This window comes from Aricia agestis, chromosome 10 (genome assembly GCF_905147365.1).
Source record: "Aricia agestis chromosome 10, ilAriAges1.1, whole genome shotgun sequence".
NCBI classification, from domain to species: Eukaryota; Metazoa; Arthropoda; class Insecta; order Lepidoptera; family Lycaenidae; genus Aricia; species Aricia agestis.
In genome coordinates this window covers 14,582,699-14,643,646 of record NC_056415.1, presented here as the reverse complement: position 1 = coordinate 14,643,646, position 60,948 = coordinate 14,582,699, and the positions used below count along the sequence as shown (strand labels likewise).

Genomic DNA, 60,948 nt, shown 5'->3' with positions numbered 1-60,948 from the left:
TGTTTGCCGAAGATGTGTTTTGGTCTTTAGGGAGAAATTAGAAGTCGGTTATAACTTAAAAAAGCGACTTTGGAAGATTTAAAGTTTTCAATATTACCAGCTCCTTTCACCAATCAGAGCCTCTCTTCCATAAACAGAAATAGGAACTTACAAAAAACAGCACAACTAGAAAATGTATGCCTATTCTTTTTAAGGTGAATCGTAAACTGGGTGCCCCAAAACAGCCAAAACCGTTGGGCGTCCCCATATTGATCATGAATATCAAACGCGCATCGCATTAGTAGTTATCTGATCCGGATTAGGCCGGTAAAAAGCGGTCATTATTCCGCCTCCCCGGGCCAAATGGGATTTTTTATTTGGCCCACACCTCGGGCCATTGTGACCGAATACGCCACTGGCTCGCGATGAACACAAAAGGTGGCACGTTTTTAAAGTCGGATAAAGTTACTGGTGTAATGAATGGTAGCTTGTAGTGCGGGGCTAAAATGGTCACATTTAGCAATTCCTCTCAATCAATTCAGCTAATGAATTGTCAAAACTGTCAAACTGACAAATGTCAAATCAGTACGAATTACTAGACATGTATTGCAAGCAGAGTTGCATTTTGCGATTTAAAAAAAATTAATCATATTATGATTCATATCATGATTCTTCAAAGCGACCATTTTAGCCCCGCTGCTTTCTAAGTTCAATAATATCAATAGCAGATTCAACTCATAACTTGTAGACTTTTTCTGGTATTCTTCCTTCTCTGTTGACCAAAGTAGTTTGCATCGTTCAGATTTTATTGCCTCTTGGTCACACCATTTCTTTTGAGAGCTGATGCTTTGTTAACTGTATCTTTTTACTTTTCTAAATTCAAAAATTATCATTAAGAAGATTCAGAATTTCAGAATCTAAAACCAGAATCTATGAATCTCTCTACGTAGCTCGAGGAGATTAAACCACTATAACTTTTGGGACAAAAAATACTTTTTGTTCAAAAACTATCCAGCTTAAAACCTGACAAATTGTCGAAGGGTAGATTTCTGATAGCAGATGTGACAGGAGATACTATCGTAATTATCTTTAATACGACCTGATAACATCTCAAGAGGGTTACAATACAGGGTACTGTTATTCTACTCACATTTATACGTGGGAGAGCCATGCTTCGGCACGAATGGGCCGGCTCGACCGGATAAATACCACGTTCTCACAGAAAACCGGCGTGAAACAGCGCTTGCGCTGTGTTTCGCCGAGTGACTGAGTTTACCGGAGGCCCAATCCCCTACCCTATTCCCTTTCCTACCCTCCCCTATTCCCTTCCCTTCCCTACCCTCCCCTATTACCCTATTCCCTCTTAAAAGGCCGGCTACGCACATGCAGCTCTTCTGATGCTGCGAGTGTCCATGGGTGACGGAAGTTGCTTTCCATCAGGTGACCCGTTTGCTCGTTTGCCCCCCTTATTTCATAAAAAAAAAAAAATTCAATAAAAATTTGGTGTTCATGTAAAAGGTTTAATAACGATAATGTGTTTTTACCCGACTACATCGATGCCAAAAAGAACGGTAGTTAATGAATAGAGATCTTGATTTTACCCGATGGTGGCAAAAGGCAAAATGAAGAGTCATGATTTTAAAAATATTTGTAAGTACAGAAACATACCTTGTTTAAGTTTACCTAAGTTTGTTTTAACATAGCAGGTAGGTTGGATGATTGAAGTGATCTAACGGCTGACCGTCTAGGTCCTCTCTAAATTGGACCATGATGGATAACCATCATTGTGAAGCAGTCGATCATGGATTGCTTATGTTCAACAGCTTCGCAATATGACGAATATTAAACCTAAAATCACGCTGTTAAGAGTTAAAAGTTTAGATATGTATTAAAAAAAATGTTTTGGTATCCTATTATTATTTCAATAATTAACAGCTTCACGGCTAACCACTCTTAATGTTTGTCTTGTAAACATGCTTTCATATGCAAAACCGCGTGTAGTTTGAATATTTAATTGCGTGACATTGTGTAGCTCGCCGCGTGACGTAGCGTGACACGGTTTCGTCACGGCGCATCACGGTCGTCACGTCACTTAAGCAAATGGGAATTAATTGTCTGATTCAAAAGTTTTAAGTACCTAACCAAGCCATTTATTCCACTAATAAAATAGTATACGTAAAGGTTTGTCAAAAAAGAAGAGTTAATCTAAGTAAGTATAGAAAAAGTAACGCAATGATTTACTTAAAAAAATAGTTATTTTACGAAGCTTAACAAAAATTGGATATAATTTTTGTTAAGCAATATAATATTATGTTCAATACATTTTTTCAGAAGGAGCAAATAGTTGCTCCTAATAAAATTTCTGCGCCTTGAAAAAGTTAATAGCAACAACGTAGCTTTAATAATTAAAATTTTAAAAGGATCTACAATAACACATTAATAGTTTTAATACTTATAAAATATCCAGAATCTTGCCAAATTCCGCGAATAAAATGAGATAAGTAAATACAAAAAATGCAAATTAACTAACATTGACTGCGTGGGGCATGGACCCTAACTAGGGACCAGCTATTGTCCTCTAATAGTTCGGATGGGGTCTGCCCCTTACCCCCTATGACGTAGTACTTGCCACCCTATACTTAAACCACTAAAGAGATTTTGGAGTTTGCAATATCTTTACCCAGAAGGCGGTTAAATGTTTGCTTTGAGTAAAAAATAAGCGTGTAAAACTCGGCTATAATATTTTATCTATACATAGTTAGATATCTTTTTATTATCCGCAATCCCGAATAAAAAACAATATTAATTTAAAGGTAACTAAGAAGCCGTTGTTCTTGTTATCATTCATAATAATGTAAAAGTAAAAACATTAAAAACTTTTTTCCAATTTTACTGGCCGCTTATATTTTTTATTATTATTTTTAATTCAAATATTTGAAACATAGAACATATTTGACATTATATTTTCGCTACTTTCTACAAGGCGGTGTGCAATTTTTTTTTTCAAAATTATTTGTGTAATGTAATTTTTTGGCTTTTGTTATTATTTATTTATTATTTTTCGGATCGTTAAATCAAAATTACGTGTATTTATCATCATACTATTAAAATTTAACAATGGTAAGTATAAAGCTACACAGATTTTTTGTAGGTAGGTGTACGTACGAAGTTTTGAGCTCTACTTTAGGCAAACAAATCCACATTTATGTGGAATTATAAAATGTTGCACGTAAACGAGTAAAAAATATGAAATATAATAAGTAGTATTACGTAATTCTTTGAAAAATAAAATAAAAAGACCAGGGCTATGTATTTTGTTGGATATTTTATTATTTTCGTGCCGTTAAGAAAAACGATATGGCTGCTTATCACAGTAAGTGTCTAAACACACTAGGCCGAAGCTACGCGGCGTAAATTCCGCATGATTACGCCCGCAATGTATTTTAAATTACCGATGACACACTATTACGTCGCGTTCCGTCCGTATTTTTTCATGCGTTTGACATTTCGGGCGTAATCACGCGGAATTTACGCCGCGTAACTTCGGCCTAGTGTGTTTAGACACTAAGACGTAGATTACACGCTCAGTTTCTCATCAGTTCAGTCCAATAATCTTGTAACATTGACGCGAAACTGAACGTCTAACCAGTTGATTGACGGAGTGATAATTTCTTATTATGTATTTTTTTGCCATCAATCTGTCATCGATTCGGCGTCAGTCGATCGACGCCAGATTGATAACAAACTGAACGTGTAACCTACGTGTAAGCAGAACTGCTAAACTTTGCTTACTTCTCTAGTCTTGCCAATTATGTTACTTCCAGAGGGAATGCATCTCAGTCCACGTGGGCCAGGCCGGCGTCCAGATGGGCGAGTGCTGCTGGCAGCTGTACTGCCTCGAGCACGGCATAGAGCCTGACGGCATGCTGCGTGGCTCCAGGTAACACATCAAGAAAGGATAGGAAATTGGAAGTAACGCTTATTGAAGCATCAAAGCCAAAACCCATAATATGTGAGAGACAATTAAACAAACAAATCTTTATTTCGCTTAAAGAAACTTACACGCTAATCTTACACAAACTCTGATCTCCACACTAGGATTCCCTGTGTCGTGGAGACCAGTCTCTTCCATCATGCACATAAATACTAGGAAACTATATTCAATTACTTATTTTAACCAGCTAAAGACATATTACTAAAGACAGAGTACCATATTATATATGTTCCAAGTCTTTTTAACAAAACAATGTAAGTATTTATATAAGTAAAAAAAAACCGGCCAAGTGCGAGTCGGACTCGCGCACCGAGGGTTCCGACAGCTTAAAGGTATTATAGACCTGAGTATTTGGTATGAATTTCAATTTAATACCTCTACGCGTTTATGAGGAAATGGGTAGTAAGTTTAAAATTATTAAAAAAATATATATTATGTGATGTAACTAAAAATTTATGGTTTTCGTAATTTTTCCTTTATCTATGCTATAAGACGTTGCTTCGTACCAAATTTCAAGATTCTGAGTTCACGGGAAGCACCCTGTAGGTTTTGATTCCCTTGCAAGTGTCGAAAATTTGCGGCATAAACGGCTGTATCTTTTGATTGCGTTGGCTTAGAAGTTTGATTTTTTCACAGCTTCAAGGGACAGTAGACCTGAGTAATTGATATAAATTTCAGCTTCATACCTCCACGCGTTCCTGAGAAAAAGGGTCTTGACAGACGGACGGACGGACAGACGGACAACAAAGTGATCCTATAAGGGTTCCGTTTTTTCCTTTTGAGGTACGGAACCCTAAAAAACAATATTTTAAAAAAGTAGGCGACTAGGTATATTATATATACATATAATAGCATTACTAGATCATTACCAGAGCCACTGAAACCAGCTACAGTACGTGTGAGTTAGTGATGAGGTGAGTTCTACGAATAATAAAAACTAAGGAAGAGTAACTCCGTCAAAAAAAGTGCACCAAAAGGCTACAAAATGTGACCCGAATACATGCATATTTATGCATGTGTTCGGTACACATTTTTCGTGTATATATACTGGAGTGACATTCAACCAGGTTGACATGACAATGGCCGTGTTCGTCGGTGTAATTTTTAGCGCATTCGCTGCAAAACCTAGTTATTGCGCATGTCCAAATCATGTCATGCCATGGCAACGACAACTGTTTACGACTTGACATTTAACCCAATTGCAATTTGTTGGTGGCGTTGCAATGAACAAACCAGTGGGAGAGCCATGCTTCGGCACGAATGGGCCGGCTCGACCGGAGAAATACCACGCTCTCACAGAAAACCGGCGTAAAACAGCGCTTGCGCTGTGTTTCACCGAGTGAGTGAGTTTACCGGAGGCCCAATCCCCTACCCTATTCCCTTCCCTACCTTCCCCTATTCCCTTCCCTTCCCATCCCTACCCTCCCCTGTTACCCTATTCCCTCTTAAAGGCCGGCAACGCACCTGCATCTCTTCTGATGCTACGAGTATCCATGGGTGACGGAAGTTGCTTTCCATCAGGTGACCCGTTTGCTCGTTTGCCCTCTTATTTCATAAAAAAAAACAATTAAATTTTTAAATTTTTCCAAGTGATCCATATACATATTTTCCAAAATAAAATAATCAAACACTATCATCACAGTATAGCAATATGACAGGGACTAATATTGCTATACTGTGCTATCATAGTGTTAAATAAATTATTTGTGCGGCTGTTAGACAATTTAGGCTTATGTATTTAGGTTTAGCTTTTGTTATTTTAATCATGTATAAACAATTAAGACGTTCTTTACGACTGGACCAGCAACTTGTTATGGCCTTGTCATGACATCTTTTGGACATGCGCAGTAAAAGGTTTGTCCAAAAATACGCCGACGAACACGGCCAATTTTGTCAAACTCATTTTACTATTTGTTTACATAGGTTTGTTTACTTACTTTTTACGTAGCTTTTTACAAGATTTGTGTTGTTAAAATACCTAAATGCCCTATGAAATGGTGTAGAAGTCATACAGATACGACTTTTAATACAGGAATAACCTTTCATCTGTAAGTGAATTGTTTAAAATTATGCTTAAATTTCTTGTATTTTTGTCGACCCAAAAAAGATGGTTTATTTAAGTTGGATGCTAGGGTATTTGCATAAAATTAAGCTGGTCTCTTTGTGTTTGTCTTATTAAATTTACATGTTATTCTAAAAGTGCAATAATCAAAAAATAATATATTTACAAAATTTTTACAAAGTCGCCATGGACAGGGTTATGCAAGATGTAACAATTTAATCATAAACGAAATTTTAGGGTCTGGGCTCTGGCTGACATTATACTATAGTTTGTGCGTTTTATGATGATATGCGTGACACATTATAATTGAAAATACTAGGTAAGTTACCTAACAAAAATTAATCGATAATTTAAAAATATCGAATCACTTCGTAAAGGAATTGCAATCGAAATTATCGATTTCGTACTGACATTTCAGTGGTGCCGGCGATTTAAGATTGCCGCCCTTTTTCATCGACATGATTTCGATTCAACAGCGTCAATCTCTATTCAAATTCAAATTCAAATTCAAATATCTTTATTTCAGACTACAGTGTGGTCCATTGGTTAGTATTTAGAGATGGGCGATGGGTAAATACCCAATCTACCCACCTGGGTATTTACCGGGTAGATTGGGTATTTACCGGGTAGATTGGGTAAATACCCAAAAATGGTGGGTATTTATTATTCAGCGTACGTTTTCACATATTTTTTTTAGTAAATCCTTAGTAAAACCTCCATTAAATTATGCAAATTTGGTCACTAGCCCGTAACTGTTCGAATAAGGCCCTTTAAGTCTTAAACTAATGTATGTTTGCAATACAAAACCATGTTTTTCATGAATTTCGGCGCGCATGTCAAAGAGTGACGGTGTGTTTTTGAACTTTTTTCCTAAATTTTGGCTTTGTATGTGTGATATTAATATTCTTTAAAGTATACTACCTTCTTATAGTGATAAAGTTAGCATTTAACACTTTTGGGGATTGATTAAATCGTCTTAGTGGACGCCTTCATCGTTAAGGGAAACACGCGTGCGAAATTTCAAAACATTCATCCCTCCTTTAGGCTGAACTTTTAAAAATTCTAATATACATAGGTACTCGTAATACAATATATTTTGTTAGTAATTGTAGGCACTACAAATATTGTTGTGTACTTGTGTCAAAGAAATTATAAGGTTCCACTAACTAACCTTGAGCCTATACAATTCCAACCTCAAGGTATAAAACCTCTTTGAGGTAAGATTTTTTTTTACAATTATATTTTTTTTACAATAATTATAGTGGATGTCTACTTCATTAGAGGAACACGTGTGCAAAATCTTGTCTGTTATATAGCCAGTACACAATGGCACGATGACCCACTGCAGGCCACGCCTGAAAATCGTCCGCCATAATACACCATTACTCCGTTTACACAATGGCGATGGCTTGTAGTGGGCCAGCATAGTCCATTGTGAAGAGGCACCTTTACAGTCTTGACACCTATGTAATATGTACATGCAAATTAATGTATTATGCAAATGAGAACTGTTTTTGTGTAAACGCAACTAATGATCAAATATAAAGAGTTCTTGGCCTGTGCGTTAATTAAAAGAAGATTTTTTCCCTTTTAACCGTGGGAGAGCGATTCTTCGGTACGAATGGTTGACTCCGAAAAAACTGGCGTGAAACAGCGCTTGCACTGTGTTTACTTCAACACGCAAAAGAGAATGCCGATCTTATGACATGCTCTTTGCGTTCAACTCGACCCTTTATGATGAGGGCGGAAACCGCCAACCATACCGCGATGTACGAGCGTCATGTCTGATATTCGGTTTCATCAGCGCTCAATGCAAGTAGCTCCAGTGAGTGCTCCAGAGTTGGCTCCGGTCTTAACGCGTCTTTTTTGGCTCAACTATCTATCTCACATAGTTTCGGCTTCTTGAAAGACAGCTTTTTGTGAACACGATACTTAAAAAATGTGGCCGTTCCAATTCTTCCAACAGCTTCGCTATAATCTCCCTCTTCTCGAAGATGATGGAGTCCATCATCAATAGCCAGCTCATTCGACACTTGGACGCTCAGGGATTACTAAGGCTCGGCTCGGTTCTCTTGGCGTACCTAACTCATCGTTGGCTCAGGCGATTGATACTGTGGGTATTAGCTGTTAGTTTGGATATCGCGAAGGCTTTTGATCGGGTATGGTACAAATCACTGTTATCCAAGATTCCATCATATGGAGTCCCCAAGAAATTATGCAAGTGGGTCACAAGTTTCTTAGCAGTCGTAGTTGATGGTGAATGCTCTGATACTCTATCTGTTGATGCTGGTATCCCTCAGGGCTGTGTGCTATCGCCTACCCTATTCATACAGCATATCAATGGCATTCATCGCTATGCGGATGATAGTACAGATAATGTGACTTCCCGCATATTTATCGGGGTGAAATGGGGTAGACGTAACTCAGTCCAATTTAACCGCACCAAAACACAAGTCAGCGTTTGGGGGAACCACTTTAACAATCTTTCCCAGCATGAAAATTAGCGTAAACATTTCACCAAAAATACTAAAAGAGCTACAAGAAAATGGAATCAAATATCTCACACAATTCCGCGTGTATTTTAAATAAAATTGTCCCCCCAGCAATGGAAAGTAGCAGAGATTATAATATTAATCCCCAAACCCGGAAAAGATCCATTGGATGAAAAATCTCACCGGCCTATAAGTCTTCTGCCAGTTCCCTCCAAGGTCTTAGAAATACTCTTCCTGAAATGCATGATGCCAGAAATCAGAGCTAGTAAACTGTTACCCGACCACCAATTCGGTTTGCGCCAAGCGCATGGGACTATTGAGTATTGAGCAGGTACACCGACTGGTAGAAGAAGTTCAAAAAGCTTTTGAAAGCAAATCTTACTGTTTTTCTGGATATATCATAGGCCTTCGATCGATTATGGCATCGTGGACTGTTGTATAAAGTTCGTAAAAAGCCACCCTTAAACTTCAACCTCTTTATAAACGCATACCTCAGCAATAGATATTTATATGCTAAGTACGGAGATAGTGTCACATGTCTCCATAAAATCGAAGCAGGAGTGCCGCAAGGCAGTATATTGGGCCCTTATCTCTACCTTCTATACACATTTGACCTTCCAAGTACTGATGAAGCTCTGACAGGCACTTACGCAGATGACACAGCAATCCTCGCAGTAGACCAAACAGCCCATGAAGCATCGGCAAAATTGCAAAGAACCTTAAACGAAATATCAAAGTGCTTAAAAGATTGGAGGATAAAAGCCAACGAGAATAAATCTGTCCATGTAACTTTCATATTAAGACACGAGACATGTCCAGAAGTAGAACTTAATCGGATAAAAATACCACAGTCAAACGATGTTAGATACCTAGGAATTTATCTCGACAGGCGATTTACATGGAGAACACATATATGGAACAAAAGAAAGGCTTAAGCAGCTACGAAAGCTTTACTGGCTGATAGGCCGCAAGTCACAACTATCACTAGAAAATAAACTTATTTTGTATAAAAGCATACTCAAACCCATCTGCACCTATGGGATGCAGTTGTGGGACACAACCCCCACATCAAATATAGAAATTCTACAACGATTCCAATCTAAATCCCTGCGTTCAATAACTGGAGCCCCATATTATGTTACGAATAGCCAAATCCACAATGATCTAAAAATCAAGTATGTAAAAGAGGAAATTAAAGACTCCCTCCAAAACTATTGTAAAAGGATAAAATCACATCCTAATATATTGGCAAAAAATTGAAGAAACTCTACCAAACCAAACATTCAAAAGATTAAAAAGACGAGCCCCAGAAGATCTTGGGTGCGTACCATACAAAGAAGAAATTCAAAACGACTAGTTCAATGTCTAGAAGTCAGATTGCTAGCAGAATGAGAAGTTAAAAAAATCAGAAGCAAATCAAAGCAAATCAGATTTTTTATAAGATAGGTGTTATATATATATATATATATATATATATATATATATATATATATATATATATATATATATATATATATATATATATATATATATATATATATATATAAATAATAAAAAATTATACTTACCTACATATTTTTTATAAAATTTCTCTAACCAGGTACTTATACATCGTCTATTTTAAAAGCAATTTTCGAGGGTTTTCGGCAAATCGATTTATTACGTCTCTGTGTAAGAATCGCTCATATTATCTTTTATAAGTTTTCTATGAAAGTACTAGATATTTTTTCTCTAAAAGTACTACATTTTCGATAAAAGTACAAGATAAGATACTTAGTAGGGACGTCAACGTGATCCAGGGGATCCTCCTGCCCCCCCTCGGTACGCCCATGCGTGAAAGAGTAACAAACATCCATACATCCAAACAAACTTTCGCCTTTATAATATTAGTAGGATAAAAATTAGGGCAAAATTTGTGTTTTTTGTATGGCAGCCCCTCTTAATTTTTTATTTTATATTAATATTATTATTAAATATTAAAGTTAACATAAAACTAAAGATTGTGTGAAAATTTCAAGTACCTACCTGTTGCTATTATTGATATAGAGCAAAAAAGGCCAAAAAAATCACGTTTGTTGTATGGGAGCCCCCCTTAAATATTAATTTTATTTTGTTTTTGGTATTTGTTTTTATAGTGGCAACGGATATACACAATCTGTGAAAATTTCAACTCTCTAGCTATTACCGTTCTTGAGGTGGTTGTGACTTAAGTATTGAATTTTATCTACCCGCCCTTTTGGGTAGATACGGGTATTTACCGGGTACGTGAGGGTAAATACCGGGTAGATGGGTAAATACCCAGGTACGTGCCCATCTCTATTAGTATTACATAAATTAAAAATTATTAGGGTTAGTTAAAAAGAACAAAACATAACTTAAAGTAAATAATTAAAACTAAACAAAAATCATGCACCTCATTTAGAACTATGAGCGAATATATCCTGGAGGTCTGCTCTCGAATTCGTTCATTATCCGCACATAGTTCCTTAATATAGGTGCATGCGGATCATCTGCCACAATCTTCAGGATGCTGTTGTCACTTCCCCTTACGCGATTTATTAGAGATGCAGCTTTCTTGCGCATGAGTGCCCGGAAGCCATCCGTCCTTGCTTGTGCAAACATCTCGGACGCACTACAAAATCGGGGAAGTTTCAGCATCATCCTGAAGATATTGTTATATTGGATGCGAAGGGTGTTTAGAGATGCTTTGGTATAGCTGATCCACAGGCCGCCCGTGTACAGATTCTGACAGAACGCCTTAAAGAGTGTGATCTTCACTTCATCCGTACAACGTGCGAACCTGCGGGCCAGCATATTACCTCGCACCGCCAAAGCCCTCCGCTCCCGTTCAATATCTAGATCATCTTTAAGGTCGTCGGTAAGTATATGGCCGAGATATTTAAAATTAAATACTCTGTTCAGCTCCTTTCCGCCGAGGTATATTGGAGGTATGGACTCGGGATACCTACCAGCGGCCTTAAAGATCATAATTTCACTTTTGTTGACATTATATATCAGGCCATGCGAATCAGCGTATCTCTCACACACCTTCAGCATCTCCCGAATTCCTCTCGCAGTGGGACTCAGCAATACCATGTCGTCCGCGTAGCTAATGTTGTTAACGCTAACACCACCAACCTTGCATCCGACACGCATACTGCTGAGCTCCACTATGAGATCATTCACGTACAGATTGAATAGCTTAGGAGACGATAAACCCCCCTGTCTCACACCGCAATTCAACCTGTACGCCCTAGAGAGTCTATTGGCCCATTTCACGTGATTCGTCTGATTCCGATACCAGTAACGAAAAATATTTATAATATCTACCGGTATACCCATGCTCTCCATTTTCTTCCAAAGTACATCATATGAAACGAGGTCAAATGCCTTTGAAAGATCCAGAAAGCATGCGTAAACCGGTGTCCTACGGCTTGTATAGTATTGGACAGTATGCTTGAGACTCAAGATAGCACTTTCCGTGGACAGTCTAGGTCTGAACCCAAACTGCCCATCATGCACTTCCAGATATTTTTGCAGATATGAGTCAAGCACACTGTCCAACACTTTAGCCACTACAGTAGCAAGCGATATAGGGCGGTAATTTCCCTTGTCCGAGATATCACCTACTCGGTTCTTGACAATGGGAACTACAATAGTTTTCATCATATCCGTTGGCAGATATGCGTGTTGTATGCAAATATTAAAGAGCAGAGCTAAAGCTCTCGGTAGATGTGTACCTGCGTATTTGACTATTGACATAAGTTCCGTTTCATGCATCTGACATTTTTCAAATGTTTTCGTAACAATAATTTTATACTCCTATTTCACAGTTAATATTTATAATTTTATATTAATAAGTTAGCATTTAGCAACTTTTCATTTTTATTCATTTACAATATTATAAGAAACATTTGTTTTTGTAGATGGAATATAATTTATTACATTTTGATTTTTTTTGTTTTCTTGTAAAATAAACCCGTAGCAAGGAATATGATACGTAGCACCCATATCATCTTAAAACGCACAAACTTTAAATGCGTTATAAGAAGATATGGGTATTCTCATATTTCTTGCTACGGATTTTTTTACAGCAAAACAAAAAAACATAATGTAAAATATTTCGTTCAATCGACAAAAACAAATAAGTATTTCCTTTAATATTGTAAATGAACAAAAATAAAAAACTGCTAGCTGTTATTAAAATATTATATTAATTGTGAGTTATAAGTACAAAATTTACGTAAGTTTTTAATTTCAATTCTGTAATAATTTAGCACATAGATTTTTGTAATCTAAAAACGTCTTCTCTAGGTGCTCGGACAGTTTTAGATTCGCCCGAGTCGTACAGGGTTTGCTCATAATTATTACATGTATATTATAATTAGGGAATGCAATCCCGTAAGATAATTTCAATCCCGGTATTTGCGGGATGGCACCATCACAATCCCGCTGGATCCCGGTATTTGCGCGATCCCGCAGGTTGATTTTAAGCTTTTAAAATAAATCGTTATATTAATGATACTTGATATACCCCGTTTTATGAGTCAAAGAAAACAAACTTTGTGGAACACTTTTATACAGGGGTTTATTAATAAAAATAAAAGAAAACTATTTTTTTTAAATGTCTAGTGTAATAATCGTAATAATAATAGGTAAGTAGTTAAAAAAAACTTAAAAAAAAACTCACTTATTTATTTTCATCTTAGATTTAAGTTTTTTTTTTCGAAATATAGATATAAAATTGAAGTCAAAGAGTCCGCTAGAGCCCAAACTTATAAAAGTATGTTAAAAAAGTTAAGGTATTAATTTTGTGTCGTCTGCCTAACGGCTCCTGATATTCCACACTAGGTAGCCAGCAGCTGAAAAAGTTAGCTCAGCTTCCACGCTGGTTGGTAAAATTGTCATTAAAAGTGAATTGAAGGAAAATATTTAGTGGGCTGTGGGCTAGTAGTCAGTTCACGCACCTCCGCCTGCAGAGTTACACGTATGAATCACGCTTCTTTGTAATCCCGCCAGTCCCGCGGGATCCCGCTAAATTTTCGACCGGGATTAGTCCCGCAAAATGCATGCGGGATCCCGGTATTTCGGGATCCCGGTATCCCGGTATTGCATTCCCTAATTATAATTATTATCGATGTCTTAAGTATCAGAGGAAAATGTTTGATTTTAAAATAATAATTATGTGCTCGTTTCTTCGTGATAGTAGATGTGCTTGGTGTATACTGCATAATACTATCCGCTTTTGACAATTATTTGTTTCATAACTATGACAATGACAATAACCGCGCAGGCTGTCGTCCGGCGCGCAATATTATGATACGTTACCTGGGATACGACCTTGGCGAAAATTTGAATTGTCATATTTTAGTGTTCGAAAAGGAGCCAAATTTAAAACGGTTGAAGTATGGCAGTTACGTTTCCTTAGTTTTTATTATTCGTAGGGTGAGTTACTTTCACATAAGACATGACTTTTATTGCAATATTATTTATTACATTGTGTGTGTGTATGGTGATAGTGAGTAGTGAATAGTGATCTTGCAGTATTGTGGTATGTCAAAGCATCCTAGCCCTACGACGACGATAGCGTCTTGGGTTCAGTGGCAGTGACTGCTAGGATGCTTGTGTGTGTGTACAGTTCGACAAGGCTTTAATTGAATGTGTCAATGTCAGTCAATGTGCGCTGCTGGTAAAGGAGAACTGTCAAAAATGACGTTTTTGTATGATAGAAGCGTTAGTTCCTTTTCTCGCCACGTTCATAAACAGCCTTGTCGAACTCTATGTGTGTGACTGTGTAGTAATTTGTAGTGTGGCAAGGCATCCTAGCCCTACGACGACGATAGCGTCTTGGGTTCAGTGGCAGTGACTGCTAGGATGCTTGTGTGTGTGTGAGTGTGTGTTTGTGTTTTTCACACTTTTGCACCTTAGCTCTACGACGTCGGTGTCATGGGTTGAGAGTTGAGACCACAGATTTTAGAAGTAAGAGATATGTTATAGGACTTGTCACATGTCGCCAAATCCTGCCCATATGGGCACAAATTGTCAGTCGTATGTCAATCACTCCACGGCAAACACGTTTTTACTACGCCGTAAATTGCGAACAAAATGCTAACTTGTGCTATAATTACCTACAAAAATTGCAGCGATACTGTGAATTTCAAAAATAGCGGGATCACCTATCAACTGTAATTTATACGACTTTTTAATTTAAAAATCAATTATTCTTCACGAAAAATATTCTTGACGAAAAATGTTCCGTTATCAAACTAAGGCACTAGTGATGTGGTGTGATGCAGATTTTGGTATTGATATTTTTATCGACATTTTTTATGCGGTTGCGTTATTATCTACATTAATATTATAAAGCTGAAGAGTTTGTTTGTTTGAACGCGCTAATCTCAGGAACTACTAGTCCGATTTGAAATTTTGAAGTATTCTTTCAGAGTTAGATAGCTCATAGCCAAGAAACAGAGGAAAATGTGGAATAAACGGGGAAAATTATTTGAAAAGACTTATTTCACGCACCATCCAGCAATTTTTATGTTGTTTGGCATAAATAAAAAGTAGACCACATGATGTCATAGGCTATTTTTGTGGGCTCATTTGTCTTTGAAATTCCTAATTTACGGGGGTGAAGCCACGCGGAAGGTCTAAATTTATTATAAATATGCGGAAGTTTTATTTTATAGTCGAAAGAAGTGGTGCTTAATGCTTACTCATATAATAACTTACAATAATTAGTGCATCTTTGAAGAATGATTACCTTCATCGCTTTTAGTCCTATTTCAGTTTTCCCAAAGACGCAAAATTCAAAGAGAAATGTATGAAAAAATAGGCCAAGTGCGAGTTGGTCTCGTGCACGAAAGGTTCCTTATCATAATAGAACAAAATTAGGCAAATAATGTTTTTGTACGAATCCTTAATTATTTAGTTTATTTTAATTTTACTATTAATTGTTAAAGTATAAATACAATGGAGTATTTTGTACTTTTCAAGTGCCTACCTAGTACCTGTTGCCATTATTGATATCGAGTAAAAAATAGCAAAAAAATCATGTTTGTTGTGTGGGAGCCCCCCTTAAATATTAATTTTAATTTGTTTTAGTATCTGTTATTTTATCGGTAACAGACATACACAATCTGTGAAAATTTCAGAAGAGTAGCGGTTATTGAGATATACAGCCGAGACAGACAATAAGACATCGAAGTCTTAGGAATAGGGTCCCTTTTTTTCCTTCTTAAAGATATTCAAAAAATAATAAGCGGGGGATGTTACTACATCGCTATAGAAGCCAAAACTGTGGCTAGTTTTTTGTGTCTGTCTGTCTGTCTGTATGTTTGTTCCAGCATTACACGAAAACTACTGATCCGATTTGAATGCGGTTTTCGCAGACATATTTGTCTTTTTCCAATTTAACATGCCAAAACTGTGGCTAGTTTTTTGTGTCTGTCTGTCTGTCTGTATGTTTGTTCCAGCATCACACGAAAACTACTGATCCGATTTGAATGCGGTTTTCGCAGACATATTTGTCTTTTTCCAACTTAACATATGGTTATATAATATTATGAATGTTTATCTATTGCCTAGTTACGATTTTGCCAAACAGTTGATTATTTTGCCGAATTGAGTTAGTCCCATAGGAAAAGTTTTTCGTAATCATGGATGATTTCAACCCCTTTCGGCCTTTAAGTTATTTTTGTTAGACTCTGTAATATTAATTATTTATCACTTTTATTCTTTTAATAGTATTTAAATACCTACCAAAATACATCGATATCGTCGTAATAATAATTAATCGACACCGTAGATAGACCGGACATCACTAGACCACAATAGACATAACTACCAGTAGTTCGACTGCAAAGAAACGGACAGGTTTCAATATCAGTCAAATTCGTCGGGTTTCACTAGGATTATGAACAGAATGTGCCTCGCGCTGGCTGATATAATTTATTTTAAAATAAAGATTTCAAAATTGGATTCTGACAATTTTAATCGCATGTGCCAAAACACAAACAACAATGGCCGTGTTCGTCGGCGTAATTTTTAGCGCATTCGCTGCAAAACCTAGTTATTGCGCATGTCCAAATCATGTCATGCCATGGCAACGACAACTGTTTACGACTTGACATTTAACCCAATTGCAATTTGTTGGTGGCGTTGCAATGAACAAACCAGTGGGAGAGCCATGCTTCGGCACGAATGGGCCGGCTCGACCGGAGAAATACCACGCTCTCACAGAAAACCGGCGTGAAACAGCGCTTGCGCTGTGTTTCGCCGAGTGAGTGAGTTTACCGGAGGCCCAATCCCCTACCCTATTCCCTTCCCTACCTTCCCCTATTCCCTTCCCTTCCCATCCCTACCCTCCCCTGTTACCCTATTCCCTCTTAAAAGGCCGGCAACGGACCTGCATCTCTTCTGATGCTACGAGTGTCCATGGGTGACGGAAGTTGCTTTCCATCAGGTGACCCGTTTGCTCGTTTGCCCTCTTATTTCATAAAAAAAAAACAATTAAATTTTTAAATTTTTCCAATTAGTGATCCATATCCATATTTTCCAAAATAAAATAATCAAACACTATCATAGTGTTAAATAAATTATTTGTGCGGCTGTTAGACAATTTAGGCTTATGTATTTATGTTTAGCTTTTATTATTTTAATCATGTATAAACAATTAAGACGTTGTTTACGACTTAACCAGCAACTTGTTATGGCGTTGCCATGACATCTTTTGGACATGCGCAATAAAAGGTTTGTCCAAAAATACGCCGACGAACACGGCCAATATGACCAAAGAGGAACACGTCCATCGAATATGTCATATTTTTAAATTCGTATGTAACAAGTTAACAACCCTAGCGACGATTTTCGTCATAATACGTCAAATTTAAAAATTTCAACATCAGTTCTAAGTCGGCATACTCTATCATTCTGTCTACTCTGACTAGACCGTGTACCGTTGACACTATTCTGACAATATAGTATCATTGAAGTCGGCGACATAGGTTTCCATATAAACGGCGCTACATAACACTTCTCCTTATTTCCCTGTTCTGAGGTTGAGACAGACAACCGACAGACAAATATATTATCTAAGTTTAATATTATACGTCTTACTCTCTGCTTCTTGCTATGGTTTTGGTTTTCATGTAGTGTCTGTAAATAGTTGTAAAATTGAATTTAAAGAAGAATGAACTATATTGTAAAGTGTTAGCAATTGTTGAGAATAAACTTTTTAAAATAAATAATGATATAATAAGGTTGTCCCAGTTTTGGAGTCAAAAATCACTATTAATTGCTACCTGTTTGTAAAGAGGCTCATCTTCATCGCAATAAGGACGTAATTAAAACGTCATTATTATAGACACCGCGTCAATTTACCAGAGGACACAATAACCTTTTAGGACTCTCCTTTCGCTATGTCTTTACCCTGACTATATCACACTGACTCCAACAGCTATAGCAGCATTCTAAGCCTTATATTGTGTTACAAAAGAGTGATTTTCCTTCCAGCGACCTGGTCGCGACGGACTCCTGCTTCAACACATTCTTCTCCGAGGCTGATAGAGGCAAGATGGTGCCTAGGGTCATCATGGTGGACTTAGAGCCTACGGTTATAGGTAGACTATGATTATAATACATTTGTGTCAAGTTCGTACTTCGTAGTTAGTCATTCAAAATGTGCAGAGAGGTAGTCTGTCATTAAAGTTAATTTATCATATTTTTTTAAACAAAGAGGTAGGCTGTCAAAAAAGTGAAGAAATTAAAAAGTGGCAACATCGTAGTGTCGTCCCTTTCAACCTAAGAAAAAAGAGATGACACTACGATGTTGCCACTTTTTAATTTCTTAACTTTTTTGACAGACTATGGTAAGTACGTCATTTTTACGATTTCAAAATACAGAGCTTCTGCTTTTGAATAATATTAGATTCATTCAAAACTGTAATATTATTAATGCTTCAGCGTGTCTTTGCCTGTTACGTCTACACGCTTCTATAAACTGAACTGATTTGGATTTTTTGTACCTAGTAAATAGTTTGAGTCCTGAGACAAACCATAAGATAGTTTGAACCTCAGAAAATCTACTGTTGCGTGATTCGCGAATTTCGGCGAAACGAAGTTGCGAGCAACATTTACCAGTGTGATAATCCCTTATTTTCTAGACGAGGTGCGAAGCGGAGAGTATCGGCAGCTCTACCATCCGGAACAGCTGATATCGGCGAAGGAGGACGCCGCCAACAACTACGCTCGAGGACATTACACCACCGGCCGCGAGGTGCTGACTCCAGTCATGGACAGGATCAGGAAGCTGGCTGACCAGTGTACGGGGCTACAGGTAAGTGAGGATAACCTTCTATTACAGAAGATGACTTCCAGAATAGCAAAGAAGCAGAATAAAGTTGCGGCAATTACTGCACCTCTTGGAACCATCTAGAGCAGCTGATATCGGCGTAGAAAGACGCTGCCAACAACTACACCCGAGGACATTACATCACCGGCTGCGAGGTGCTGACTCCAGTCATGGACAGGATCAGGGAGCCGGCTGACCAGTGTACGGGGCTACAGGTGAGCAGAGAATTAGGGCCTGTTTCACCACTTCCTGATAAGGTGTCGGATAGTCTATCCAAAACTTATTTGACACATCATGCTCCGTATTCTATCTGGCATAAGGTGTCGTATAGGCTATCCACAACTTATTTGACAGATGCTCCATACTCTATCTGTCAGGTTAAGTTGTGGGTAGCCTATCCGGCACTAATCAGGAAGTGGTGAAACAGGCCTTTGGTCTTGTAGGTAAAAGCAGACAAAGAGACTGAGCAACAGAGGCAGAAAGAGAACAGACCAGGTACACGACTACTCTACGACACGATAACCTGACAAATGCGACATCCGCGACATGCGACATTTGTCAGGTTATCGTGTCGTTTCCATCCGGAAACAATTGCGAAGTTTCAACCCTCATTATGGTTGTATTTCTCCAGGGTTTCTTTGTGTTCCACTCGTTCGGTGGCGGAACGGGGTCGGGCTTCACGTCGCTGCTGATGGAGATGCTGTCGGAGGAGTTCACCAAGAAGAGCAAGCTCGAGTTCGTCATATACCCCGCACCACAGGTCCGGTATAGCTAGGAGTTGGTCAACTCCTTACTGACCAAAACCCGCGTGGCTCTAGTCACGCGGATTTGGTCATGCGCGATGGGTAGCTGTTAAGGCGACTTTCAAAATATGATATGGTTATAATTTTGGTTTTCCTATCCTATCATTCGTTCCATCACAGGTATAATAACTTCGAACGTACCGTATCTTGGATTCACGGACGTTCATTCAGACCCTTACACAACAGATGTAAATTCTCATCGGTAAAAACAATAGAAACTTGGGGGTCGTTTTAAAGGTACATAAAATAATTGTGTTGCAATGTGAGAAGTATACATTAGTACTTTGGTGTCGAAACATTTGTTTATATTATTAACAATAAAAAATAAAGTAAACGACAAAACATACGTCATTGAAAACCAAGTTTTTGCTAATGAGATTTCTGTTACCTTCAAAGCGGTCATTGTAAACATATTATATTTTATACCCATTCAGAATTAGGAAATGATTATAACTACGTATTTTATTTATACTTATTTATTACGTACTAGCTGTCCCGGCAAACGTTGTTTTGTCATATATATATTTTTTTTATATGAAAAATAGATGCTGGCCGATTCTCAGACCTACTCAACATGCTCACAAAATTTCATGAGAATCGGTCAAGCCGTTTCGGAGGAGTATGGCAACGGAAAACTGTGACACGAGAATTTTATATATTAGATTATGATACAATGGAAGTTTAATATTTCTATCTACTAAATCCATTAATTTCATTCAATACATTATTCAGTTTACAAAGATGACTATCTACTTTAACATTCGACTCTATAGAAGGTGTAACAAAACTAAGTGATAATACTTTAGGGTGTTTGTGATGACAATAATAATGACGGTGATAATGTAGGTGAAAATGATGATGATGTTATAGGTGTAACTGATGATAATGATAATAAAAATGATGATGACGACGAGGATGATAATAATGATCATGATGATGATGCTGCAGCTCCTGATGATGATTACATTGATAATAATGATGATAATGATTTTACAGATGTCAACGGCAGTGGTAGAACCGTACAACGCGGTGCTGTCGACTCACGCGACGCTGGCGCATACGGACTGCGCGTTTATGGTGGACAACGAGGCAATATACGACATCTGCCGACGGAAGCTGTCTATAGAGAGGCCATCGTTTGCGAACCTGAATAGGCTCATATCTCAGGTCTGTTGCGCAGGGTCACTTGGCGGAATTTAGCGTAAGCACGCTGGTTTTCATCGAGACTTAATAGTCTTAAGCAGCAAACATGACTTTCTACCATTTATGGATTATTGGAATCTACTAATTAGGTCATGGTGTCATTAAGTAAAGGGTGTCACACACAGAGCAGGTAATGTATATTAATATACATTACATCCCGGGATGTATAGCTTTAAATTATTTTAATGTATCACACACACAACAGGTAATGTAATGTATCCTTTCCTTACATTTCAATGTTAAACGCCCCGCTTGACGCACTTTTCAGCTGCTAAGGTATTATACAGGCTGTTTTTATTTTTAATGTTGTAATACTATGGCCCTTCGAGTTACTTGCTATTAGATTTACTAGATAGTTCATCAGAAGATGATTCAGATTGTAATTTTGATGCGCGCATTGTTACACATTGTGCTAAAAACAGAACGATGTGGATTGAAGATATTTGATTGAAAATATAGGCTCTGGGGAACAGACTGCCTGCAGTACCTGCTGTGTAGTACTGTGCTAAGGTGACAAGTGGCAACACTGTGTGTATCTGTCTATCATCATAATATTAATACGCGAATGAAAAACTTTGTAACCCTTTTTACGAAAAATGGGGAAACGTAGGTGTATGAAATTTTGCACAGTTATAGTTTATATGGTGAAGGAGTGCATCGAACTAATATTATTATTATTTTAACAAATAAAACATTACACACACTACAACACACACACATGAGAAATGACAGATTTTTGAGTGACAAGCCTATACATACGAATTATACTCTTTTATTTATGGTTGAAGTCTGTTGACAACAAGTTGACAAATTGAAAATGGATTATAGTTTTTTTTTATTAAATCTAAGATACTATTAGACAATGCTTACACGCCCAGTCTGAGATCAGCTAAGTCCCAGAGACAAGAGTTGAAAAAAAAAAGATAAAGTCAATATTTTAAACAAAATATAGGTAGTAGTCCTAATGTCGTTGAAAGTAAGGTCGAATTTCGACCATTGGGCGATCTCTAGTACACATAATATCATCACAGAAATTTTTGAACATCCTATGAAGAGAAGCGATGTATTTAGATGTATCAAAATATTAACATGTATCAAAGTATACAGAAATTTATTGAGATATATTGAGATGTATTTAGATGTATCAAAATATAAATGTATATTTTCATATAGCTCTGTATCTTAAGATACGAAGATGTAAAAATATACATTATAGCTGTTGTATGTTGTGGTCTACTGACGATTTCTATAGAAAGGTGTATCGAGATGTACCGTGCTACAATTGATACATCTTTACATTACCTGCTCTGTGTGTGACACCCTTAACTTTTTTACAAAGTTAAATGCTCCTCACATCCCTAGTTTATCGAGTCTCATCAAGATGCCAAGTGCCTAAAAATATTTACTGACATTTCTGGTGGTCAGGTGGTTTCGTCAATCACGGCGTCTCTCCGCTTCGATGGAGCTCTGAACGTGGATCTGACGGAGTTCCAGACTAATCTGGTGCCCTATCCGCGTATACATTTTCCGCTAGCGGCTTACGCGCCTATTGTGTCTCCAGACAAGGTATATAAATAATAAACAGGCTATCCAATTAATTCTTAAAAATGGAGGCTTTAAATGACACAAACTTGGCTTCACAAGGACAAAGTGTAGATATCAGCGAAGTAGGTAACTTCGGGAAACTCTTTTTTATGGTTACTAGGGAAAATATGGCTTTATTAACCACTAGATGATGCCCGCAACTCCGTTGCGCCAAAATTAGTAAGTTTATCGCGCGGGAAGCGTACATTTTTCCGATATAAAAAGTATCCTATGTTCTTTTCCGGGACTCAAGGAAATTTGGCATAGAGATCTATGCCAAATTTCAGCAAAATCGGTTTAGCGGTTTGGGCGTGAAGAGGTAACAGACAGACAGACAGACACACTTTCGCATTTATAATATTAGTATGGATTTTACAGCTAACCTTTACGTACGAATGACAGTATCCAAAATATATCCTCATTTACCAGGCTTACCACGAGGGAATGTCCGTATCCGAGATCACGGCGGAGTTGTTCGAGCCCGCCAACCAGATGGTGAAATGCGACCCGCGGCAGGGCAAGTACATGGCGTGCTGCCTCCTCTACCGCGGCGACGTCGTGCCCAAGGACGTGAACGCCGCCATCGCCAACATGAAGGCACGCGCTGGCATACGATTCGTTGACTGGTGCCCTACGGGGTTTAAGGTAATTGCTCTTTATGGTTTTGGTAATACCATGGTAATACTAAGGCTAATTTTGAGTAGTATTTTTAATGTATTGTAGCGATCATCATGCTATGCATGACGAGACGATGCGAGGTGATGTAATGTATTTTTAAATTTGCCATTCAAAATGTTGATTTGCATTTTGCACACATTACTGACTCCATGTTCTCTAGATTAATGCTACTCAACATGTTTAGTGTGTAGAGCTAATATATAATTATTATTATTGGTACATTGTCCATCCAGCAGTATTGCTTATACAGTGTGTAACAAAAATAAGCGATAATACTTTAGGGCAGGGGTTCCCAAACTGTGCGCCGCGGCGCCCTGGTGCGCCATGGAAAGGCAAGAGGGGCGCCGTGAGTCGATCCTCCATCATTATCCGAAACCACAAATATAGTAAAATAAAATAATTATAATATGAGTTATACAAAGCAGGCAGATGATTAAATATTTGTTTAATATTATTTACCTGCTTAACCTAACTATAATAATCATTAAAGGTGTTTATTTATGTAGGTTATCTTTTTGTAATAGCTAGGTAAAGAAGGGCGCCGTGACAAAATATTGAACGTGTAACTGCGCCGCAGGCTGAAAAAGATTGGGAACCCTTGCTTTAGGGTGTGTACGTGTTCCTTGTAGAGAGTTCACTGTGAAAGTAGCAGCGCTGAAAGACGAATTTATGGGCAACACTTTTTATTTTTTATTTTTATTTATTTTAAAAGGTTTGTCAACAATTGCTAACACTTATAATAAAGTACAGGATACACTTAATTAATTACCATTCAGTGTTACAACTTCTTACAGACAAACACTACATGCACCAATAAAAATTAACAACAAAATTCTATAATAGAGTAATATGAATTTAAAAATAACATTACATTGGAAGAATCAAACAATACAATAGGTACTACAAAATAGAATAGTTAGAATTTCAAGGTAAATAGACATAGCAGAAAAATATTTTAGATTTTAAATTTTAAATACACTATTTATCTGTTTTTTATACTGAACTAATTTTAGACCAATATTAGAATAATTTTGTATGGGCAAGGGCTCGGGCCGAGTCACGAGTTTCCCCATACAAAAGGGATAAAAAAAATTGGGTCTTTCAGCGCTGCTACTTTCAAAGTGAACTCTCTACAGGAAACACGTACACACCCTAAAGTATTATCACTTATTTTTGTTTAAGTACTTCACTTATTTAAGCGCCTCCGTGGTCTAGTGGTATAGAGCGCGGCTCTTGACTCGGAGGTCGTGGGTTCGATTCCCGCGTTGGAAACATGTTATTTCCAAGTTTGGTTAGGACAATGCAGGCTGATCACCTGATTGTCTGACAAGTAAGATGATCCATGCGTCGGATGGGCATGTAAAAAGTCGGTCCTGCGCCTGATCTCTCGCCAGTCGTGTCGGTCTTCCGTCCACAGGGTTATGAGAGTAAAGGAATAGAGAGTGCTCTTGTGTACTGCGCACACACTTGGGCACTATAAAATTACTCCTGCGTAGCTGGCCTGGTTTCAATGAAACTGGCCACCGTCACCGAAACCGGTGTGGGAGCTATTATTATTATTATTATTACTTATTTTTGTTACACCCTGTACAGGGTGTAACAAAACTAAGTGATAATACTTTAGTTTAGGGTGTGTATGACGTATGTATCCCTTATATCTATATAAGGGACACATAAGCACCCTAAAGTATTGGACTTATGAGTGAAACTCTAGTTTACTGTGAAAGTAGCAGCGCTGAAGGAGCAAAATTTTTTTGTGATTTGTATGGGCAAGCGCCCCCGCGTCATGAATTTTTGCATACAAAGGTGAAAAACTTACTTTTTCAGCGCTGCTTCTTTTACAGTGAACTCTACACGGGACTCATACACACCCTAAAGTATTATCACTTTGTTTTATAACACCCTGTATATAAATTAGCCCTTAAAGGAACACTTCAGCTGTAAACTCCTGCAGGTGGGTATAAACTACCAGCCGCCGACGGTGGTGGCGGGCGGGGACCTGGCGCGGGTCCGGCGCGCCGCCTGCATGCTCAGCAACACCACCGCCGTCGTCGAGGCCTGGGCCAAGCTCAACCACAAGTTCGACCTTATGTACATGAAGAGGGCTTTCGTGCACTGGTATGGAATTTTGACTGAAATAATGACCGAGCTAAGGGAATTATGTGCTAATTTCACCAAATTAATTTAAGAACTGACATCACTTCCTGATGAGTGTCGGATAGGCTATCCACAACTTATATGACAGATACTCCATACTCTGTCTGTCTATGTGTGGATCGGGCCGTATCTGTAGGCCTACTATGAAACCGTTTTGAGACTCAAACAATCGGACGAGAATGCCGCGTCCTGCTCTAACAAACGTGAAATGACGTTGGTAGAGCGGGACGCGGCATTCTCGTCCGATTGTTTGAGTCTCAAAACAGTAGGCCTACTATGAAACCGTTTTGAGACTCAAATAATCGGACGAGAGTGCCGCGTCCCGCTCTAACGACGTCATTTGACGTTTGTAGAGTAGAGTAGGACGCAACATTCTCGTACGATTGTTTGAGTCTCAAAACCGTTTCGTGTATCATGTATTATCGTTCGTCCAAACTACCGATCATGATGCGCGTCAAAGCCACGGAACGGAGATACGGTACACCGACATGCTACAAATGTGGGCTGCCGAAGATAGTATCGAAAGCTTAATGTCTGTAATATTAGGAGCATTATTTTGTTAAAATATCTCCAACATTTTTAACTGTTTTTTCTGAGGCTCTAAATACGTTAAGTTAATTTTTATTAAAAAAAACCCTCAACTTTTTATGGAGGCACTGGCCCAAAATAAAAACATACATAATGTCCGTTTCTTACGCAGCACTGTATTAATTTGGGCAACATTTCACTTACAGGTATGTCGGTGAGGGTATGGACGAGGGAGAATTTGCTGAAGCACGTGAGGATCTGGCTGTTCTTGAGCAGGACTATGATGAAGTGGCTCTCGAGACTGCAGAGCTGGCGCAGGGTCAGGAGCTGTGATGACGAAGGCAACGTGGACTAAGATATATGGAAATCTGAAGGTAAAAGTCTGATTATATCTCAGGTGCAGCTGGTGGAAGAAACAGATCTGGTTGTCCAATTGAAATGACAGAAAATCATGATAAAGCAGATTAGAAGGCCTAAAGAAAAAGTATTTGTTGAGTACTGAACTAAAGATATTCAAGGAGATAATGAGGAAAATAAGTGTAAAAGATCTAAGGAAAGGAGACCCAAACCACGACCAATTTCTAAATGTCTTGCACATCCAGGTCAAATTCTGCTTAACATATCTAAGACACCCAGTCTTAATCCAATATCTATAGCGTTTTCTGTCTAGATCATAACCGTAGATCTAGATCAAAGGGGCAAGAATTCCAGAATGGTGGACGACACAAAAGCGCGGCCGCATTTTATAATGTTAAATATGGCAGAACTGCGAAATTCTTTAAAGGTTTGAAAATATCCGCCGCTCTGGAGATCTTGACGGAAAATGAAGAAAACTTACTGCAATTTTCTGAGAGTTTTTCTCACTTGAGCGAATTGTTGTGTGTTAATAAATTGTAATTTATTGTGTAAAGTAATACACGTAAATTAAAAGTTGTTAACTGCTTGAAATTTTATTCGCGAATAAATTGTGTTTTGTGATGTGTTGAGTGTTTCGTACTTTGTTTGAAAAATATTATTTTTTACTATTTTTTGTTTTATGTTTTAAATAAAATGGCCTTCTGATCTTTTTGTTTCATGTTTAGTAAGTTTGTTTAATAATAATTTAATAATACAAATATTAAATATTTTATTAGATGACAAAAACCTTGCGAGAAGTTTTAAGAAATATTTTTAATAAAAAATGACGTAGTGTAGTGCCCACAAACTTTGTTTTGTGCAGTCAGGATGGGTTTTAAAAATAAAAAGTAAGTACCTAATAGTTTTAATAATATCTATGGACGCTTCACACCACGTCAGTCTGGCCCCATGCTAAGTACCTACCTGAAGGACTTGTATTACGGGTATATTTAGGATAATACACAGTCATACACATATTTAATAAACATCCATGACCTAGAGACATTGTAAACTTTTTGTTGCATCGGCTGGATTGGAGCCCGCGACCGCCGGCTTTGAGCTGGCACACGCTCAACCATTGAGCCACAGAGGTCGTTTAATTTTCATGCCTCGAATGTTACTTCGAGCACATGCAGTCTTATTGAGCGCATACAATATGGTGTGTCTCACTCATAAGTCGAGGTATAAGAATCGGATCCCAGTATTTTTTTTTATTAAAAGCTACTACCGAATTAAAACATTATGTCAATTAAAGTGCGTAATAAGTAATAACTACGCTAATAGTTTTGGAAAAATGTCAGACATTACGTTTTATAATTACATTCTAATGTACGGTACTTTGCGATTGATGAGCAATTTGATAATGAGAATAAAAATTTTCCGCGGGTCACGTACGCAAATCGTTACAAACATCCAAACTCCGAAACTCCACGTATCGGCCGTGATGAATCTTATCTGATATATTGATAAGTCATTTTATTAGATTACTTAATTATATTATGATCAGAATTTTATTTATCCTATGGGAACTTTCTGAAAAAAAAAACCTCAGTGCCTGGTTTCATAAAAACAATGCCAGCAACGCATTTCTTTTGCAGTGCCCAAGTGTGTGCGTAGTACACGTGATCACTCTCTTTGCTACACTTCCATAATCCCACTGACAGGACTGGCAGGAGGTCAATCGCAGAACCTTTTGGCTACCTTTTGGGTACATGCCGTAGCCCATTTTACGTGACCATTATCTAACAGAAGCATCTTCTTTCAGACTGTTCTAAGCGATTAGCTATACTATAAAAATCAAAAACACCAGCGCATGATCATTATTGCAAGTTGCCACATTATGAGTTATTGTTCTTGGGATCCTAGTCTCTATTTCCAATTCCTTGGACCCCCGGCAATATAACCGAAATCAAGAAACAGCACAAAATTTCAAGCCGTATTTTCCGAGGTCGTGGTACTTAACCTATTCGTGCCAAGGCACGTTTCTTGCACGCTTAAATTTTCGTTTACTCAAAATACTAAATTCAGTTTAAAGTTTTTTATAATTATTATTTTTAAGTATATACAAATACTTACAAATATTTATTGACCAAAAATTATTAAAAACATAATGCGATAACGGATCCCCACACTAGGCGATGCCTGTCCTGTTGCAGGACGAAACGAAGTTACAATAATTACATATTTTTATTTTTACAAAATAATGCAGCCATTGTAATAAATATGCGGTCACTTTAGAGAAGGGCATTTTATAAGACCGATTTACTTCCAAATTTATAAAACTGGGCCAATGCCCTCTTAAAACTAATAAATTAAACTTATCAAATAAATTAAATCTTGAAGAAAATTCCGGTATTACTTAAATAATAATTAATGGTTGAACTCAACACAATGATAGTCAATTATTGTATCGCGATCAGTGCCGCAGCGAACTGACGTGAGCATGGACGGAGTGGTGCCCCCCTGGGAATCCAAAGATGGTGAGTAAATTAAATTGTACCCAAAATTGAAATTAATTATTACAAATTATTATTTTTATTTACTTATAAAAATAATTTAAAAAAAAATATTCGTTTTTATTCTATTATTTTAATTCGGTGTTTAAATTAATTTATCTTCATTGAATTGATTTTTTTTTCAATATACTCGTTTTGCTAATAGTTTTCAAAATTACAACAAAATATAAGTATTTCTATAGGATTTTTCCTGTTTTTCATAGAATTAGTTTAGAAATATCTTAGTAAATTTTATGGGAAAATCTACGTTATAAAATTACTTTGTTTAACCCACTTAAAAATATTTTTATTTTTTTGTTTCAGCCTCCTACGTCGATAGTTGGTTTCTTATGGGCTCCCCAGCCAAAATAATCATAATATGTGTGTCATACCTGGTTTTTGTTCTAAAACTCGGCCCATATCTAATGAAGGATAGGCAACCGTTTCAACTGAAAAATGTGATATTAACATACAATATTCTACAAGTCATATACTCGGCATATTTATTCAAACTGGTGAGTACCTTGTTGACATTTTAACCCTAGCTAGGGCCGTGTACGGTTTAATAGACGAAACAATATTGTTATTAGTAGATTCTTTATTTTTCTTTTTTGTTTGTTTCTCGAAGTCGGTAAACAAAAAGAAATGTAGATCCACTCCGCTTCCGAATTCATTATAGTTTGTTCACAACGAGTCGCGACGCGACGCAGCAATTGTTAGGATGCAGCTTCATCATAATAGCAGCTTGAACTTCGTACTCTTGCAATGCGACTTTGATTGTCCTATGTTGTACTTGTTGCATTTAACCCTTAATCAGGCCCCATATGCACTGGCATTAAAAATATTTTTAAATATGGTGTGGTCTTAATTTTTACCTGTAGGTACAATGTATACCTAAGAACTGTTTCTTAAAAAATATTAAAATTAAGACAAAAACTAAGTGGTCGTATTATGCCATATGCGGTATATCTGATAAGGAGCTCTCTGGCGTTTTATAATTTGTTTCTATTATCCCTATTTTTAATTAGGAAACTGCATTCTTTGAACTTTGATCTCTTTACTGTGGTGAACTATTCACAAGAATTGAAGAATTTTGAATACTTACCTAAGATTATCTACTATTTTGTAAGCGTGTAATTACCACACGTAGTATCGACTAGAAGAATGTTATTTTTGTTAAAAACAAACCTTTTTAATTTACAATAATTATATTTTTATTTCAAAATCATCTCTTGAATAATGGAAACAGTGTCCATATCATACTAGACCGTCAGACGGGCGTAGAGCATATAACTAATTATTTATTACTTACTTTGAATAATAATTTTTCCAAAATGAATTGTTTAGTAAAAAAAAGTAACTTCACACGAAAGATACAAAATATATTGGTAATCAAAAAAAGCTTTTATGAATTTAAAAAAAGACAGAGATCACAATAAAACTCCAATTACCTAGGTGGTCGATATAACGTACCTACTATGCCTGATTAAGGGTTAAAATTTTTGATGGCTAAGTGAAAATAATATTTTCACTTAGCCATCAAAAATGGCATATTATGCCATTTAGGCTTTCCTTGGGTCATCTATATCCCACACATTTTGTCTTAAAATATACATAATTAATAGCTACGGCTAAGCTTAAGCTTCTCTGCATCACGTCTCGGTATGTTCTTAAATTCTGATTCTAGACTGAAAGAACAATATTTTCTTGTTGGTTATGTTTTTTTTTTTTTGGTATTATGTTTAACCAAACTGTGCATTACGTTACAGGCGACAGTGATTCTGTACAAGTCGGGTTTGTCGCCCGACAAGTGCGTCGACGAGTCTCCAGATCTGCAGTATGAGGTATTTAATTAATTATTATAATTATGTTACTTAATTTAAGTCTAAATGAAGTATTAATTATGCAAATATATTACATTATAACTGTAGACTGTAGTATTTATGGAAAACAGAAGTGACTTAAGGCGCGTTGAGAGTGAAATTTCCGCTACGTCATGAATCTTTTTCATTGTCGAAATAATAATAATTATTGCGCTTCGACGCGCGACGCCCGCCGTTATGATTTCGGACAGATTTTTTTCTTTTGACACGTGTACTCTGTACACACGCTCTTTTTATGTGTATAAATAAATGGATACCAATAGATAAAGGAGATACCTTTTAATTTCAGTTTTACTTCGGAACCCACATATACACCATCGCGAAGTTAACGGAACTCCTCGATACGGTGTTCTTTGTCCTTCGCAAGAAGTACAACCAAGTATCAGTCCTGCACGTGTATCATCACTGCGGGATCCTGCTGTACTCCTGGGCGATGCTGTACTTCAAGTTCACTGCCCTCTCCATCATTGTACTTGGATTCCTGAATACCTTTGTCCACCTGGTGATGTACTCGTATTATGCGGTGTCTACCTTCCCCGAGATCGCGAAGTACATTTGGTGGAAGAAGTATATTACCAAGATGCAGATGGTGAGTTGTTTCTTTTATGTGTAAGAATCATGAAATAAATTTTGCGACGTTGATAGCGCACGTTTTAAGGCTCCTCAGTCCTCGGTATATATTATAACTAGCTGTTGCCCGCGACTTCGTCCGCGTGGACTTCAGTTTATAGCGCGCGGTGTCAACAAAATTTGTGTCAAAAGCTTTTTAAAACCCTGGTACCCCTTAAATCAAAATACCCAAAACAGCTGTGCAGAGTACACATATATTTTTTTTTTAGTTTTATTTACTTATGCCAAATTTTAAAGCTTATTTAACTTTAAAGCCATTACACAACTTTACCCATAAACTATTTAATATTTATCCTTGATAGGTTTAAGGTTATGTCACCGGTCACTGCATAGATAAAGTCTTAAGAGGAGTCCACACCGCCGTTTTTCCATACAAACGCTGTCCCCTGTTTCCTCCCTGGATAATGCCGGTAGAGTTATCATTTTTTTACTGAATATCTATGGCCACTATCAAGTGGTCATGTCCTTATGTTACCTTTTTTTCATAATTTTATTATTAAAAAAGATAAGAACGTCCAAAAACCAAAAAAAATGGCCAGATTTTCCTCTGTGTTCAAACACCCAGAAAACAAAACTGGCTAAAATATACAAAAAAAAATAAATAAAAAAAAAAAACAATTAATTCTTAATGAAAAAAGTACTTAAATCGGTTAAGTTTTGGAGAAGGAATCAGCGGACAACGAATTGAAGATTTTCTGTTCTTTTATTAGAACTTTTGTCGTGTTGTCTCTAACGCACTCTGCGGTGGGAGACTTGATATTGGTGAGACAGCAATATATTTCCAAATACCTATTTTCAATTTCTCTCGCCCCTGGTGTATCCTCTTAAGTACTGAGTAGTGAGTTATATAAAACGTGTATAACAATCGAAAGAATCGAAAAAAATCTGATTTGGGTTACCCCGTCTTATAGAAAGACGTTTGAGCAAGCGCTAGCGCGATGTAGGCGACTCTTAGCACCATCTGTTATGAATTTTTGGAACTAACTTAATTTGAACAAATTTACGCATAAACAATCCCTTACAACCCCTTTTTCCAGTTAAAAAGTAGCCTATGTCCTTTCTCAGGCTGTAGACTATCTGTGTACATTGCAGTAATGCAAATCGGTTCAATAGTTTTGGCATGAAAGCGATACAGACAGACAGACAGAGATACTTTCGCATTTATAATAATATTAATAGTAAGTATATATATACGCGTCCGCCCGAACGTGTGGTTTGGCAGCTGCACGATGACAAGGTCAAAGATTTGCGAATTTTGTTAATAAAATAAAGAAATCACGGTGAAAAATAAGTGTTCCCAAAATTACAGCTCGATAGAATTTTTATTTTTTTTGTTATGCGCCTTCAAAGTTAGATAATCTAGTCGATTTTTTTTTCAATTAAATTTCTTAATATTTGTATACCAATCGATAACTCATGAAATTAAAAGCAACTTTTGTCATGAAACCACTTTCATAAACGCAATATTTAATATACCTATCGAACAAAGTTCTCTCCCGATGCGTACAAACTACGAAAGAGTGACGTCAGTCTTTCGTAGCACTTTGTATGGAGCGTTTCGGGCAGGTCTATTTTATGAGATGTTTGAATTGTCATATCTTGGTGAATTTTTAAGCTATCAGAGTCATTCTTTCGGCGATGTTTCTATTTTTTAAGGGTCTTTCAATTACCAATAAGAAAAAAAAAATAGTCATCAAGCCTATTGTATGTAAATGATAGCGCCGCGCTATTTAAATAAATCGTTACGGGTACTAGACAACGGAAATATATTTAATACTTTTATAATATACATAATATAGGTATGGCTCTTATACGCGCGGAGCGGGCCGCGGGCTACTTATTTCAAACATTTTTGGTGACATTTTATGGGAATGCGACCCGCCCCGTTGTGCGCTATATTTTGAGAAAATATAGCGCACAATATGCAATTTTAAGAGGCGTATAATTTCCTCCGGATTTTCTCTACATCAGTGCTCATCAAAGTCGTTTCGGAGATTACACAATACAAACGAACATTCAGATATTCATATTAACATAATATTATGATTCACGAAAATAATATTATTTTAATATGTTTTTGCGTTAATTTGATTGTGATTATCTTCTGAAAACAGAACACGTTTTGTTGTGGGTTGCAAACTTTTATTTAGGGCATTTTTAAAATATTTCTATACTCTAAGTAGCCTGTTAATTTTTTTTATTGAAACATTGTATCGACGAAGAATTAACTTTAATCAAATGCTATTGGAAATTGTTTTTTAACCTCAAACGAAAACTAAACTAATTGCATATTTATTTTAAAAGTCGCCTCTGTGAACTTAAATAAATTTAGAGGTTAATTTATAACTAAACATTAAAAGTAACTTTGTATTCTTGCAACAGCTATAAATATTTATTTCTAATGTTTACACGAATAAAATATGCAGTGATAATACAACTTTGTTTGCACTGTAGGTAAATATTGCATAAATGTGATAGGTACACTGCACATCATTTTCCGGTTTTCAATTTCCAGCATTTGCTAAATGCCGGGAAAAAACAATATGTTTTCAGTCACATGGGATTACAAGTTAGCTTTACATATTATAATGTGTGAAAGAACGATATTTTTTAAGATAATTAATTTTTTTAACCCCGCGGCAAAAACTCCTCATTTTAAATGTCGGGGCAAAACTTTGTCACATTAATTTAATGTCAGTTTTTCTGTGTCTACTAAAAGCGAAATCTACAATCACTTTATTGCTCAGTTTTCTTGCTTAGCTTAGCATGTTTCATATCACTTTAAAAATTAAGTTTTAAATTTTTTACCCACTTTCTTAATTTTTTCAGATCCAATTCGTGTTGATTATGATGTACGTGGTGTTCGAGTACTGCACGTCACCCTGCCTGTTCTCCAACAAGCTGCTCGTCACCTTCCTGATCAACCTGTCCCTAGTTCTCTACCTTTTCATGGACTTCTACAAGAAGTCATACAAAAGCGCCAAAAACAAGTGATAATATAGTTTATTTAGTGAATTGGTTGTATTGTTTTATTTGTGGTTCTATAAGGTATACACGTGGGAGAGCCATGCTAGGAATATAAGGAATCCGGAGTTCTCTTAGTATCTTCGGAACCATAGTATACCTCGTTGCAAAATCTTGCGTTTTGGTAGCATATGCTTAGGATGCTTCTCATAAAACCAAAATCACCATATGTTTCCATATAAATTTCGAGGAGTTCCCTCGATTACTCATGGTTCCTATCATCAGGTTAACACTTTTGTGAAAATGGGACCAAATTGGAGTGAAACTTAATACAACAAAACAAAAATTTCGAAAATCGGTTCACAAATGGCGGAGTAATCGTTGAACATACAAAAATAAAAATAAAAAATAAATATATCTACAGCCGAACATATAACCTCCTCGTTTTTTGGAAGTCTATGTACCACGCCGATGAAAATCGGTGGGTACATAATATACTATTGTCGATTGGACAAGTAAGATGGATAGTAAAGGGACCCCCCCCCCCCCCCCCCCCTTATATACGCCCATGTTATATAGTGTTAAATATTATAAAACATGTCGAACACCATTACATTTAAATAATTACACAATTTGTTTATCAACCTTGTTTAAATTACTAATTAAAATATAGAGTTCGGCTGAGGACCTCTTAACGAGGCTACAAGCCCATTGGCCCTGTAACAATGCTAAAGGTCTATGTTATTTATTCTATGATAATAATTTATCTGGAGGTGTACCATTCCACTGATGGATGGATGGATGGGCGCTTTGTCAATATACACCATATTGACAGTGTGTTCATCCATCCGTTCTTAACCTTTGATCGGACATCGTTGTTGCGATTGTGCTGAAATACAAATTTTAGGCCGCTTTCCTTGTGCGCGTTGTTCAATTATAGAATTCGGGCAAATATCATGCGGACTAGGGGGCCTACTCCAAGGCGGCGCATTCAAATCTTCCGATCCGACCGAAAGCCGACCGAAGTTTAGAAATGGGCGTAGGGCCTCCCACACAAAACTGCGAATTCGCATCGCATCGCAAATGTCCGCAAATTCATAGTAAACTTGACATTGCGATGCGTATTCGCACAAATTCGCAGCTATGTGTGGGAGCCCTTTCTCCGAAGTTACATCCCTATTGTCTATCGTAGTCACGTGACAATCTTCAGAGGGACGTGACGTGACAGCGAGAGTCCCACTCGCATTTGTCCGATTTTAAATTTTTTTGGTGTTATTTTGTAATTAGTACGAAGTGTTAATAAATATCAAGAATCGCATTAAAAAGATATTGTGCAATTTATTGTTTAATTTTATAATACATTACGCTACTTAAAATTATTACATTGTTTAAAGCGTTTTGTTATTTTTATCTTAAGGCTGATTGTATCATCTAAGTTTTTACACAAACAAAACAATAATACATACAATCAACAAGCAAAAATACAAATACAGCTTGGACAGGAATATTAACAATGTAAAAGTACTCTTATTTAGCACACAAAACAGAGTCTTTAGTCAAATTGTAATTTCGTCAGAAAAGTCGGAAATAAAAGCGTGGTCGTAAGTTGCCATGTCTTTTTGCGATGCATTAAAACTTAAATCCCATACAATTTTAAATACTTCCTGGATATATTATTAAATGTCGTGAATGTCATAATATTTCAGTACACAGTACGCAGTTATCAGCAAAAAGCGCGAGAGTTTAGAAAATCAACGCAAAACTTTTTAAAAACCATCTCGCCTTTACTTGTTATATTTTCACTCTATATTTTCATTCAACTCCTAATTTTAGGAACTTGAAATTAAACTAGGAGAACAATTTCATAGATTATTGTAGATGGTGAGAAAAAAATATTAAAGTATTCTTTGTAGATTTATTTGAGCTGAATGGAAGATATTACTATGAGGCAGAAATTCAAATTTACCCGTTAGGATTCAAATTTAATTCAAATTTACCTTCAGCTAAATGTGGACAATGATTTAAAAATGTAGACGAATTTATTGAAACGTTTTCCTTAACAAAATTAAATGTAAGATTTATTACATTTAATTTTGTTAAGAAATTATTGTAAATTAAGTATAATATTTTTATTTATTTAAGTAAACAAAAATTATTAGTACGCTTATCCTTGCAATAATAAGTATTAATATTTAATAGTTAATACATTTTGGTAGGAGAAAGAACTGATACTTTTAAATGTTACACCTCTTCTAAAATATAACATGCTCACTAAAATTTAATAGGAATTTTTGATGATAATCAGTAAAATGTAAATATAACTCTGATATTTTGAGTCTTTTGCGGACGGCGAATACAGTGAAAGCGGCTTTGAGGGATTTTTGTAACATAATAAGTAATTAGATACATATTATAATAAACTTATATATATTTTTTTATCTGACAGCTGACATGATCTATTAATTATTATTATCGTTCTTAGCTATAGTTTATTTCGTTGGGACATGATAATTAACCAATATTGCCAACATGATTGGGAAGCTCAAAAGCAATCATATCCCCAAATCCTGTCCCGCTACATGCGTATACTCGTTTGAATTAGTTCATCCTTGCCAATGTGAAGAGGCCAAGCCAGGCTTTGTCATTCTTTGTCAATTTGAAGGCTATTTTTAAAATTATAGGGTTCTCACACAAAATTTCGAATTCGCATCGCATCACGAAAATCTGCAACAAAACCATAAAGTTAATATATTCCGCTAGATATATTAACTTTATGAAAAAAACCCATGACAACAGATGTGATTCGAATTCGTAGTTTTGTGTGTGTGCCCATAATTATAACATTATAATTTATAATATGATTTTTCGGTCTGGTTTTCACTGTGGAAATAGAATAGCAAATGTTTTTATGCACAATATTAGATACTATAAGTAGAGGCACTTTTCCTCGTTTAATTTTATAACCACCTTATCATTTGCTAGTTCCACTACCTATATACAAGGCTGAAGTTCTGAAGTCATAAAATGTTATTTTTAATATATTATGTTATGTGACTGAGCATTGAACTGTAGACACAATATATCAGCTAATGCTATAGCAGGAAAACTGTTACACGAAAAAATTCTATTACACGAACCTATATAGCCCGGTCATCGAATACGTACAAAGTAAAATCCACCTATGATGTAGGTTACACGTTCAGTTTGTCATCAACCTGGCGTCAGTTTCAGACTGACGCTGACGCAGATTGATGACAGATTGATGGCTAAAATTTAAAAAGTACAAAATAAAGAAATTATCAGTCAGTCAATCAACTGGTTAGACGTTCAGTTTCGCGTCAATCTTACTAGATTGATGGACTGAATTGATGAGAAACTGAGCGTATAACCTACGTCTAGAAGAGAAGTAGGTCAATGACCGAATTTCTACGTGTTTGCTGAATTTTTTATACTATAAGAACAAAGAATTTAGAAAAATAATATTTTTAAAAAACTGTTCATAGCTGGCTAAAATATTCGTTTTTTCTTAAATGACATGTAGGATGAAAAACCGAACATTATTAGTAGAATGATCAAGGGTGTAAATTCAGAACATTTTTTTGAACTTATACATACTAAAAAAAGCATTTTATTTTCTATCTAATATTATTTATTTAGAATCGTTGTTTAATATTAACGAGGTACCTTACGAAATTTACGAAATTTGTAGCGAAAATTTACATGTAATAATATGAGATTTTGTGACACATGGTTTGAACCACAGATACAAAATATATTGAAATAATATTTGGCGATTGTATCGCAGCTCTATTAAAAGTTATTGTTAAATGTAGAGGCATATTATTAAGTTTATAGTAAACTAGCCTACTTATAGACTATGCTGGCAAGATTCTGGAAACATTGATAGATTTAAAATTGGTGTTCGCTTTGTATGTGCTACGTAGAGCTAGCGATATACAGTCTTACCACAAAAAACTAAACATCTGTTGAACAGTTGTTTTGACACCATTTTGTACTGAATTTTTCTCTAATCAACCGTTCAACACCTGTTTAAATCTTTTGTAGTAAGATCGATGATATTTTAACTATAATTCGCGTTCGCTAAACAATTCGTAAAAAAGTAATTCTCCTAAACGTAAACTAAGCTTAGTAGCCAAAATATACTAAGTACACCCTAAATAATGATATGATTTTTTTACATATTTTCTATTTAAATACTCTCTTCTCTATACACCACAAGTCCATCGTAAACTAAACCTTACACCGCACAGTTTCGGCTCAAATCGCTTTATCATATACCCATCACAATCATCAGTCTCATGACAGCTCAATCGTACAAAATATTGAATCATTTCTCGTAGCAGTCTAGATCTAGCGCTTTAGCCGTGCGCCTGGAGAGGTAGACTTGGCCGTCTTTGACGTAATCGCCACAGATCTTATCAACACCGAAGGTGTTGAAACCATCCTCTTTCTCATCTTTCACCGGCTTACATACGGTGAAGCCGTTCTCGCTCTTGAATTCCTTGGACTTCTTATAGCTCTTGGAGTAGAAATTGAGGAAGAGGATGAGGAAGATGGTGACGTTCGCCGAGATGAAGTACGTGAAGCCGACGGCGAACTGACACCGCGGCGAGTTATATGTCCACGCGCAGTATGCCAGCATAAGGAGGAACTGCAGCTGAAATTTTAAGAGAAAATTTTAGATTAAGGGTCAATTCAGACCGCAACGTCGACGAGATATAATAGTCATTGATTGTGGCAAAAGAAACGGTTCTCTTAAATTAGATTCTAAAAGAATATAGCTGAGAAGTGAGAATAGTGTTTTAATTTTACGTTTGAAAAAGTTTTTTGTGCCCGTCCGTTGTGCATTCCATTCTTATAGTCTGTCAAAATAGTGAAGAAATTAAAAAGTGGCAACATCGTAGGGTCATCCCTTTTTCTTAGATTGATTTGAAAGGGATGACTCTCGTTAGCTTAAAAAACTTCGAAATCTGAAGGCCTAAAAAAAGGCCTGAGCCAGAGAGATGTCACTATCAGTAACACTGCGTGGTAAATATATACGTGTGATACATGACAGCAGCACTCTTTTTTTGACGTCCAGTCGGCACGTGCTGCACGTTGACAATTTAATCTCATAGAAATCATGTTCAATCATGCTTGTGAAAGTGTATACGTACACATATTTTTACACACAGATGAAACCAATTTTGGTTACGTTTGACAGCTCGAGATTGTTGCTCTATTCCGCTAGGTATATTAACTTTATGGTCTGAATTGACCCTTATGCTACAATAAACTCACCAGCTGCATCTTCGTCACGTATTTCTTCCACCACAGGTACTTCTGGTACTTGGGTCCCAGGCCGGAGAGCAGGTAGTAAGAGTACATGACCACGTGGACGAGGGAGTTGAGGAGGGCGAGGATGGTCCCCTCTCCCCCTGCCGCGAACTTCAGGTAGCTCCACGAGTATAGAGCCATGATCACGTGATGATACACGTGGAGGAACGTGATCTGGAAGTAAGAGAGACTATTGTTATAAATGTGAAAATGTGTCCGTATGTCTGGCTCAATTTTGATATAAATTGATATGAAGAATCTCGGGAAAGCATAAAATATGATACTTAGTTTTTGTTTCAATAGACTCCTCGCATGACAAAGGGAATTTAGCCATTAATTACCTACACCAGAGGGGTAACGAGCGCTCTGGATATTTTTGAAAAACTTCTAATTCACTGCTTGATAAGATTATTTCTAAGAACTTTTGAAATATTTACTCTTACCTGTTTATTCTTTTTTCTCAGCACGAAGAAGACAGTGTCAAGTAACTCCGTAAACTTGGCAAAGAAATACCACCAGCCGATGTCCAAGAGCTGAAAGTATAAGACGCTGATGAAGAAACTAATAAAAACAATGTAGTTTTACGAGTAAATAATGATCTAATTAAACTTAGTCAGAGTTTACAAGGAACTCCCTATAAATAACTTTTTAAAAACACGCATTGAAAGAGTTATGCTAAGTACTCACATACGGTTTTGCTCGATAGTTTTACTCCAAATTGAGTAATAATTACTGTGTGGACCGCAAAACTGACAGCTCGAAGGCTCGCATCGAGCCACTCGAAGGCTCTTATCGAGCCAGCTTGATGGAATTAAATGTATCGATTTAGAGTAAAACTATCGAGCAATGCTGAATGTGTGGACGAAGGTCCGAGCCGCGGGTTTTGCTTGACGTTATTGCTCAATCGAGCAAAACCGTATGTGAGTACTTAGCATTAATGAAGAAAATGTTCCTCCTTGAGTCTTTCAATGCGTAGTAACAAAATAAAAATTAAGTATTACATATTATTCTAATTAAAAAAAAAACACAAATAGACCTTACCAATGCGTTTTGTGTGTTGGACGGATACCGGCAACCAGCGTACATTATTCCATCTCTGAATAGGTTTAGTTTGGTCGCCTGGAAAACACAATTCAAATAGTATATTCAAATAGTATATTTTATGCTGTTACAATGAAAACTTCAACTAGATACAAAAAATCCCAATAAATACTGGCTGACCCGGCAGATATTGTTGTACTTGAGAGCCTCAAAGGAAGATCTTCCGACCGAATTGTCTTTTAAGAAGTTGTATATTATGACACGCTGATTTTTGAAATTTTGATAGGCATGATTCATGATTATGTTTTAAATCGGAAGAGACTGACCTTGAAACAGATCATAGAAGCGAGCACAACTTGCGCCGCGTTGTAGTAGCTGATGAGCTTGGTGATCCGCAGCGGCTGCCGGTTCTTCATCAGCCGGGGACCGACCCTCAGGAAGACCAGGTACAGCACCACCACCGTCAGGATCGGCTTCGGGCTGGACATCATGAACCATGAGTCCACCATGGCACCTGGAATTGTTGAGAAAATATGACTAAGTTTTAAGTCACTAACGCATATTTTATTTAAAACGGGCGTTGGCCCACCACACATTCCCACCACTGTATGATGTATCTCCTGTGTCGCCGGGATCGATAGCGATCCAACCACGAAAACTTTTTGATACGATCTCATCTCATGCTCGAGGGACATGCTAAAACTGTTTTGTGACCCGCAACGAAATTAATCAGAAGAAAATAGGAATAGGAAGAATTCCAATTTACTTTTTTTCACTAATGCGTTATACGTGGAAGCTTGGGCAAAGTAAAGCATGGGTTACACGTGGGGGAGAAATGCTTTGGCACGTTTATGCCAGCGCCTCCAGATCCATACCAGGGCCTAACTTAAAACGCGGTGTTAAAAGCAAGTAGGTTGTTTCGCCAAGTGGGTAAGGTAATCGGAGGCCTCCTGGCACAGTCGGTATAAAGACGAAATATCTTCAATAACATCACAATAGCAGAAAATATTCATACAATTTCAGAACGAACATCATATTTTCGATGTCAGGACAATGGACAGGCGACTAAAATCCTGGCAGGACGCCATATTAGGCTAGGGGAGTTGAATAAAATATGTGTAGTCGCGACGGATTTAATGGATAGTCAGTAACCAGCCATTAAGTCTCAATACAATATTATGAAGGAGTAGCATACACTATTAAAGTCGAATAGCACGAAAACTAGCGTCATGTTTCTGTTCACCAGGATTTTACACAGAAGTACCTAATTAAAACCATGTTTTTACGTATACGTAAAAACATTGGTAGAATTATAAATAAATAAATAAATAAAATAAAATTTATTAGACACTACATAAAAATCAAGTGAGGTGAAGCGCCTGCTACCCTATATAGGTTAGGAAACCTGTAGTTAGGGCTAGCAGTCTCTTTTCCCCTAAATACAGAACATACAATTTTTATACAGTATAAGAATTGGATACATATCCAATTCTACTAATAGTGTCACCGACTGATCTACGAATACCTTTTTTTTTGTTTGGTGCGCAGAGGAAACCTTTTATGGGTGCCCTGGGTTGGGAATGTGCCTCAGTTAAGCTGAAGCACTCCGGGGGTATGTGGGACTCCCGGTGAGAAGCGCCTGGCTTACCCACTAAAACCACCTGCGGTTTGCTTTCAGCCGTATATGGAGGGATATCCTGGATCAGTCTAACTCCCACAGGAATCCCTCCACGACCGGCCGGTCTACCTCAAAGGACCTGACTTTCACCAAGTTAGGAAACGCTTCGGCAAACTGAAGCGTTCCCCTCGGCGCCGGGACTAGCTAAGCCAGGCAGGCTCCTCTCTATTCCGCTCCGCGGCCTCTGTCTGCGAAAGGACAATTTCACAGAAAGAGACCGCCGCCTGCTAGGCCTCATCACTCTCGAGCATGCAGCGAACCATGCTCGAGAGTGAGAGGTCCCGCCCAAGTACCACCATGAGATCATGGCACTGCACGGCCCAACGATCGCACACCTCAAGGGTGTGCTGGGCCGTGTCCTCCGCAGCGCCACAATCATGGCAGGCTGGCGTAGGCTCCCTCCTGGCGACGTTACACAGGTACGCATCGAAGCATCCATGCCTGGTGAGCACGCCGCAAGAACTGGGCGCAGAGCCTGAGCTGTGCGTTGACCGTACTGGGCCTGCGCCAGGTCCTCACCCCACCTCCTCAGCAGCCACTGCTCTCTTGGCCTTTGGACCCGTCGGAGCTCCTCCCATTGCAGGCCTTCGCCCCGCGACCTCCTCTCTGCAACTCGGCGAAGATCCTTGCAACCAGCTCCCACGGCGGGTGTCCAGCCAGGGTAGTAGCTGCCGCCCAGGAGACTGTACGGTACCCCCTGATGACCCTCACCGCAATGACCCGCTGCGCTCTTCGCAACTGGGCCTTATTACGAGCGGTGAGGGAATCCGCCCAAATTGGGGTACTGATCTACGAATACCTGGCTTTTGAAGTTAAATAGTTGTATAACCTGATATTATAGGTATGTATTTGTATTAATTACTATAAACAATATCCATAATATTATTATAATTGGTAGTACGAGTATGTTGGTAATTGACGAATCAACTGAGTAAAGAGTTCAATTTATTCATGAATCAATTTTATATCCTACAATTATAACAGCAAAAATAAAACGAAAACAAATTGAATTTAACTGAATTATTTTCCGGATTGAAACGGCCTTTGTGTGGAGTGGCAGGCAACAGGCGTCTGCAATTGACTGCACTGCGTCTACTCTATCCGCATTCACATTGAGCCTTACTTCACTCACTCGACTTTATTTTAGTACATATTTTATAATATTATGAAGTAGAAAGAATAATTGTATACATTTTCCCATAAAAAATATTTCCCCCGTTTTTCCCACATTTTCCTGAGTTTCTTCGGTCGTATTAGTCTTAGCGTGATAATATAATATAGCCTATAGTCTTACTCGATAAATGATCTATTTACAACTGAGATAAGTTTTTAAATCGGACCTGTAGTTGCTGAGATTGACGCGTTCAAGCAAACATACTCTTCAGGTTTATAATATTAGGTAGGTATAGATTTTTTTTAATTATCGCTTGACAAACTCGAGTCTCGATCTAAAAGACTATGAAATGGTAGGTATATAATATGTTAGTGATGATGATGATGATGATGATGAATGTAATTTGCATAGTAGCATATGCTTTCTGTTCTTAAAACAACGCCGAAACTCCCAAACTTGTATCTACATATAAAGAATCAGGAGTTCTCTCAGCACCTTCTGAACCACGGTATACCAGGTATATCTCGGTGCAAAATCTTACTTGTTGGTAGCATATGCTTAGAATACTTCTCACGAAACCGAAGTCACCACATGTTTCCCTATAAGTTTTGAGGAGTTCCCTCGATATCTAATGGATCCTTCATCAGATCACTACTTTTGTGAATATAATACCAAATTGGGATGATACCCTATATACCAAAAGAAAAATGTTTAAAATCGGTTAACAAACGGCGGAGTAATCGTTGAATATAAGAAAACGAACAAAACACCTCCCCCATTCTGAAAGTCGGTTAAAATTGTAGCCTATGTGTTATTCTGATGTATAAGCTATATTATTGTAAAGTTTTATTAAAATCCGTTCAGTAGTTTTTGCGTGAAAGAGTAACAAACATCCGTACATCCACACATCCATACATCCATACATCCAAACAAACTTTCGCCTTTATAATATTAGTAGGATAGTAGGATATGAAACGCTCTCAAATTTCTTCATACATTTTCGCCCTATCAAGAACGCGGCGAGCGTCGTAACCGCCACTGTACAAGGCGCGCTGATATTGAATGTTATTGTAATGTCCTGAATGTCGATATTCGTACTGACCTGCTAATTTATGTAATAATTTTTGTGATAGCGTCCTTAATCAAAACTACTAGAAACATACTGTACTAATAATATTGGATCCGACCGTAAATTCCTGCAGGAATCGTTTTTTTCGATCAAATATATTTTAAAATAATCTTTAGAACGTATAGAATGGATTAATGTTGGGTTGCCTTGTCAAAAGTAGCCGCAAGTACCTCTAATTAAGTTGAATGTTCATGAGTTAAATGCATAATTTGCATGTATATTTTTTTCAGTAAATTTTACATCATTTGAAAGAAAATGACGTGAGAAAATAAGGTATAAATGGTTGCCAGCTCTAAGTTGGCCGCAACCTAGTGTTGCCAGCCCGTAAACAGTCATAGTTCTTCATCAAAATTGAAGCATCGATTTTTTTAATATTTTTGATACCAAATTAAAGTTTTATGCATTTTGTACATGAATATCCATGGTTGCCAGTTGCACGATAGCCGCAAACTGGGGTTGCCATCACTTTTGTATATGACAAATGTTCAGGCCTACAATTATTATGCCTGGCATTATTTGAGGACGTCGAGAACTCGCAAGATTGCTTTAACAGGCGTTTTTATTTTTATGTGTATTGTCCTGTCATTCCTCAATGTCATTTCTTCTTAATTCTCTTACTTTTCTATTGAATACACGCAAGCTTTCATTTTGCTCAATTAGAGGTACTTGCGGCTACTTTTAACAAGGCAACCCAACATTAATCCATTCTATACGTTCTAAAGATTATTTTAAAATATGTTTGATCGAAAAAAACGATTCATGCAGAATTTTACGGTCGGATCTTAGGATATAATAAAAATATCCACACTATGTATTCAGATCTATGACATTTGATCAAAGACTTCTATTTAAACATTTGATGAGAAAGTGTTTGGCCCTTGTGCGATACGAGAAAAACGGGTAGACAGACTAGGACACGATATTGTATAATAAATCTTATATCTTTAAACGAGCAATTCTTGTATATATATATATTTATAATTGGAATCTCGGAATCGGCTCCAACGATTTTCATGAAATTTAGTATATAGGGGGTTTCGGGGGCAATAAATCGATCTAGCTAGGAATCATTTTTAGAAAATGTCATTTTATTCGTGTTTTATCGAATACCGAGCAAAGCTCGGTCAAATAGCTAGTAATTATAACGTCTGTATAAACTATAAACCATAGCATGGATCTTTTTATAAGTGAGGAGGAAATTCACTAGTTAGAATGTATTTTGTTTATAATAAGGCTCTGAAATTACTGAATCGATTTTGATTATGAGCATGGATATAGAGACAGCAACTAGGAATAGAACATCTAAGTCTGATGTTGCAAGAAAAAGTACGTTTTCATTTCTGCCATCGAGAGATGCTCATAGAACTATGTAATGAAACTGAACAGTATGCATAATAATGAAGAATATTAAAAGTACAAGCGCTACTTAAATATGCGTTGATGAGGTTCTTAGGTCGCCGTTTAATCTTAATAGTTGAGTTGGCTGACTCGTGCCAAAATATTGTGAGTATATGGATTTTCGCGATCTCTTTACCCGCAAAATGTTCGTTTCAAAGAAAAATGAAACAAACTTACTTACTTTTTCCTGTCTTCAGCGAGTCCAAGTAACCATCGATTTTCTCCAAGTAACTCATGGTTGCTTATTCTGAAAACAATAAATAACAAACATTATTATAGGTTGTGAGGTTAGAAGTTTGGGGACATTTAAATGACATTTTAAGTGGCATAGAATTACATTTTTATTGCTTTTGTACAAGAACAAGAACTTAGAAAGACATATTGACATTGATGGATAGAGGGGATGGGGCCATAAAGTTAATATACCTAGCGGAATAGAGAAACAAAGGCCTGAGCAAGAGAGATGTCACTATCAGTAACACTGCGTGGTAAAAAGAGACATGTAATACATGACAGCAGCACTCTTTTTTGACGTCAAGTCGGCACGTGCCGCACGTTGACAATTTAATCTCATAGAAATCACATTCAATCACGAGATTGTTGCTCTATTCCGCTAGGTATATTAACTTTATGGATGGGGCCTGTTTTAATTTCTTAATTTTATAGAAATCCATTTTAAATAGAACCGTTGTTCTTCTCTCGTTATTCTCTCATCCTGGTAGGTCAAGGTACTTAATAATTTAGGTACTTATAACTTATAATCTGGCAAAAAAGTGAAGAAATTAAAAAGTGGCAACATCGTAGTGTCATCCCTTTTTTCCTTAGATTAATTTGAAAGGGATGACACTACGATGTTGCCATTTTTTAATTTCTTCACTTTTTTGATAGACTATAAGGTATAAGTTATAAGAAATCCAAAACTGTAAATAAGACTTTTTTAAATGTCCAAGCTGAGGGTAACAGAGTGGTTGGTTAGTAGAACAGCTAAGAAAGAACCTATGATATGAATTTGAATATTTAATGCACATAACCTACTTGAATGCAGAGTCTGAATTCAGCTCAATTAAAACTGACGCGGAATGGAATGGAAGCACTGACCTCCATTAATACAAGTACGAAATTTTTGCAACGAAACTGTACATAGCACAAATGAACTTTATGTCAATAAGTAGTATAACACGCAAATTAAATTCGAGGCAAAAAACTGGACGCGCGTCTTCCGCAGATTCTTCGGTGCTAAATCCCTCGCATAAGGCGAAATTGACGCTTCCATTCCGTTACATTTCGCAGCGCTGTATATTGAGCCTTGGAATGTTTTAGATATACTTTTAGTCGCAGGAAACAGCGTGAAATCATCCTCACACTGGGTTATGAATTATGAGAGTGAAGGAAAAGAAAGAGTGTTTACTGCGCACGTTCAAGCACTATAATATAGAAACTGGGTTTCAATGTAACCACCATTACTGAAACCATTTTAGTCCTAATTACCCTAGCAATAAGTTGATTATAGAGTTCTAGCAGACTGACGTGGTGTGAAGCGTGCATAGATATTATTATTATTATATTAATTATAAATAAGGAGGCAAACGAGCAAACGGGTCACCTGATGGAAGCCAAGTACCGTCGCTCATGGACACCAAATCAGAAGAGCTGTAGGTGCGTTGATAATGATGATACAAACCTAATGATAGCCGGGAATTCAAGGTCAGTTCTAAATGACAATCACATATGCAAAGTTGGCAATAGCCGCCACAGTAACATACTGATCTAAATCCGAACGAATTGGGCCGCGTCGGTAAGCTTATTACAAATCTAGTTAAGGGGATTACGCGTAGCCGGTAACTATATTAAAGAGGCCACACTTTTCTATGCATTGGATAAACGGTACAACTTGAGGCCTTGTAGAAAAGTAAAATTGTTATCGAAGTTATTAAATTCGCCAATTCTTAGGTCCTTTTTCATGTCAGGCCTTTGTATTCATAATAATGTGCTATACACTGAGGTCTTTAAGAACAGTAAGCGGAGTAGTTGACCGACTTCCAAAAAGGAGGTGGTAATACGTTCGGAAGTATGTATTTTTTTTATTGTTAATATTGTCAGTTCTAACTTCTAAGGCCCTTTTTAGTGCCTTAATAGAACTGACAATATTAGCAACTGGTGCAACCCAGGTGCAGCCATGGTGGATGCTAAGCTGTAGCATGCGAAACCAACGTCGACCATGGTCGACGTTGGTCGACCATGTACCATAGAGTAAATTGATTCATAGGCAGTTGACAGACCCACGTCATTTGGTCGGATCATGTCAATTCAATGAATTGCATTGACTTATGAAATAGGTTTATAGGTCTTTGGTTAGTAATTGTGATCTGTTGGCTGGGTTTGACATAATGAGACCAAATTACGTAGGTCTCCCATCTGCCTATAAATCAACTTCTATGAAGTACAATCATAGACAAAAATGTCCTTTTATACGTTCGTACTTCGTAATCATGGGCGAACGTAGAATAACCGCGTTATACTGCAGCTGCGCTCGACCACCGCAAAATCCATATTATAAGTCTTACAAACTCGAAAGTGTATCTGTTTGTCTATCTGTTACCTCTTCAAGCCCAAACCGCAGAACTGATTTTGCTGATATTTGACATAAGGTACCTTGAGTCCCGGGAAAGGACATGGGATAGTTTTTATCCCGGAAAAATGTACGGTTCCCGCGTGATACATAAATTTTATCGCAATGGAGTTGCTGGCGTTATCAAAAGAATTTTTTCGTGTTATATTAGTTCACGCACGTGGTATTCAATGTATAAATTGACTTAGAGACGCGTTATTTAGCTAGAAAACAGCTTTAGGTATAAGCCAAAGAGTTTTAACAAAAATAATATGTAAATATTCCCATTACAATAATGATAACTATTATGAAGCAAAAATTCTTGAGGCCCATCGACCGGGGAAACTGAATAGGCCTGAGTCACGCACATTTCAAGGCAAGAATATACTTTGAAGATTTTCCAAATAGATTGAAAAAACTTTTTAATATTGAAAGCAAATAATACTTTTAAGGGTCAGTTCACATTGCAACGTAACGAGACGATGCGACACATTCGCCGTCAAACAATTAGTTTGGTGAGATTTAAAAATATGTAATAATAATATTATGTTGATTTTTTATGAATAAATATTATATTTAATAAAAAAATCTTAAAGAGCTTCATATTATCATAATTGGAATAGGTGCCTAATACCACAAGTAGCAAGTCTGCCAATAGGGAATATTACGGCAAGGTCGGATCAGAGGGCGCTACTAGCACAGTAAATAATCTGACCAAAATCCGCCATGTTGCACACGTCATATCAGAATATTATCCGAAACGTTGTCAAACGTCGAACAAATCTTTTTGCTTACTGTCTTTGCTGGTCCTGCCTCTAGCGTGAAAACATTAGTATTTTTTTTATGAAATAAGGGGGCAAACGAGCAAACGGGTCACCTGATGCCTGATAGAAAGCAACTTCCGTCGCCCATGGACACTCGCAGCATCGGAAGAGCTCCAGGTGCGTTGCCGGCCTTTTAAGAGGGAATAGGGTAATAGGGGTGGGTAGGGAAGTGAAAAGGGTAGGGGATTAGGCCTCCGGTAAACTCACTCACTCGACGAAACACAGCGCAAGCGCTGTTTCACGCCGGTTTTCTGTGAGAACGTGGTATTTCTCCGGTCGAGCCGGCCCATCCGTGCCGAAGCATGGCTCTCCCACGTCTTAAAATATATATCTTACTCAATGGTACTATAAGCTTCCTGTGTTAATAAAGTTTAGTTTTACATGGCTCATTTAAAAATGCATCGCCTCATCAGTCATCACATTACAATGTAAACTGACCCTTAATAGTGTTTTAACAAAAAAGACAGAAATAAACATTGAGCTCACATCTATTATCCAATTGAAGACAAATCACCTCCCACATTAGCAGACACAAGACATACAGACATAATATTTGTCTCAGCTTTGTCTACCACACGATCTTTTGACCCACATCTGACTCAACTTGTAATTTGAACGACTTTTTTTGGGACCGAAGAAAGTTTATTATTCTATTCTAAACAGTGTCTGCTTTGAATAAGTTGTATGACGATCTATTTTCTAAAGGCCCCATAGGGGAGGATGATAGATCCTACAAAATGCTATGAATGCATTACCTGATATACGTTCAATTACCTGACTGATTATCCGCTCTTTAAAGAGCTTTGTTACAAATCGCTAACTGTTAGGTTCAACGATTTTTAATCAACGTTCGGCCGAGTCATTTAATTGAATGGTGTCATTCAATGAATGCGCTAGTCGTTCAATCGAATTGCAGATTGCAGATGACTGCGACAGATAGATCAATATTTTTTGCATATTACTTAATTTAAAATACAAAAATTGCAAATTATAAAATTTGTAAAAATCGGAGGCCGTGCCGCTTCCGGTATTTTTAATTTCTGCAACGGTGAAGGAGAATTTGGACCACAGTATAGCAATATGACATATCCCTATAATATTGCTAAACTGTGATTTTAACCACAAACAAGATAGTTTTATGATTTAAAAATAGAATTTACTGAAAGAAAGGATGAAAGACGTACACACAAGCGAAGAGTATTATGAAATTATAACAAAGACAATAAATAATGTTGAAACTATTCTACATACAACGGATGCTTCAACATACATCCAATGGAATTGTGTCGGATTTCAAAGACCATCAAGTGATTTCGCAACGGAAAATCTGAATACAATATTGTCCTATTGGAATAGCGCTTGACACTGTAATGTCCAAATAATCATCATACCCTGCTAGCATAATTGGACCTTTATTCGTCGAGGATAAAGTGCAAATTGTTATGGCAGGAGAGATGCAATGGCAATGACATTGCAATTGTGACGGTCGTTATCTTCTGATGGGCAGGAATAATGACAGGTGTGGGACAAGTGTACGATTTAGGTTAATGTTACCTTCAAGTAGTAGGAAGGTATAAGTAAGTTTTACTTAGATTTGTATTTTGAAGTGAAAATTTATTTCATTTGTTTCGGGATGGCTTCTTCTTCTATTAGAGGCCGTCCACGTAGTATATCACACAAAATTTTGATTGTTTTTTTGATGTCACGCTTTTTTTAATACCTTTAAGCTGATGTATTGTCACATTTGGCGGAACCTCCCACCACACCTTAAGAGGATACACCAGGGGTGAGAGAAATTGAAAATAGGTATTTGAAAATGTATTGCTGTCTCACCAATCTCAAGTCTCCCACCGCAGAGCGCGATAGAGACAACACGACAAAAGTTCTAATAAAAGAACAGAAAATCTTAGATTCGTTGTCCGCTGATTCCTTCTCCAAAACTTAACCGATTTAAGTACTATTTTTATTAAGAATTAAAGCAAGGCTTGAGCTGTGTTCCTATGTTTTATTTTTTTTTGTATATTTTAGCCAGTTTTGTTTTCTGGGTGATTGAACACAGAGGAAAATCTTGCCATTTTTTGGGTTTTTGGACGTTCTTATCTTTTTTAATAATAAAATTATGAAAAAAAAAGAAAACATACGGACATGCTAATAGTGGCCATAGATATTCAGGAAAAAAATGATAACTCTACCGGCATTATCCAGGGAGGAAACAGGGGACAGCGTTTGTATGGAAAAACGGCGGTGTGGATTCCTCTTAAGCTACGACGTAATATGGACCCTTTAATGTAGTATTTCCAAAGTCAGACTTTTTTGGGACTTTTAAAAAGTGCTTAACTCGCGTCAAGACACGTGACGAATCGAAATTTCGTAACTCGAAAGAGGAGAAGTAATTATCCGTATTTCGTCCCTGCCTTGACAATTTTTTCCCGGCCTAGTAAATCCCATACATTTTGTGGCATTGGAGTCCACGATAATCGCTTGCTGCTTGTCTCGGCCCTCTGATATACTCTTCTGTTTCCTCCGATCACTTCCGATGTGCAAATAATAAACATTATTATTAGCAGCCTACAGTGTCCCACCGCTGGGCAAATGCCTCTCCTTTTTCTTTCAAGGTTTGTATTTTATATTAATGCAACTGTTGTATTTTATCCAAAAATGGAATTGATTTTCGATTAAGTTCATTTTCGACCACTTTGTCGTTAGCTACTTACTCCGAAGCCAAATTATGACGTCAAAAAGTAATTTAGTCAATCGATAGTCATTTGACTAATGCTATCCACACACGATCTAACAAACAAGTAATTTTTCCAATACCCTGATTCATCAAACTTAATCGATTATTAAAACTTATCCGGTCAATAGTAACTCCCTCTAACCTTCTCTGTCATGGGACTTACGAGTAGGGTGGGTTGCACCAACTTACTTTAGCTATAATTGTAACTTTAACTATAACTACAATGCAAAATGTCAAATCTTTGGTTAAAGTCAAAAATGGGCGCCTCATTTATCCATAACCTTGAGCTCGACAAGGCTTTGAATGAACGTGGCGAAAAAGGAACTATCGCTGTCATCATAAAAAAACGCAATTTTTGACAGTTTTACCAGCAGCCCACGTGCATTTCAAGCCTTGTCGGACCAGCTGTCATCTGTCAAATTCTGTGGTCAAAGTTAAGGTTTAAGTTAGCCTTAACTATAACCATAATTTTGACCATAACTTTAACTTTAACCACGCCTCTGGTGCAACCGACCCTTAGAAACCTAGATCGACATCGGTTTATATATTAGCTAAAAGATACAGATTTAAATGAATAATATATTTCGCAAAGGTCAGAGCAGGGCGCTTCTAGCACATAAAGTAAAGTGTAAACGATTCCTCCAAAATCTGATATGCCTCCTTAGACAAATCCTTCCTTAAAATGATGACGAAATTCGTTATCAAAATGTATGCAGTTCGACATAAGTCATCGCTAAATGACATTTCGCTTTCGAAGACTAATGTCAAATCCCATACATTTTGATAACGAATTTCGTCATCGTTTTTAACGAAAGGGACGTTGTCTACGGCCCATGTTGCACACGTCATATCAGAATAACGTCACGTGGTCCAGTGGTAAGGAGCATGGCTCTTGACTCAGAGGTCGTGGGTTCGATTTCCGCGTTGGAAACGTGTTATTTCCAAGTTTGGTTAGGACAATGCAGGCTGATTGTCTGACAAGTAAGATGATCCATGCGTCGGATGGGCATGTAAAAAGTCGGTCCTGCGCGTGGTCTCTCGCCAGTCGTGTCGGTCTTCCGTCCCACTGGGTTATGAGAGTAAAAGGAATAGAGAGTGCTCTTGTGTACTGCGCACACATTTGGGCACTATAAAATCACTCCTGCGTAACTGGCATGGTTTCAATGAAACCGGCCACCGTCACCAAACCGGTGTGGGAGTTGTTATAACGTCATAATATCAGAAACTTTGTCAAACGTCGAACAAAAATTTTTTTACTGTATTTTATTGCACACAAAAACTATATAATTACTTATATGCTGGTGTTACCACATCGCAGTAATATAATCTATTAAAACAGTCTGTTTTTATCAAGGATTTAGTAAACACAATGTTTTTGGTGAAAACCAAAATAACACAAACTACCCCATAACATAACTAAAATCTAATTTTCAAATGTAGTTTTAACTTTCAACTAGTCATTTGAATTATTAAACTACACGAACGGGGCGTGTCAATCAATAAGAACTTTGATAATGGTTGTCAAAACGGTGGAAACGTACCATTATAACCACAGATTACTAATATAAATATTTGAACTATTACTCTTTACAGATACCTATACAATTCATATCGAGATTAAATCGATGGTAAATCTGCACGTAAGATTGGAAGAATAATATTAGAAAGAAAGAAAGAAAGAAAGAAAACGTTTATTTGTGCAGGAAAACATACATAGTTTAGTTACAATAAATAATACATACATCATAAAATGTTTTCGAGCACAAGCCGACGCAGCTCAGCATATGCTGACTGTAAGCAATCAGCGCTGATCTTCCGCTGGGCCGACAGGTGACGTCACGGACATCAATCCGGGTTCACAGATGCAAGTATATATAACTTATGACACAACAATATAGAAAGCAGCAAGTCACAAAAGTTTATTTTATTTATTTATTATTTATTATAACCAACATTATTAATCGATACCTTATCTCGTCTTATATAAGAAGTTTAAATTGTTAAAAGCGGTGAGACTTTAAGTCTCATTGTACTCGTATAGTGTATACCCATTTTTTATGTAAGCAATAAAGTGTTTATCTATCTATCTATCTATCTATCTATCTAGTTACTCATAAATGACCATATCCCTGCTGAGACTTTCTGATATAAGTATTATTATTTAAAAAAAATAATTAAAACCGACTTCCAAGGTAAAAACAATAATAACATCCTTATAATATGAACTAAAGAGTATTAAATAAATTTTCCTATCTAATAGTGCCTTTTTCCGAATTCGGCTAAACCTCAACTATTTCTGTACTCAATCTTCATCATTTTGAAGTCGGTACCAGATAGCTGAATCTTTAGTTCTCTGACAGAATATTTGAAACTTTTGGAACTGGCGTGACGTACCATTTACCAAGATTAAGATAATATTAAGGGGTTGAAGTATTTTCGCCATACTAACAAGGGTCACATTTCGGCCTGTCATTCGACAGGGGTTGATTTTTGAGAAAAGTTTATCTGAGCTTTTTTGCTTCCCTTGGCGCCTCCTACCGATTGGTATAATAAAAAGGGGTGGTCATAGGGGGGTTGTATTTTTGTCGTCAAATTTTTTCTATTTTCGCCATACTAACGAGGTTCGTATATCGGCCTGTATCTGGCTGGGGGTTGATTTTTGAGAAAAGTTTATTTGAGCTTTCTTACTTCCCTTGGCGCCCTCTATCGATTGGCGTATTCAAAAGGGGTGGTTATAAGAGGTTGAATTTTTTCGTCCAATTTTTTAAAGTATTTTCTCCGTACTAACGAGGGTCACGTTACGGCCTGTCTTTCGACAGGGGTTGATTTTTGAGAAAAGTTTATCTGAGCTTTTTTGCTCCCCTTGGTGCCCCCTATCGATTGGTATATTCAAAAAGGGTGGTTATAAGAGGTTAAAATTTTGACGAAAAATCTTTCCAAGTCTTTTTTCCATAGTGCCCCGTTTCCTTCAGCCCAACCCAAATGTGTGCCTTACGCTCTGGAGTAAAGGTTGAATTTGTTACTTATGTTCAATTTTGTGATACTTGAAACATTATGTATTTTGAAACAACATTATGTATATCTTTTTGTATTAAAATCGCTTTGAAATGTACCAAATAAATAAGGACATAACGTGATGACTGATGATATTTTATGGTGTTGTGTGTATATTGTATCCATATACAACCATGTGAGTTGTGACATTGGTGACCCTGACATGGTAGTGATGATGATGATGATGATGATGAATGTAATTTGCATAGTAGCATATGCTTTCAGTTCTTAAAACAACGCCTAAACCCCTAAACTTGTATCTATAAGGAATCCGGAGTTCTCTTAGTATCTCGGAACCATAGTATACCTTGGTGCAAAATCTTGCGTTTTGGTAGCATATGCTTAGGATGCTTCTCATAAAACCAAAATCACCATATATTTCCATATAAATTTTGAGGAGTTCTCTCGATTACTCATGGATCCCATTATCAGATCACCACTTTTGTGAAAATGGGACCAAATTGGAGTGAAACCTAATATAACAAAACAAAAATTTTGAAAATAGCTTCTCAAACGGCGGAGTAGTGGTTGAACATACAAAAATAAAAAAATAAAATATCCACAGCCGAATATATAACCTCCTCGTTTTTTGAAAGTCGGTTAAAAATGATCAGTCTACTCTACCCACTAAGAAAGCTTATTTTCATAAAAGTTTAACATGTTCATGTAGCTCACAAAAGTTCAAGACATTAGCAGCATTTGATTGAAATTATAAAGAGCTTTCAGAACTTTAATGGAATATTTGAGCCGCTACGCTATTCTAGGCTGTATGAAATATGAATTCGTTTATAAGTTGACTAGTCGTGTAATATTAGTGAAGACTCACTGCCGCGCTCAGAGTGGAACATTATTTACTTAATTGTAATTAATTCAAAATTTTGACATAAGCCTTATACATTATCTGTCAAACGCTTCATTAAATTCAAGGTTAATCGTAATTAAATGTCTCTGAGTACGGCGGTGAGTCGCTCTACATACTATACTCCACTCGGGCTAAATTGTCGCTAGCGGTCATTGACTCCCTGTCAAAAACTTGTCATTTTCCATATAAACCACGATTGATAACATCTGACATTTTATTGCCAATCGCGGCTTATATGGAAAATGACAAGTTTTTGACAGGGAGTCAATGACCGCTAGCGACAAGTTAGCCCGAGTGGAGTATAGATGTTCATATCACACAGTCGCGGTCGTTTGCGGATTTTTTTTTTATGATATAAGGGGGCAAATGAGCAAACGGGTCACCTGATGGAAAGCAACTTCCGTCGCCCATGGACACTCGCAGCATCAGAAGAGCTGCAGGTGCGTTGCCGGCCTTTTAATAGGGAATAGGGTAATAGGGGAGGGTAGCGAAGGGAAGGGAAGGGAATAGGGGAGGGTATGGAAGGGAATAGCGTAGGGGATTGGGCCTCCGGTAAACTCACTCACTCGGCGAAACACAGCGCAAGCGCTGTTTCACGCCGGTTTTCTGTAAGGACGTGGTATTTCTCCGGTCGAGCCGGCCCATTCGTGTCGAAGCATGGCTCTCCCACGTACAACGCGCGGTGCGCACGTTATGACAGCTGCACACGTACGGAGCGTATTTTCTCACACAGGAAAACTCTGCAACTGTCGCCAGCTGTATTTCCGGACCTATACGACCTGCAAACCTTCAAGAGGAGGGCGTATTTCTATAAAGGCTGACAACGCACCTGCAACACTTCTGATGTTGCGAGTGTCCGTAGGCAAAGTTCCATTTGGAGACCTGTTTGCTCGTTTGCCCCCCTAATTTTATATAAAAAAATCGAATGCACCATTTATATAGGTAGAGAAGACCGTAGAGAAAATGTACGGTTACTGTAGAATAATGTTTACGTTCGCAGAGCATCGAGCAAAAGCTGATTAATAGATCGATTCAAGAAATTAACCAACAAGACGTGAGAAAATATGTAAGTAATTCAGCCTTTTCAATTTGTTTACCGACAGTATCAGAATAAGTTGTTATAAAGTTCTTTAAAGATCATTTAAACTTTTCCGATTTACAGACAAAAAAAAAATGAGATTCTCTGTCAGTATATTACGTTAGTATAGATTTATAGACTAACTTTCATAAGGTTTTATTGTTATTTTGACTTATAACGTTTTTTTAGTAAACGTAATCTACTTTACTTAAGTAGCTTAGACAAAAATTTTGTCTTCGGTAGGTCTTCTTTTGCCGACATAGCATATTGTTAGGCTTATAATATCTCAAAATACATTTTTATCTATTTATATATCAATATGACTGTATACTAAAATTTGTAAATATGTGGTGGTGGTGTGGTCATTGGTCAGGGTGGTTTTGATGGCCATTTGTAAGGGGCAGACCACGGGACTTTCCCTAATAATATCCTCACATGGGCTACTTAATACTTATATCTAAACATCATATGAAATGCAAAGACAGCGAAGCTATAATAGTTATACGCTGCGTAAATGTTTTCATTGAAAATGAGCTAAGTGTAAAAAAAACCTGAATAAAGATGATTTTCTAGATGTAAATAAAAAAATAATTTAAAATTTTGTTAGTCTCGCTAAAATTCGGGAACGAGTGAACCGATTTGGCTTAATTTGATCTTGAAATATTCATGGAGTTCCAGAGGTTTTCATATTTAGAAGGAAAGCGAATTTCACCGGGTTAAAAATATGTTTTCCTGGATGTTTTCAGGATGAGTGTATTCGAGCTTTAAGTGTTCTGGTAAGGACTGTCGCAGTGCGCCAACGGAAGCTTTTTCCAATTAAGTTCTAAACCGAGACCAACCTTGACCTTGCAATTCGCAGACTGTGCACTTTCGTACAACGAGCGAGCTCACCTGATGGGAAGTGTCGTTAGCAGTAAAATAATTGTAACTAGGTTCTATTTAAATTAAATAAAATGAAATTTGATACATATTTTTTTTTCTTGAAACTTTTTTTTTGCAGAATTATACAATTTCTAATAACCGTACATTTTTCCCGAACAAACAATCCTATGTACCTTCCCGGGACTAAAGCATCTTTACGCCAATTTTTATCAATAAGAAGTTATAATAATAATATGGGTTTTCATAATTTCTCTATTAAGTTTATCGTAACCTTAGGTCAATGACCCTTAACCCTTGTTTAAACTATTATCAGTGTCCCCGATCTACAAGCATAGGCTTTCCACGCGGAGTGTTTAGAGATTGTTAAAATAGTAGTTTAAAAAATTAATCATTTTAGCACAGTTTTTTGACAAAAATATGAAACTAGGAAATTATTTTTTCCGAAAAAAATATATTAAGTGACTAGGTAACTATTTTTTCCTAATTAAATTCAAATTTATTATACTTTATCAAGCTGAAATAATTTTTTACTGACATTGTTGCCTTTTCAAAACGAAAATAATAAAAAAACTATGAACGAGAACGGTGAACTAGATATATTGAACTTGTAAAAGACGCACTTTCTTATTTAGTTTGAACGAATGATGTATCTAGTTCATCCATTCATTCTTCGAAAACTATTCATTAATTCTTTGCTTAAGAGCGGAGTGTGAACTCTTTTGATATCTTTTGTTTCATTGTATAAAAACACTTTTACTACCTATTAATAGGACAAAAACGTAAGTCTTGTCTGCGAATGAACTTGTGAATACTAATGGCTTAACACAATATTATCAGCAATGTGATGTATCAACATCACTATAGTTTACTTAAAAGGAACAAACTCGATTTCCTCTATATTTTTGTTTTTATAATAAAACTAGATGACGCCCGCAACTCCGTTGCGCCAAAACTCGTTGATCGCGCGGGAACCGTACATTTTTCCGGGATGAAAAGTATCCTATGTCCTTTCCCGGGACTCAAAGTATCTCCATACCAAATTTCAGCAAAATCGGTTCAGCGATTTGGGCGTGAAGAGGTAACAGACAGACAGACAGACACAGTTTCGCATTTATAATATTAGTATGGAAGTATGGATTGTAAAATTTTGAAGAATAAATATATTTTTTTTATTTAATTTTGAACACAGTAAACGCATTTTAATAATAACATAAATTAATAAATTAAAAATGTGAAGTGTAAAAAATTTATTAAAAATAAAAGTAACATTTAAATATTTATAATTATAGTGTTTAAAAAAAAACGATTTAATTTAGTAAGAAATCCAATTCCAATCACAAGAACTAAGAGCTTTTGCCGGTAAAGCTCCTCAGCCTAACAAGTCTGTAGAGGTCTCGTAGCACTTCGTAGCGCGAGAGTCGAGCCAGCAGCATCAACATACAAAAGCTCAAGCATTGCTAGCATCAACAATCAACAAAAATATCAACAATATTTTTTTATATTATTATCGAAGAATTTTAAATTACTATAACATTTATATCTAAGTTTTATACTTATGTTACAAAGATATATTTGATTGTTTGTATCGATGATTGAATAAGCTTTGAAACTATAAACTCATTTTTATGATTTGATATTAGACTATAGGAATGACTGTTTATTGCGGCAAAAGGTACAGTTTCTGAATTTCCTTTTTCATGTTATCGTTGGAAAGTAATAAAGTAGAATATATTATGTAGTCTTGTATATTTTATTGCGACAAAATAAATATATTACGTTTGATAGATAACTTTTTTTTTTTTTTTTTTTAGGGACATGCTAATATTTATTTATTTATTTTTTTTTATTTAGCTTACATAACATCATAAGTAAAGGAGTTCACAATATTTAGGTTGCTTACAATACATTACATGATTCGAGTGTACACTAAACTTATTTAAATTGCATTAGGAATTACAATATTATTATTTAACCAGGGGACCCCAAACTAGGCAAAGCCTGTATCTTGGTGGCCCATTTTATTTACTTTATCTATTTGTGTTTAGTTACTAAGGATCTAGTTTAAGTAGGCGTTTTTATATCTTTATAAGCCATTAAAAAACGATAAATTCGCCGGCATTAACGTTTCATTTATTGCTAATTAAACTAACTTTAATATTCGTCTATTTAAGATAGCTAATTGAATAGTTTTCACATAACAATTATTAATATAAAATAATGATTTTTTAATAAGATACATTTAATGATTCTGCTTATTAGAAGCATTTTCACTTAAAGATTAGCGCAGAAAATAACTTTTAAAATGATAATTTCGGGCACAAAGTAACTGCATGTTGTCTTTTCCGTTACGTAAACAAACTCCACTGCGGATCTTTGCACGAAGCAAGACTAGTACGAGTTGTTAATAATTTATTAATAGTAAATAACAAATATAATTCCAAAAGAAATAAGAATACGGGGAAAACAATTTTCATTACCGATTTGAACATGAAAGAAAATTATATTTTTGTTTTAATTTTTTATTTTTATGGATTTATTTAATTTAATTATTTGATCATTTTCCGTTTTGAATTACGAGTTTCAGCCATAAAAAGCATTGGGAAAATCACGTAACATTTTTCTATTAGCTCCTCGTAACGTTTTAAATTCCCTTTTTTGTTGTTATATATATTTCTTTTTTAACAAAATTATTTATTTATTCGTCTTTTACTTATCATTATTTTTCAAAACTTACGTGTCACTTTTCAACGAACTTTTCTCTCACTCACTTGTACGTGACGTAAACTTACCTACGTGTACTCTACGTGCGGACTACGGGAGCGCGCGGGCGGCTTGCTGATCGCGGACTGCGGGTATCGACCCATCGCCGAGTTAAATATACCGACACGCGATACTAACTTGTCCTACTTAATTATAATCCTGACAGGTCACAGGGATAGACTTTAGGTCTCCTAAAGTAAGCCTAGTTTAGAACTAAGTGGAAGAAAATAAATTTAGGACTTACCCT

General features: G+C 36.8%; 3 protein-coding genes across 5 annotated transcripts; 2 read left to right on the top strand and 1 right to left on the bottom strand.

Moving 5' to 3' along the window:
• Positions 1-3,012: 3,012 nt before the first annotated feature.
• LOC121730930 (tubulin alpha chain-like) lies at positions 3,013-26,167 on the top strand. Its single transcript, XM_042120154.1, has 10 exons — positions 3,013-3,099; positions 3,804-3,919; positions 18,041-18,147; positions 18,691-18,863; positions 19,510-19,638; positions 20,678-20,848; positions 22,310-22,450; positions 22,898-23,113; positions 25,101-25,264; positions 26,038-26,167. Exons 1-10 carry the CDS (start codon positions 3,097-3,099, stop codon positions 26,162-26,164), a joined length of 1,347 nt encoding a protein of 448 aa, XP_041976088.1. The 5' UTR covers positions 3,013-3,096; the 3' UTR covers positions 26,165-26,167.
• A 2,448-nt stretch (positions 26,168-28,615) lies between these two features.
• LOC121730931 (elongation of very long chain fatty acids protein AAEL008004-like) lies at positions 28,616-34,252 on the top strand. The gene is made up of 5 exons (XM_042120155.1): positions 28,616-28,707; positions 29,047-29,237; positions 30,492-30,566; positions 30,895-31,194; positions 34,065-34,252. Exons 1-5 carry the CDS (start codon positions 28,671-28,673, stop codon positions 34,227-34,229), a joined length of 768 nt encoding a protein of 255 aa, XP_041976089.1. The 5' UTR covers positions 28,616-28,670; the 3' UTR covers positions 34,230-34,252.
• A 3,978-nt stretch (positions 34,253-38,230) lies between these two features.
• LOC121730974 (elongation of very long chain fatty acids protein 7-like) lies at positions 38,231-60,779 on the bottom strand. Of its 3 annotated transcripts, none has more exons than XM_042120231.1 (7): positions 60,731-60,779; positions 46,078-46,143; positions 40,904-41,091; positions 40,578-40,655; positions 39,980-40,069; positions 39,501-39,710; positions 38,231-38,877 (listed from the first exon to the last, which is right to left on the bottom strand). In XM_042120231.1, the coding sequence occupies exons 2-7, from the start codon at positions 46,130-46,132 to the stop codon at positions 38,548-38,550; spliced, it is 951 nt and encodes a 316-aa protein (XP_041976165.1). In that variant the 5' UTR covers positions 46,133-46,143; positions 60,731-60,779; the 3' UTR covers positions 38,231-38,547. The 3 variants fall into 3 exon arrangements, with proteins under 3 accessions (XP_041976165.1, XP_041976166.1, XP_041976168.1); XM_042120232.1 differs by having other exon boundaries at positions 60,676-60,773; XM_042120234.1 differs by lacking the exon at positions 60,731-60,779 and having other exon boundaries at positions 46,074-46,097.
• Positions 60,780-60,948: the final 169 nt, after the last annotated feature.

Bases quoted from the DNA above. Each gene is read 5' to 3' on its own strand.
- LOC121730930 (XM_042120154.1), top strand. The intron at 3,920-18,040 runs GTAACACATCAA...TTTTCCTTCCAG, and splicing joins GGCATGCTGCGTGGCTCCAG to CGACCTGGTCGCGACGGACT. The intron at 25,265-26,037 runs GTATGGAATTTT...TTTCACTTACAG, and splicing joins AAGAGGGCTTTCGTGCACTG to GTATGTCGGTGAGGGTATGG.
- LOC121730931 (XM_042120155.1), top strand. From the start codon at position 28,671: ATGGACGGAGTGGTGCCCCCCTGGGAATCCAAAGATG. The intron at 28,708-29,046 runs GTGAGTAAATTA...TTTTTGTTTCAG, and splicing joins CCCCTGGGAATCCAAAGATG to CCTCCTACGTCGATAGTTGG. The intron at 30,567-30,894 runs GTATTTAATTAA...TTTTAATTTCAG, and splicing joins CTCCAGATCTGCAGTATGAG to TTTTACTTCGGAACCCACAT.
- LOC121730974 (XM_042120231.1), bottom strand. From the start codon at position 46,132: ATGAGTTACTTGGAGAAAATCGATGGTTACTTGGACTCGCTGAAGACA. The intron at 41,092-46,077 runs GTAAGTAAGTTT...CAACAATTCCAG, and splicing joins CTCGCTGAAGACAGGAAAAA to GTGCCATGGTGGACTCATGG. The intron at 39,711-39,979 runs GTAAGAGTAAAT...TCTTACTTCCAG, and splicing joins TGAGAAAAAAGAATAAACAG to ATCACGTTCCTCCACGTGTA.